Genomic DNA, 72,089 nt, shown 5'->3' with positions numbered 1-72,089 from the left:
TCAACTACCTATAAATCCTCAGGAGAGATTAGGCCTTATGAGTTCCTTTCTCTTCCGTGATCTGGTGTTGACAAGCCCAGCCTTGTGCAGTAATTATAGCTACTGTGAGTTCAGGAATGCAACAGCCATGCCATGCCTGGAGGTCAGCATTCCATATCACTACCTACTTCCTCTTCTTCCAGGGGGTGACATAGATGTCCCATTTAAGAAAGAACACCCAGCAGTCACTTATTCTCAACACTTTGTCCAGTTATGAGTTTCTGTAGTCACCATTGACAACTTCAAAAAGAAGCTTCTCTAGACAAAGGTAAGGTAGTACTAACCAACGGCCACAATCACAACTACTTTAGAAGACAGTTTGATGGGAATATTATGTCCACTTAGTAAAACAGCAGCAATAGCTTCCCCTCATGGACATGGGGTTTGCCCGACCGTGGACTTTTGACCAGGTTTGCAGGACCAGATGTGAATGATGACAGCACATCTAATCAAGAAGAGACTTATTAACTTCATAATAGATATGATTTCTCTCTCCTTGGCTTGTCCATGATTGTACCAGTGGACTTATCTTGCCTGGCTAGATGACCAAATCTCTCTCTCTCTCTCTCTCTCTCTCTCTCTCTTGTTTTTGCTCTCTCTCTCTCTGTGTGTGTATCTGTAGTGCATGCAAGAAATATGTGTGCAGCATATGTAATCTGTGTTTGTGGGGGTATATTCATGTGTTTGTGCAGGCATAGGTGCCCTGTATTCATGCATGCTGAGGCCAGAAATAGACTGAGTTTCCTCCTCTGTCACTCTCCCACATTTTTTTTTCTGAGATGGAGACTTACATGGAACCAGGAGCTCCTTGTTTGTCACTTACATTAGCTGCCCAAGGAGCACCAGTGATCCTCCCATCTCTGCGTCCTGCTATAGTGGTGTTATGGGCGTGGATGGCAATGAACAGGCTTTTCACATGAGTGCTGAATCTTCTCCCTAGTGATCCATCTCCCCAATTCCAGATGACATAACGCAAACAGCCTTATGTTTTTAGTGTACGCAGCTCCCTGGAAGGTTCCACGCCTCTGTTCTTTCTTCCCCCATCCATTTTACACACTGTAGCTTCTGAAGAGTGCTCCCATCTTTTCCTCAAAGCCTGAGAGCAATTCTCCCAATGTCTGAAAGGGTAAACCTTGAGTTCATCCCATATGCCTCACACTCACCCTTGAGCGCATCCCATATCTCTCACTCCACGTCTGGATGATGACTCTTGCATCTTGGTCAATGCAAGCCATAGCACATCCTCTTAAAGGATTGACTAGCACACTACTCTGTACTTCCTGTCACTTATTTATTGAAATTCAAATATCCCAGTACACTTTGGTTTTCTTCCTTGTGCAATTGTCTATGATTGAATTAGTTATTTTCTTGGGGCTATAACAAAATACCTGCCAAGAAGTAACTTAGGAAAGGCAGAATTTATTTGGACTTACAGTTTGGTTTACAGTCCATCATGGTGGGGAAGACATGGGTCTGGACCATGAAGCAGCTGGTTTCATGTAGTCTTCACTGAGGAAGGAGACAGAGATAAATAAGGGTGTTTCCCCCTTTCTTACACACTTTCATTTTTATGAATTCTGGGATCCCAGCCCATGGGATGGTCCCAGACAATGAGGGTGGTTCTTCCCACCTCAATTAACCTTATTTAGGAAATCCCTCATAGACATCCAAAGATTTGTTTCCATGGAGATTCTAAATCCTGCTAAACTGACAGCACAGATGAACCATCACAATGCTCTTTAATCCCATTGTTGTGTTAATTCAAGTCTCATTACTAGGAACTTGATTAATTGAACTGTAGCTCTCAATGGCAGTGAGCCTTTAGTGGAGCCTCTGTGAGCATGTGTTACATTAACCAGTAAATGACCACAGCCCTGGGCTCAGCACAGAATGAAACATTTGTTTTACTTTCCAGCCACAGCAGGGTCCCACAGTTCACCACTCAGGAAGAGCATTCAGGTGGACTCTGGGTATAATTGATACAAAAGCCTTTTCAGGATTACAGTCAAAGCTATCATTTCCAGAAATGAAGTCCTCCCCCTGCCCCTGCATGGTCACTGTGCCTTGCTAACTTGAGGACTATTTATTGAGTTGGAGCATTCTAACCACTCAGACTTAGGCAGCACCAGACACTTATTTATGCCCTAAGCAAAATCATCGCTCTCCTCCCAACCTGAGGAGATAAAGAGGCACAGAACATTCTCCTCAGAGCAGTAATACACTAAAACACTATTTTTAATGGAGAATAAGTGCTTTCCACATTTCCTCTGTGAGAATGTCAAATCTATCTCTTTATTCTTCTTCTTGTTGACGGTGATTCATTCTCAACCTTCCTTCTGAACAGTCGAGTATAATTTGCCAGCCCTAACAACAATAGATCAACATCTCCATCATGTGAAGTTTACTGACATGTGATATATTGCATCCCTCTAAGTTGCATGGGAGACATATTTATTTGATTATTTATTTATTTATTAAGACTCAAAAAGCTAGCTATCTATACTTCAGTTTTCTTCATGCATAATTGTCTGTAATGATCTTTAATTTCACTGTGGTGCAAATTCAAGCCTCATTACTACAAACTTGATTAATTTCACGTTAGCTCTCAATGACAAACTACATTGGGAAAATCCTTTGATAGTGACTTGTGTTCTATTCCCTCAAAGATAATAAATAGCTCAATGTTCTTCTATTTTTGAAGAATAGGTACACATCTGTGAATAAAACTTGACATTGTATAATCATTGTTCTTGTGGAAATAGGCAGGAAGACAGTTCTAAAGATATTTTATTAAGTCAATTTTCTCCCTTCTTTCCCTTCTCATTCCTTCTTTGTCTTTCCCTTGATCTTCTTCCTTCCTTCCTTCCTTCCTTCCTTTCTTTCTTTCTTTCTTTCTCTCTTCTTATAAATATATATTAAATCTCACACCTGGAATAAGCAGTCTTCTGTCTAGGATGAGGATTCAAGAAAAAAGCACATTCCAATCTGTCATTGAATTTAAATTCTAAGAAAGACAGAATGAAAGATATTATGAGATAAATTAAAGAAGTAGAATATAATAAAGGTGAAACAGGATTAAAAAAATTATGAGACTAAGCACAACCTTTGAGACTAGGAAAGGTGTGGTGTTCATAGAGATAGGAAGTGGTTATTAGAGTATTACATGCTTGTGGGCTATAGATGGTGGAGACATGGACAGATTTCCATAGATGAGACAAAGAGATGGGTGAACGTGGCATGTTAATGCTCCACCTCATGTCAGAATGGATGGGACAAATGTCGGCCACAGCTCGGAGTCTGAGGCTGGCACCTCCTTGACTGAGACCTAATTGTGGGTGAGGAGACCCAGTCCTAATTAAACTGAGCAGACATCCTACACGGATTGAAAACGTGTTCAACTAGCCAGTTCCCTGGAATGTATATCTGTACCTAGTAAAATTCAACCTATAACACTTTAATTGTTGGGCCATATTTAACTTTTGTGATTGTAAAATGGCCATATGAAGTGTTTGTGGCTTTGTTTACCTTTGAAGAATCAGTAAACTTGATTCAAAGTGATCAATATCCTTATCTAATCAGACAAAAAAATATCTAGTGAAATCCAGATGAAGGCAGACATTGGCTCCTGCTGTCACACAGACAGTGCCCACTGGTGGGAACTGGCACAGTGGTCCACATTCTATTTGCCAATTGGCCTGTTGAAATCCACCTATGGGTGCCATAACTAGTCCTTCCAAATATGGACATTTTAGGCCCCACCTTTGTGTATGGGGAGAGACATTTGATGAGGGAGGCCTTTTATGGTATTCACTTTATTCTATTTAGGCCTTGTGACAGTTACCTTCTCATGACTGGGACAAGAAAAGAAAAAAAAAAAAAAAACCCTACAGAAGAAGTTTGTGAAAGGGAAAGGGTTACTTTGCCTCACAGGTTTGAGGAAATTTCTTCATGGCAGGCGAATCTAGCAGAACTTGCCGGAGTCACACCTCCATATCATCAGGAATGCCGCGTCTGTACGAGCTGGCTAGCGCTGACAAAGAGGACTAGATTTTAGCGTCCCAAGGTCCACCCCAGTGTCACACCTCCTCCAGCAAGGCTTCACTTCCTAGCGATTAAGTATCACGTGGTTATGGAGCCACATTACATCCAAACCCCCTCAAGCCTCCTTTTAAATCTTATACAATAGCAACCAGACTGGCTTTGAACTCATCTGTAGCCCAAGCGGACCTTGATATTAAGATCCTCCTTTATTAGCTAGAATTACAAGTCTGGACCACCAGGGCCAGGTTTAGATAGATTTATAATTGGATAACCATGTTACTTGAAATATACTCTCCAGAGTTAAACACTTGACATGCATTATATAGGTATGGTTTCATCATCTAGAAGTAAAATGGGTGAAACATCAATCATGTTTCAGTGTTAGAGATGTTAGTTAAGCTCTACCGTCAGTATCTCCAACGACTGAATTTAACATCCTTACTTGCTGTCACCAAGGAAAAAAGGCAAGGGAGCTTTGAAAGTAGCCAGACATATGTGCTCACAATTGTGTGTGTGTGTGTGTGTGTGTGTGTGTGTGTGTATGCGCGTACCTAGCAGTTATTTGTATCACAATTCACAACTGTATTATCTTGAAATGTTATCCACTGCAGAGTAAGTGATCATTGATGTTGCAAGTTTTGAATTAGCACTCAAAATCTGGGTTGGAGTTGACAATAGTTAAACCTCAAAGCTGTGGACAGCTGAAGTAATAAAAGTAAGACAAGTATGCATTAAAATGTGTTCCTACCTTTTGGGACAATGGAAAGCACAGGAGCCATACATTGTTACTAGAAAATCTTCAGTGCCAATGAGTTGTTGACCAGGGAGGTCCCTGATGCCCTCAAAACATTACAGGTAATTGCCAAGGCCCTTGGTTTCCCAGCAGGAATAGTTGGTAAGACCCTATTTCTGAAGACTCTATATACTTGGACTGCAAGGTCACTGAGAGACCCTGCTGGAGCTGAGCTGATAACTTCCTCATTGTAGACCAGCTGACAGAAAGCTGGAAGAAGCCATTCTTCATGCAGTTCAATGAGAGAGAGAGAAATTACCAGTGAAGATACCCAATAGTGGACACTACAAGCCTTATGTTTGGCCAGCCAGGCAAAATGAGCCAGCTGGTGAAATAGTGGTACATCTGTTATAGGGAAAACCAACTGCCCTCAAATTTGGCTGGAGGCATGCTACATGGGATGGAATATATCCCTGATAGTGAAAACCTACAAAAGGGGCACTCATGAACCTCAGGTTTGTAATATCTGCTGCTATCTGGCTAAAAGTATATATACTATGCTCACCAAACTGCCCAGTAAGCAATTCTCTTAATGTTCATACCCATATATTAATGCCGCTCTCACAATTTTTGTTAGAGAACTTTCTCTTTTCAGATGGCAGTGGCATTGGGATGACTCAGAAGGCACCATGGTGTGGAGAAGAAGTGACAGAGGAGTGCTCAGCACTGCAATCTCTCTATCACACCTTCAAAGGCTCAGGGTCCATTGTGGAAGAGGTGGCAAAAAGAATGCAAGAGCCAAAGGAAGGGTAGGACTCCTTACAATGTGCTCCCTCCAGACACAAAATGGCCTGGGTATCCATGACCTCACAGTGCCTGACACTACCTACACAAGACCATCATAATAGGAGGAAAAGATCATGACATCAAAATAAAAGAGAGATGGATGGAAAGGTGGAAGGGATGTGATGGAGAGTGGAGTTTCAAAGGGGAAAGTGGGGGGAGGTGGGAGGGAATTACCATGGGATATTGTTTATAATTATAGAAGTTTTCACACACACACACACACACACACACACACACACACACACACACACATATATATATATATATATATATATATATATAATGAAAAAAAAAGTGTTCATGAAAATGACAGGGCCTCAAGCATTGTAAAAGAGGGAAGATTCTCCTCCAGGCTGTTTTCTTTAAATAGCAGACAGCTTATCAGTGCACAGGCTGAAGCAGTCTTAGTCTCCACTACAGGCATGGTCTTCATGGCCCCAGAGTGTGAGGAAGGTGATTGGCACACAGTGATCACCTGACGTTCACCAGCTGCTCCACTTACCTTTCTTATTGCTGTGATAAAAATACCCCACTAATGCAACTTAAGGCCAGAGGAGCGTGTTTTGGCTCACAGTTGGAGGGTACAGTGAGTCGTGGTGGGGGGTCTTGGTGGCAGGAGCATGACAGCACTGCTCATGGAGCACTGGCCACGCGGCGTCCACCGTCACGAAGCACACAAGGTGGCCCTCGTGTCTGGAGTCTGTTTGCCATGACAAGAGGCTCCGGCATGCTCATTCTTCTCTCTCTCTTTCTTTCTCTATGCTTGCAAGTAAATCATAAATAAGAATAAATTTTAAGAAAAATAAGTGAAAAACAGGAAAGAAATGAAACCTGATACTCAATTTGCTTTCTTCTTTTTTTTTTTTACTAGATCCTCAGTCCATAAGATGGGACTGCTCACATTTAGGGTGGGTCTTCCCACCTTTCTTAACCTAGTTAGATTCTCTTCCACAGCCATGCCCAGATATGTCCCTCCTGTGTGATGTTGGGGTCTGTCAATTTGGCCATCTGTAGTGCCCATCACACTGGCTTTCATTTATCTTAGAATATTCCCTATGATATCCATCATGTGATGTGCATGGGCTCAGAGAGTGTTCTTTGACTTGCTATCCTCAGAAGTTGCTACTTGACTGGAATTGTGCCTCCTGGGCAAGCCTCATGTCCTCTCTGACATAACAAACCTGGGTGGACCTTGATCACCTTGTTCGCAAACGAATGACAATAGAAGGAAATTCCTCCAGCTTGCAACTTGTCCCTTGCTCCCTGCTGACCACTGACATATGTCCAGTACAGAAGCGCAGGGTTGATACGCATGAGGTGTCTCTGATGGAGGGAGAGGAAGTGCTCATAAAGAAGCAACAAATGGACTTCTTAGGCAGACGCTAATGAGAGCAATTCGCAAAGTCCAATCCACGATACAGTGGCTTTCCCTGGCAGCACCCTTGGTTATGCTTCCTCTTATCAGTTTTCCTTTTCCCCATTCCCTTTCCCTCACCCAGTGAATGAATAGTTTGCAGGTCTTCATTTCAGGTTCTGATTTCAGAAGGCATTTGGAGAAATGTCATCAGTTCTTCTTGGTACCCATGAAGTTCCTGACAAGTGTCCTAGAAATGAAATAGAAGACTTTATAAAAATGTCTGCTGGGCTGCCTCAAGCTAGCACTCTCAGCCTTCTTCATGCTGTTATGCATTCATGACTTTACTGATCTCTGTGACCACATGCCTAACAAGAACAACCTAAGAGAGGAAGGCTTTATCTTGGCTTACAGCTGGACAGGATAGTGTTCATCATGGGTTGGGAAAGCATGGTGATAGGCAGCCCCATAGCTGTTGGAGCCTGAGGCAGCTCACTCACATCTTGGAAGATCATCAGTATGCAGAGGAAGGAGAATGATGCTGTTCAGCTGGGTCTCTCCTCTTTTCCTTTTATTTTTTTGTTTTTTATTTTTAATATTTATTTATTTATTTGAGAGCAACAGACACAGAGAGAAAAACAGATAGAGAGGGAGAGATAATGGGCACACCAGGGCTTCCAGCCACTGCAAACGAACTCCAGACGCATGTGCCCCCTTGTGCATCTGGCTAACGTGGGACCTGGGGAACCGAGCCTCGAACCGGGGTCCTTAGGCTTCACAGGCAAGCACTTAACCGCTAAGCCATCTCTCCAGCCCTCTCTTTTCCTTTTTTTTAAAAAATATATTTAATTCATTTATTTATTTGAGAAAGAAAAAGATGTAGAAAGCGAGAGAGAGGGAACGCCAGGTTCTCTAGCCACTGCAAAGGAACTCCAAATGCATATTCCCCCTTGGGCATCTGTCTTATGCAGGTCCTGGAGAATTGAACCAGGATCCTTTGGCTTTGCAGGCAAATGCCTTAACCACTAAGCAATCTCTCCAGCCCTTCTTTGCCTTTTTTTAATTTATTTATCTGAGACCTTAGCCCAGGAGATAGTGCTGCTCACATTCACAGTGGGTCTGTCTTCCTCTCTCAAGTAATTCTCTCTGAAACTGCCCTTATAGATCCACTTAAAGCTGTGACTCATTAATGTCCTACTGTTCCTTCACTTGATCAAGTAGACAAGTAAAATGAATCACCACATGTTCCATAGACTAAGAACACAACATACAGATACACACCACACACACACACACACACACACACACACACACACATCAAGTGAATCTATTTGGACCCTCATCATAAGACAACATGTCATGCTTCACTAAGACCAGTTGGGTTGGAAGCACTGACTTTACAAGCAATGATGAACCCCAGAATGGCCTGCAAGTGAGTCGTCATGATGTGACTGGTCCAAGTTCACTGATTACAATGTGTGAATGCTTGGTCTTAACTCATCTGACATTAGCTTGAATGATGATCACTGTGTCAAAACATTGGATGGGATTTGTTACTTGAACTGGAATGGAGAGATACCATGTCCACTCAAGAGATAAATAAGAACTTTAGATGAAGAGAATAAGATGAAGAGTTAAGATATAGTCTCAGTAGTGAGCCTGAGATATTTTTTTCCTAGTACCTTGCCTTTAGGATTCTGGTAAGTGTTTGTTTGAAACCAAAATAACAGCCAGCACTGTTATGATGGATTCTTAGTAACAATAGTAGACAGTTACTATGACAAGATTTTTGTTCACTGACTACATTATCATAAATGATGTGTTGTTTGCAGAAGTGAGTTGCTGAGCCAAACACTTAAGGGTCAGGACATTTATGACACAAGTTGTTGGGAAATATGCATATAGGTCAATAAGCAGATTTTACATTGTGGTGAGGACAGAAAGTTAATGAAACCATCTAAGAACAATTTCATGATTTTTTTCCTGTACAAATTCCACTTTTGGGTGTTGGTGAGAGTGTGGGAGAAATGGATGGTTGCCAAGACCATTCCCTTTCATCCTTTGCCTGATAAGTTCTGGGGTGCACATGGGAGAGTGGACGGCACATTGCTAGGATTCAATAGGGTCAGAGAAGTCCCCAAGCAGGGTGTAAGAAACATGGTACCCCTTGAAGAATGCTTAGGGTTTTCATCACAAAGGATCACAGATGCATGGCTCAAACAACTGAAATTGGTTTCCTCACAATTCTGGAGCCTGGAAATCCAAGGTCAAGGAGTCTTCAGGGCTGGTTTCCTCTGAACTCTCTCTCCCTGTCTCATTCATGACTTTCTTCTTCCTGTCCTCAGCCCATCTTCCCTCTGTGTGTGTTGCATTTTAGTTTTCCCTTCTTATAAGGACATCGTTCATATTGGATTAGGGCCCACCTTAAATATCTCATTTTATGTTAATTATTCATTTGAAGAGCCTATCTTCATATGTAGTCATTTTGTAATGTGACTAGCACTTGCACCTTAACATAAATTTTAACAGGGTAAAAATTCATCTTACAATAGACAATACCCTAAATGGCAAAGCAAATCTGTTGTGGCATTGTGTATAAATAAGAGAAAGCAATTTCATATTCCATCAATAGGTGATTGGTAAAATAAGCATGGGTCATTTACACCATAGAACAGTGAGCATCCGTTTAACAAAACAAAGTCATAGCACCGAATCCTAACATGCCGATATCTCTAATAACGCAGCTAATAGGAAACGTGATTGAATAATGTGTACAGCGCATCACTCTTTTGTTAGTGAAGCATGTGTTTATGCAGGCTTGTATGTGGAGAACGCACAGGGTATGTGTGCACACGGGAGCAGGCTGAGATTTCCCCATGGAAAGAGGGGTACAAAGATGGTTGCTTTCTTATCTTGAGATGATGGGATATGATGGTATTTACATAACATTTACTGTGGACTATGCAGTCTTATAAATGTCCCAGATGTATCAATTCATGAGTCTATGTACTATTTATTATACTCCAATTGCACAGGAACAAATTGAGGCACAGCGGATAGTCCACCTGCCAGGGTCAGGCCACTGCTCAGTGGTGGAGCTATGGCAAGAACCCAGGCTACCTGGATGCTGCGCCTGCATCCTTAACGGTCGCACACTCAGCATGTTAGTACCTTTGGTGGTTAGTCCCTGTTGTCAACTTGGTCAGATGAGGAAATAAGTGAGCGTCTTGGGCAGATCAGTATGGAAATTTCCAGGAAGCACTAACAGCCAAAGAAAGACTTCCCCCAGAACAGGCAGCCTTTCCCTTCAGATGCTGACCCACATACACAGAGATTCTGTAAAAAGCAGCATTTTGCCTTGCCAGCCTTTGTCCTGTACTGGTGAGTCCATCCTCCTTGTTACTGCCAGCCTTCACTGGAATCAGAACCCAACCTTTCTATGAGACTCTCTGGGAATACAGTCCTCCTTTAGCATCAGGCTTGGGCAGCTGAGGCATCTGGCCTTGTGGTCTGAGCAGCTACCAGATTCTCCTGTTGTCCAGCCATTGGTCAACAGCACAGCCATTAAGTTTCTGTAAGCTAATCAGATAACCCCCATTATGAGGCATTTTTACTTCATTGGCTTTTTCATCCTGAGAACCCTGACTAACAAGGCCCATGGACTACTTCCCTAGAAAGAGGGTGAAGATAAGTGAAATCATTTCTCCTTAGGTGGACTCTAACTTGGACTTTTGACTCAAAGAATCTGCACCAACTGGAGAGAAAAAAGGGGCCCACACTTCTATTTTCCCTCTAGATGTCAGTGTGACTTGGTAGAAAGAGCCCGTTCCACCCGCAGAACATTGTGAGGGAGAAGGTCTTTCATGTGTGAGTTGGTGAAATAGTGAGGTAAAACTGACCCACACTCTTCCTTTTGGTTGTTAGCCCTTTCTTTTAAATCAGTTACATTTTTAACCATGGAACAGTGTTGAATGAGACCAAAGAAGAAGAGGATTGAAAATCCATGACCTCACAGTGCCTGACACTACCTACACAAGACCATCATAATAGGAGGAAAAAATCATGACATCAAAATAAAGGAGAGACTGATTGAGAGGGAGAGGGGATATTGACAGTGGAGTTTCAAAGGGGAAAGTGGGGGGAGGGAAGTAATTACCATGACTTATTGTCTACAATTATGGAAGTTGTCAATAAAAAAAATAAATTAAAAAAAGAGGCAAAACCACCTTCTCCCTACACAACATGTTTCCATCTATTTCTTTCCTCCTGAAGAGGAAAATTTGAAATTGCAGTAGAGACTAAAACAGTTATACCTTCTTTTGTTTACTTTCAATTTAGACATATTTTCCCCTGTCCTGACATCTATAAAAGAAATTCGTGAGGTTTTTCCTGTATGAAAACCTTTTCCTAAAGTCTTGTAAAACTACCCCCCCCATTGCTCCTCTTTTGGGACTAAAACTCTTTGCATATTTTTGGAAACCTAGCAAAGATTATAATGTTTATCTCCTCTGCCTCACAGTATTTTCCAAGTATTAGGTAAAATGCTGGGCTAGGTAAAAAAAAATATGTAAACAGAATGCTTTTGGAAAGGATTTTGCAATTTTACAGCATCACTTGCCAAGGAAAATGGCTGAATAAATACCACATCCTATTGTAAATATAAATAAAGAGTTAGTTTATTTATGCTCAGGTCTTGGTCCACATAGCTTTAATGGTTCCCAGAGGACTTTCAGCCTAGGGGAGAGAAATTGCCATAAAACTCTTGCATTGCCCTTATGGCACAAAGTACCAAAGCATTCAAGGTTATGAGAGGTCTATGATGTCTAACATGGGTTGATGCTTCCTTGGGTATCTGTGATCTCAGTTTCTCAACATTCATGGGTAAAACCAGAGTAATTTAGGACTATATTCAGCTACAAGAATACCAGAAATCCTACTTCAGTGGCTTGACAAAATAGACATTTCATTACCCCACGCTCTAAGAAGTCAGCAGGCAGATAACGCAGGCTTTAACCATGTAGTGATGCTTTTTGCTCATGTGTGGATAGAACATAAACTTCAGCTCGATTCCCTACCTCCAGGTCTCATCTTAACCTTCCAGACAAGAAAGGAAGTCAAATGACCCTTCCTCTTCCTTCCTTCCTTCTTTCCTTCCTTCCTTCCTTATTTTCTTCCTTTCCTCTTGCCTCTCTCTCTTTCTCTCCAAAGAGAGAGAAAGAGAGAGAGAGAGAGAGAGAGAGAGAGAGAGAGAGAGAGAGAGAGAGACAGGACCTTCTGTGAAGCTCAGGCAATTCTCAAAACTCCGAACCTCCCCTTTCAGCCTCCTAATACTGGGATTACAGATGTGCACGAGCAGGCCGGGCTTAAAATTGCTATTTCTGATGAGATTTCTGTACATGTAAAACTGTCATTTCATGTCTAATTTATTTTTTTTTCCCCCTATGGAAAATGAGCACATCTGTTTAAATGGGAGGAAGAAACCAAGAATACGGGCTTTCCATGCTTTGTAAAGTTAAAAAAAAAAAAAGTGAAAAGTAGGTAGCAGATACATGTGAGATAGAAAATTCACAATGTATTGCTTAGGAAGCTCAACATGGGAGCCAAAATAGAATCAAGTTCTACTGAACTGAGAGATCAACTGAGGCATATAAATATAAATACACTCCATGATGTAAGAGCACTCCTGCAGATCTAAGTGCCAGATTGGTTTTGCCAACTTCCCTGTGCCAGTGACCTTCTCATTGCTGAGACAAATACCCCAGCAGAACATCTTATGGAGGAAAGAGCTTATTTCAGTGTTGAAGGGAAGTTTCATCATGGAGGGAAAAGCATGGTAGAGCAGCAGCTGGGGGAACACATCGCCATGGAGAGAGAGAGAGTCTAGTCAACCCCAATACCTGCCCCAGAAACATACCTCCTCCAGTAAGGCTAAGGGCTTAACCAAGAAACTTCATCATAAACACTTGAGGCCGTGGAAGACATTGCATTCAAATCCCCATATCTTCCTTCAAAAATTAGCTATCTCCAGATCTCAAATAATTAACGATTCATTTCTGTGAGCTTATTTTTAAAAATATTTTATTTTTATGAGAGAGATACAGAAATAGAGAGAGGGGGGAGAGAGAGAGAGAGAGAGAGAGAGAGAGAGAGAGAATGAGAGAGAGAGGGAGAGAGAGAGGGAGAGAGAATAGGCATACCAGGGCCTCTAGCCATTGCAAATGAATGCCAGATGCGTGTGTCCCCTTGTGCATCTGGCTTATGTGGGTCCTGGCAAGTCGAACCTGGGTCCTTTGCCTTTGCAGACAAGTACCTTAACCACTAATCCTTTTCTCCAGCCACCATTTGTAAGATTATTTTTATATGAAGTAGATAATTATTAATATAGACTTTTTTGTTTGACCCCTACTATTTCTAATAGGTCTTATTCCTCTTTTCTCCAGCAACAGAAAGTTCAGCTGTCATTTGGGGAGCCAAACTACCCCTGTCTTAGTTCACATCCCTGGACAAGGGCTCTGCCTACATGGGAAGCCCTCTGAGTCATGACAAAGGCATTCAGCACATGGTTGTCTGCAGGATTCATCTATTTCTCAGGGGTGGGCATATGAGCTGGCAAGATATGATAGCACTCTCACCTATTGTTAAAGGGGGATTCCTGTCAGGGTCTAAACTTGGAAACAATGGGATCCAATAAGTAGATAAGACTTCCGGAGGATGATGCTACTGAGGTGGGCTGAAGCATGGGGTGACATGAGCCAAAGACAGACTAGAACATCACGATACAGTTCTTCGTGTCTGTATCTTTCACATCTGTCTCCTATCTGTCCCTTAACTTCACAATCATGTGAGCCCATCATTTTTCATGCTTTATTATAGTTAATTTAGAGCCAATGTTCTGCCTCCTCCTACTAAGAACAGAGAATAATAAACTATCAGAATGAAACTTACTCTTTCAAAATAGACTGTTCCCTCAGGGGAAAAATATATCTGTTGGTAAGAGTCATACCAGCGTGGAAAGAATATTCAATTTCTTTACATCACATTTCATATGTGTTCACATATTGTGCATAAAGTGATAGGAGCATAGCTGTACGTGATGGTCTTCTGGCTGGTGAGACAGGTGTGCAGGAACCAAGGCTCTCATTCCAAACATATTCGCAATTGGCTTTCTGATCCTCCCCAGGCAGCTTGAGTTTCCTGTAACTCAGCACTTTCATTTCTAAAACTGGGTATTTACGTCTAATATATCAAACTGGCTCTGGAAGCTCAAATTAGGCCATGTACACTCCGGCCACATGCGAAGATGTAGCCTTCTGCTGCCAAAACACCATTTAGAATAGGGGTCAACCAACTGCTAGGCTACGAGACAGGTCAGGTCAGTTTTATTCCTGCCATTCTATCGGAATAGATTTATGCCCGTGTTTAATTAATTGCCCATAACAGTTTTGTATTAAGAGTAAGAATTTCAACAGAAGCTATATGTCTAACTGCCTACTATATGAACTTTTAAAGTCAAAGTTTGCAGACTTCATCCTAGAATTTGAATACTGTTCTCAATAACTCTAACGGGAAAAGCTCTCATTGTTTATCACCTGTCCAGGAGATCAGTGCGCATTCTCTTGGCTCATTTCTACTCCTTTCACTGTGGTTCTCACAGTATCAACCCAGAAAACCCAGGTATGAGGAAAGACAGAAATGGAGAGTAATTTTTTTAAATGTCCATCTAAAATATGCATAGCACACGGCTGTTGAACTAAAATCTGGTTATTATTATTATTATTTTTGGAACAAAGACATTGTGGACATCCAGATTGGCGTTTTAAAATACATGCAAAATGTGGGCTCAAGATAGAGCACAGAGAATGACTTCTGCTCTGTCAGCTTGTGCGCGTCTCATCAGCTGTTTGTGTGGGATTGGACAAGCTGGAGCCGTGCTGAGTCTCCCTGTCCTCTGGATTTCGTGAGGGAGTGGGGAGAATCATAGTATTTGTCCTTTAGAATGGAACACATATTGCAAACACACCAACATTCATTCAGTAGTATAAAATATGTTTTCTGTGGGTAAAATAATGGGCCTACCACTGTACTAAGCATGGGAGCGAAAACGATCGGTCATTACCCATGATCCCATGTGACTCATGTCCTGCTGGGGGATGTAGCTCCCATCTTGTCTCCCTTTCTGCCCCATGGACCACTGCTCAGCTCTTGCTTACATGCAGCTAATCATGAAGAACACATTTCTTGGTGGAATACATATCACTTTATCCCTAATTGCTAATCTGAAATAAAGTCAGTTGTTCTAGCCTCTACTTCCAATGGTGTCATGGTCCCCACATTTCTCCCCATGTCTGTCTGCTCCTCACCTAGTAGCCTTTCAGATGGTGAGAAAGAATGCTGCAGACTCAAAACAAAATCTCTGCAAAACAGACTACAGGTTTCAGAACTCCAGTTGTTATTCTGAATAATACCAACTCTTGTAATTTCCATTCTAAATTATGCTAAGTTGACATTTGTAGCAAAAGACCTGTGGGGTTAAGAGTAATTTATTTTTCCCTCAGTATAATAGGAGTAATGCATGGCAATGTTTTATTAGGGCAATTCCTGATTCTAAGAAACTCATCTTATTCTTCATATTAACCCTGAAAATTGGGGCCAGTAACTAGCTTAGAAAAGTTGAATTGGGGGACAAAAGAAATTTTGGTTTTCAGAAATTTCTAATTAATGGAATGTCAGCTAACATATCTTTTGACTGCTTTTAGGTTTTGCCTGAAAGTATTTTGAGTTGCTTTGTAAATGATCCCTGTGACAGCAGATGAATTCATTCTAAGTGACATTATCCTACAAGAATAAAACACAAGAGCTCTCAGAGCTACAAGCATATTATGAATTTCTTCTAATCTTCTCAGCCTTTGCTTTATTTAAAAGGATGTACAGAATTTTTTTTTTCAAGCAGCACACATCTTTAGAAATGGTACCATGGCATCCAGGAGGGATAAAGTGAGTCCTTTGTTCACACCTTGAGGGTCGAGATTTCTTCCTCCTCTGTTTGATTTTTGCCTGAGATTAGAGTAGAAACACTGCTCTGAGCCAACTGGTTTGAGCTAAGCTTCAAAGACACGCATGTTGAGTGTTCTGAGTGTCTAAGACGGCCCACTTCACCACCTTGATGGTGACTGTAGGGCCTCTTCCCCAGACCCTATTCTCCCACCCAGAAGAACCTGGTGGGTGACCTCAGCTGCTTTCCCAACAAGAGACCTGTGGGATAGTGTGGAGGCGCCTCACCAGCCAAACAGCAGCCCGTGGCATGAAACAACACATCATGGCTCACACATGAGCACGGTGGATAAGAGCTACTGGAGATGACACTTGGATTCAGCTGGGACTCTTCAAACTGGTGCTTTGTCTGGAGAGACACAAGGCTCCTGGGTCTGAAAAACTTGTGGATGCCTAAGACCACGTGGCACTATGTCATCCTAGCTCCTCATCATCTCCAGCACGGCAGCCCAGAGTGAATGTCTCCTTGCACCTGCTGCTCATCTCCTTTTAAGGAACATTCATTCTTGAATTAAACCCCATGCCAATGATCACACACACACACACGAACATATGTGGATATACATATACATACATACATATAGCCACTGCAGATGAACTCCAGATGCATGTGCCCTCTTGTGCATCTGGTCCTTGAGAATGGAACCGGGACCCTTTGGCTTTGCAGGCAAACATCTTAACCGCTAAGCCATCTCTCCAGGCCCCCAATGAACACTTTTGTATAGGGCTTTGTGCACACATGGCTATCTTAGATTGTGCCCCCAGCAAAGCAGGCTGGGAGATTGTCATTCAAAGGGTTGATTGGAGGTTGTCTTGGAAACAGATTCTACTAAGGGAGTAAGGAACATGATGAAATTAAAGTAACATCCAAAAAAACCACACAGGAGCCTATGGGATAGGTGGTTTGCATGCCATATTCCTCTCTGGGCACTGGGCATGCGATACCCTGGGAAACACAAGGGTCGGGGAATCATCTCCCTTTAGCTGATGGACCTCCTAGGGGAATGTCACAGCACCATTCAGCACCAGGAAGTCTTTGTAACGTCTGCTGAAATGATCGCCCTGCAAGCGGGATACCTGCCAAGTAGTGTCATGTCCATTATTAGTGTCTGCTTGTATCTTAGACACATGCATAGACATAGGTTTCCTGGGCAACTTCATAAATTCAAGCCAAAGCACAATTTGAAGTCAAAATATAATCTGACAGATTTGAGTTCTTTTAATTTGTTGCATGGTTTGTGTCTGAAAGCGTCATCTGCCCTGGTACATGCATGGGTGCTCTGGGGAAGCATCCTGTTCAGCTCATGTTGACTGGCATTGCTGTGACGGTCCATGGAGCCCAGATGCTTGAGTGCTCTTCCAGAAGTTTATATCTTGATTGATTTTTCTGACGCCTTGATTTACCAGCAATTCAGAGAGCAGTATGAAAATTTTCAGCTAGAGGTACAAATTGCCAATTTACCTTGCAGTTCTCAGGTGTCTTGCTTGATAAATGCCAAAGCCTTGTGACTAGTATGAAAACTCTCAAGATTGTCATACATCTTGGATGAATTTACCCGCTTGTCATCACAAAATTATTTTCTTCACCCTTACACATAGTTTGTGCTTGGAAATTCCCTTTCATATTCATGAAGACTCTCTAAATCTTTGATAGATGCTGAAGTGGCATACATATCACATCTTCTTTCATTTATTTTTATTTTTATGTTTTTCGAGGTAGGGTCTCACTCTAGCCCAGGCTGACCTGGAATTCACTCTGTAGTCTCACGGTGACCTTGAACGCACAGCAATCCTCCTACCTCTGCCTCCCAAGTGCTGGGATTAAAGGTGTGTGCCACCACGCCCGGCTTTTTTAAATTTTTTTTTTTAATTTTTAACAATGTGTCTTCCCATAGAAGTGTGTTTCTTGTGAGCAGTGGATATTTGGACCCTAAAATTTATCAAATTTCATAATATTTGATAATATTTTAATATGTTCATTGACATAGGTTAGATTTTAAAGCATCGCTTCTCTTTTTCATTTCTGACTATCACATATGTGTTTTCTTTCTTTCACCACTTTTTGTATTATTTTGAAATGATTAAGTATGATTCATTTCAAATTTTCCATATTGAAAATTAGTCCTAACTCGTTACCTATTTAGTTACTCTCTCTGTGTAATTTAACAGCTTAGAAGGTGATGACGGGAAGGTCAGGTAGTAGGAAATATACACCTTTAGACCTTCATAAAAGTCACCAGTCAGTTTCCTACTAACAGAATTAGATTAGGGAGGTCTGCGGGCCCATTTCAGAACCAATATCAACATGGGGAAGTTAAAAATGGAGACAAGGCCCTTAGAGATGACTTAGCAGTTAAAGCGCTTGCCTAAAAAGCCTAAGGATCCAGATTTGACACCCTAGAACCCACATAAACCAGATGGACAAGGTGGTGAATGTATCTGTAGTTCCTTTGCAGCAGCTAGAGGACCTGGCACACCTATATTCTTCCTCTCTCCCTCCCTCTCCCTTCATACTCCCTCTCTCTCTTTTTCTCAAATAAACAAGTAAAAAATAAAATACAAAAATAATTCAAAAAATGGTGACAAACTACACAGGAAAGATAGCTGAGAAGACTGTTGGCAGTTAGAAACTCAAAGGTGGTAAGAACATACAGCAGGCACTACTGTGGCTCATGGGTTTTTTCTGAAAAGAACTTTGGCAACTGTTGCCATTAAGAGTGCATGCACAACGCATGCAGTGTGCTGATGGTGGCATGTTCAGTAACCTACTCTCAACCATCGGCACATTGTCCAGAAGCCCAGTGGAGCTACCAGACAGGCAGGGTGTTCCAGCCCAAGAGACTGATGCCACGTCCCTCTTAGACACATATGTCACATTTTCCAGGATAAACCATTTGTTGTGCCAGGAAGAAAATGTCTAACAATTAAGAAGATTGAAAACACATCAAAAATCTTTTCTGGCCTTAATGGTATGAAATTCAAAAATGAATTAACAAGAGAAGTAGGAAAATTCACAAATGTGTGGAAATGTCATCACATTCCTTAGTCACTAATTGGTCAAGGAAGAAATTAAAAAAGAAGTTTCTTTAAGTTCCATATTAAATTTACTTTTAAACAAGTTCTTAAACACATAAGATTAAATACAATTGGGATAATGAGATTCAATATACATTTACATCTCATAATGTCTGATTAAGTGAAACATATGTACTTCTTCAGCCATTTGAAAAGTTTGAAAAAATTTTCTATCCTTTCAAAATGTGCAGTAGAATCCAGTCATCTGTTATGGATTGGATATGAAATGTCTCTCAGAGATTTGTGTGTTGAATGGTACATGTCCTCAGCTGTTGACAATAATTTGAAAGAAAACTTTTTTGAGTGGAAACTTCGAAATTTGTGGCTTGGCTAGATGAAGTAAGTAAGTCACTGAAAGTTACGCGTGGCCTGTAAGGCTTCTGCAGCTGTCTCTGCACCCTGGCCGCTCTGAAGGGGGGAGCCCTCCACCATGAGCCTCCACTGCCATGATATTCCGTCTCACCACAGACTCGGGGTCCATGCTCTATTGAAATATTCATGCCAGCACCACAGTGTTTTTATTACTATAGCTTTGCAGTGTGGTTTGAAGTAAGATAATGTAACGCACCCTGCCTTCAGCTCCAGATAGCTTTGGGTATTATTACTTTTTGTTTGTGCCCACCCACAGTGATTTTAGAATTCAGGTCTTCAGTATGTTTAAAGAAAATCGTTCTATTAGGAAAATGATTGCATTGTCTCTATAGACCTCCCAATCTATGATACAAAATACTTTTCCTTTTTCTGTGCATGAACCCTTCAATTTATTTGCTCAGGTTTTTATAGCCGTACTTGTTAGAGATTTTTCACCATTTCAGTTTGGTTCATTCCTGTTTATTTTTTTTTATTTTTTAATTTTTTTCTGTAACAAATTGCAAACTTGGTTGCTTTTTTAGATTCTGCTATATGTAATTTTCTACTGGCATATTAGCAAAGCTACTGATTTTTATATTCTGATTTTGAGCTGCAATTTTACTGAGTTCATCTCTTACTTTTGAGAGATGTTTTAATACTTTTTTCTGATTTATTTATTTATAAGAGAGAGAGGATGGGTGGGGGGGGAGAATGGGCCTGGCAGGGCCTCCAACCACTGCAGACAAACCCCAGCTGCATGTGTCACCATGCGCATCTAGCTTACGTGGGACCTGGGGAATCGAACCTGGGTCCTTAGGCTTCGCAGACAAGCACCTTCACCACTAAGGCACCTCTACAGCCCCTGAGAGCTGTTTGGATGGAGTCTGTGGGATATATAAAAATGTGTGTGCGCATTCATACGGTCTTCAGAAGATGACGCTCTGCCTTCTCTATCACTTGGATGCTCACTAGGTCCCTCTTGCCTGATTGATCTGGATAGAATTTTCAATACTGGGCTGAAGAAAAATAACGAAATTAGGACTCTTTATTTTCTTCTACATCTTAGAGGAAAAACTTTCAGCATGGTGTTAGCTGTTAGCTTATCAGATGTACAGCCACATTCCTCTTCTGTTTAATTTGCTTAGCATTTTAATCATGAAGGATGTTTAAATTTATTCAGCCCCATTTCTACCTATACTGAGATGGCCACATGGGTTTTCCCACCACACGGTGGTTATTGGTTCTTATATGTTAAGCTATCTTTGTGTACCTGGGCTAAGTAACACCTTATCTTAAGCAATAATTTTTTTTAATGGGCATTTGGTTTTAGTTTGCTAGTATTTGAATAATTTTGCATCTGTGATCATTAAGGACATTGTCATGTGTCATCTTTTGGGTGTATCCTTACCTGGTTTTGGTTTCAGAATGATCCTGTACTAATATATTGTATTTGGAAGAATCCCCGACCTCCTTTATGGAAAACTGGGCCCAGTTCTTCCAGTGGTTGGTCAGCTCAGCCATGAAGCTATCAGCTCCTCCACTTGCCTGTGAGGGAAGATTTTATTGCTGAGTCATTCTAGTTTTCCTATCTCATCTTGGTAAGGCCATTTCTTTAAGGTTCTTCATAATTATTCATAGCCATCTCTAATGAGCCTTTGTATCTGTGTAGTGTCAATTATAATACCTCCTTTTTGTTTCCATCTTTACATAATTACTTTGTATTTCTGAAAAAACAGCTCTTTGTTTCATTATATATCGTTTTGAACACTAAACAGGGCCTTTCCCCTTGAGAGGCAAGTCCTATACCACTGAGCTGTATCCCCAGGTTTTTTTGTTTTAAGTGTTTCCTTTTATTTTGAACATGGAATCTCATTAAGTTGCTTAGGCTGGCCTTGAACTAATTCTATACCTGAGTTTGGCATACAACCTGTGATACCCTTGCGTTAGCCTCCTGAGTGGCTATGGCTACAAGTAAGGATTGTGGTTTGCTATTTGTATTTTAGTTTTTACTTTAGTTATTTCTGCTTTTTTTTTTAAATTATTTTTCTTTGCCTTTAATTTGATTCTTGTTTTGACATAAAGAGAGAAAATATTGTTTGATAATTTTTGGATGACTTGACGCAAACATTCTTCAGTTGTTGGACAGACTGTCCTGTAGATATCTAGTAAGTGCATTTGGTCTAGAGAATCATCTAATAGTACTACTTTTTTGGTATTTCTGTCCAGATTTTTTTTTTTTTTTCTGAAAACAAGTTAGTGTTTTCCATCAGTGACTATTTACTATTTTCTCTTGCAGGTTTAATTTGTTTATCATTGTACAATGACCTCCTTATCACTTTTAAACTGGTTTTTGTTAAAAGTATATTTGTCTAAATATAAATAAATTATTCCCTTTTGTATGTTCTATTGCCTGAAATAACTTATTCATCCTCTTTACTATCTATGCATGTTCTTTTTTTGTGAAGTGTGTTTCTTGTGATCATTACCCAGTTGGGCCTTTTAAAAACTACATTCAGGGCTGGAGCGATGACTTAGTTTGCCTGTGAAGCCTAAGGTCCAAGGTTCGATTTCCCAGAACCCATGTAACAGAAACGCACAAAGTGGCATATGCAGCTGCAGTTCATTAATTTGCACTGGCTGTAGGCCCTGGCATGTTCATTCACCCTATCTGCCCCTTCTCTCTCTCAAATAAATAAATATTTTTTTAAAATGGCATTCTGTCATTCCATATATTTTAATAGGAGAATTTATTCTGTTTACAATCTAAGTGATTATTGTTAGGTAAAGTCATTTAGTGTCCCTTTCTACCATGTTTGATAGTTTGTTTTTGCACTTACTAGGCTAAGTTTGTGGCTAAATGATTCACTCTAGTAAACTGCTAATTACTTTTGCCCTGTCCGTTATAGTGTGTGTGTGGTGACAATAAGACTTAGCAAAATATCATTTGAATATAATAAGCTATTTTAGCACACAGATGAGTACAGAAAAAAGAAAAAAATGATGAATAAGAAAAATATTATACCTTATTCCTTCCCACAGCTTTGATTATTGATATTTAATTTTAGATTTCTTTATATTGCCTATTTCTTTAGATGTCAATGTAGTCATTTTAAATCATGTTCTTTTACTTTTTAAAGTGCATATGGCAATGGTTTGTATACCACATTTGCAATTTATACTTTGTCCTCATGTTTTTTTTAATAATTGCTGAATCACATACAATCTTATTAACATGAATATTTTATAGCATATAGTATTGATTACTTTTGAACTAAATCTTGCCCACTAGTCTGATTTGGGATGCAGATAATCTCAACTTTCTCCAGCTTACATAAGATTGGGCTCTGTCTTCATAGAGAGAGTGGTTAAAATTTTGTGCTTGAAAATTCCTTAAATCTCCATTATACTCAAAGTTCAAACAAGTTCTCAAAATGTAGTGCTACATAGTTATATTATCACATGAGTTTTGTACCTTCTTGCATTTTCTGCTTAGCCATTGATGTCTTCCTTTGAGTTTAAAAAATAAAAATAAAAAAAACTCGCATTAGCATTTCAGCTACTGCAGATGTTCCAGGTATATATTTGCTCAGTTTCTGTGTGTCTGGGAACATCTTTGGCTCTCCTTCTTTACTGAAGGATACCTTTACTGGCTATGGTGTTTCCTGTTGGCTCCGTTAACTCCTATTTTCATACTGTTAAAAACTTGTGCCATTTTCTCTTGGCCTATGTAAAGTTTGCTAAGAATGCTACTGTCAGATGAATTGAGAACTCCCTTAGTAACATTTGGTATCTTCTCTTTACCTCCCATTGTGAGAGCTTCTTTACCAGATGTCTTCGAGATTTGATTGGTGAAGTCTAACTGGGGATCACTGACTTGAATATTGGTGTTCTTAGCTAGCTTTGGTAATTATCTTCTATTATTTCTTTGGATAAGATTTCTACACATTTTTTTAAAAAATAGGCTTAATATCACTTGAACCCAGATGTCTCAAATATTTACTGCATTAATATAGTCCAAAGTTCTCAGGAATTTTCTTCATTCCTTTTGCTTTATTCTCCCTCATTTATTTTCAGATAATTTGTCTTCAGGTTCTCAATTTATTTCTTTTATGTGATGTATTCTGCTATCTATGTCTTCTTTTCATTGCATTTTAAATTTCACTGAGTATGTTTTCCCCTCAAAATGTGTATTTCATTTTATTTTATTGGTTTTTCTCATGTAGGTTCTCACTCAAGCCCAGGTTGACCCTGGAACTCACACTGTGGTCCCAGGCTGGCTTTGAACTCACAGCAATCCTGGTACCTCTGCTTCCTGAGTGCTGGGATTAAAGACATGCACCACCAAAACAACCAGCAACGTTTTGATTTCTAAATTGATTTCATTTTTTTGTTAAATATTTTAGTTAGGGAATAGAACACTTACGTACCTGTGCCTTCTTCAAGCTCTTTGTGTTTGCTTGAAATAATTGTGACTTCTCTGCCTGAGTTCTTCCATACTGATATGCCTTCTGAATTTCTGGCTTCTCATTTGCCTGTTAGTGAGGTCACAGTTTTTGGTAAGACTTTGATGCCGATTGGCATGCAATGTCATCTGGGAATCAAAAAATAATGCGTGCATGTATTCCCCCCTTCCTAATATGTCGTTATGTATGTCTTTATAGAATTCAAAGTGAGCTAACTACTTCCTCAAAGCCTGTGGTCACTTCTACAATTTCAGCATTAAGTGTCACTCAGGTACAGTCTTCATGGCGGGGCGGGGGGCTGTAGACTTCATGCTTTGCTGTGCAAGTTTGAGGCAGAACTTGTGAAGGTACCCCACGGTCACCCAGCGTGACACTAAGCCTCTCTGTATATGAGCCCCATAGCCTCTGGGACCTGCAGTATCTTGAGGCGGGAAGGGTTTGTGTATCATGGTCCCACTTCATCGTTGGCAGTGATGTAGGCTAAAATTTGCATTTGGCTCAATTGCCCAATGCCAGGGAAGTCTAGCGGCTCTGTGTGAGCTCTGGGCCATATGCAATGCCTCTTGCTACCTTTAACACCCTTTCGTTCAGTGGGTGTAATCTTCATCCATGCCCACCCTCCCATGGAGGGAAGGCGTAGTAGAGTCTTTTGGTCACCTTGACAGGACATTTTCAGGGGCCTAGTTTTGGTACTGGACTGGTGGTTAAGAGACTGGACTCTGTCCATCAGCATGCTGTCATGGATAATAGAGGACAGCAAAAGGAAAGAACTCAGGTGGGCGTGGTGGAGCACAACTTTAAGCCCAGCTTGGGAAGCAGAGGCAGGAGGATCACTGTAAGCTCAAGGCTATCCTGAGACTATGTAGTGAATTATAGGATAGTCTGGGCTAGAGCAAGTGCCTGCCTCAAAAAATAAATAAATAAATAAATAAATAGAAAGGAAGAAAAGACGTCAAATTAGAAGAAGTACCAGTTGTAAAATAAGGGGTGTGGCAGAAGAGGCAAAGGAAAATAATGGGAGGGCATTAGGATCAAAATACATTACATACATGCATGAAAATTGTCAATACAACGAAGAAAAAAGAAGACTGGGGGCTTTTAAACTCAGACTGAATGCATTTTACATTATGAGATTGCCCGGAAAAGGGTTGAAAGTCATGGCTTCCAGGCGATATGCATAGCTGTCACATGCAAAAGGGGTGGTCTTGTGATGGTTAACCTCAATTGTCAACTTGATTTGATCTAGTATCTCTAGGCATGACTGTCAGAAAGTTTCTAAATTGTGTTAATTGAGGTGAAAAGATGTACCTTAACTGTGGGCCTGAGTCTGATCTCTAGTACCCACATAAATGCCAAGCATAGCAATGTGCCCCTGTTATTCCCAGCTGGGAGACAGAGTTCAGGAGTCCTGGGGGCCAAGCTGGCTAACTAGTCTGGCCAACTTAGTGAGCTCAGGGCTGAAGTGAGAGGCTTTGTTTCAGTAAATAAGGTGGACTCCGAATGTTGACCTCTGACCTCCACACACACAAGCACACACACTGCAACACATGTGCCTGTATGCACACACACATTAAACACACACATGTAATTAGTTAACTGATGTATCAATTAATTAAAATAATTTAATAAACAGAATTCATATGAAGAGGACAAGGGTAGTTATTATAGGTTTTGGATTGGAGAATGGGGAGATCTTGGCCAAGGAGTACAAATTTGTTATATGTTTTAGAGACCAATTATACATCATTTCTTACAGGTGACTGTACTTCAACACAATGTATACTGGAATTGTCTTGCACGTGGAGTGTGTGTATGCATGTGTGTATGCATGTGTGTGGTGGGTGTGTGTGGATTTGCAAGCATGTGGAGGTAAGAGGAGAGTGTGAAGCAGTTGTCCCTCCTGCATTGTTCATCCACATATTTCTTGAGATGGCCACTCTCTCTCCCTCTCTCTGTCTCTCTCTCTGTCTTTCTCTCTCTCCCTCTCTCTCTCTCTCTCTCTCTCTCTCTCTCTCTCACTCTGAACATGCAGCAATGGTTTTCACAAGCTCCAGCCATTCTGTGTCTTCACTCCCCATAGTACTGTGGCCACAGACATGTGTGAGCATGTGTATTTATGTGGGTCCTGTGGTTTGAACTTGGCCACTCTCAGGACCTCCTGCTTGTGGCAAGCACTCTGGCTCACTAACCCATTCCCCGGCCCACATAACTGAATTTTTTGACATCTTAAATGTGCTCACAACACTTTCAAAGAAGGTAATGCTGTGGACTCATGCACATATTTTATTTATTTGTCTGTCTATCTATCTATCTATCTATCTATCTATCTATCTATCTATCTATCTATCCATCCATCCATCCATCCATCCATCCATCCATCCATCCATCCATCCATCCATCCATCTATCTATCTATCTATCTATCTATCTATCTATCTATCTATCTATCTATCTATCTATTCATTTATTTGAAAGTGACAGACAGAGAGAGAAAGAGACAGAGAGGGAGAGAGAGAGGAGAGAATGGGTGGGCCAGGGCCTCCAGCCACTGCAAATGAACTCCAGATGCGTGTGCCTCCTTGTGCATCTGGCTAACATAGGTCCTGGGGAATTGAGCTTGGAAAGAGGATCCTTAGCCTTCACCGGAAGTGCTTAACCACTAAGCCATCTCTCTAGCCCCTCTCATGCACATCTTAATTAGCTTGATTTTAGTAATCATTTCACAATGCAACCATGAATAAAACATGCTTTGTACCTCAATACTTACAATTGTAACTTTTTAAATATTCTTAACAAAAAAGTGAAAACTATTTAAAGTCTACTTTCACATGACATATTTCTTCCTTATAAAATATCTTTTAGTTTATCCCCTGTGGTTTTATGATCATCAACTTTACTTTTTGCAAGTAGTATACATCCTTGTTCAACACCTTTATACTTTCCATACACAGCAAGAAGAATCGCATATTAAACGTATAGTCACCGTTCCAGGTTCTCTTCTTCCATTCTCGTAGACACATTCTCAGTCTGCCTGGGGCCAGGAGTTTCCTCTCATGATTCCTGCAGCTTGGACTTCTTGTTGGTGAGTTTCTATATTGCATGTTTTAAAGATACATTCGCCAGAAATATGAAATATGGCATAGTTGACAGGACCTTCTTTCTGATCAATGTGACTTCATTGTTTTTTTTTTTTGTTTTGCTTCTCCTTTGTTTTCAGCAAGAAAGCTGCTGCTTTCCTCATGCTTGTTTCTGTGAGAATGATGCATTTATTTTACTAGGGCTGCCTAAAAAATTTCTTTTTATCCCTGGTTTTAGGCAATTGGATCATGACTTTTTTGTGTGGCATTCCTCAACTTCTCAAGTTCCTTTCATCTATGGATTATAGTAGTTATAAATTTTGAAACATTTTTAGCTTTCACCTTCTTCAAACAATTTCGTTTCTCCTTTCCAAATGTAGTTATCTGTCTCTTTTTGCGGGTTCTTTGCATCGATCTTCGGTGATCAGGTAATCTGACGTTGTCCATAGCTCTCTAGTGTTTCTCTCTCTCTCTCTTTCTTTTTTTTTCTTTTCTGTTACTTTTCCTTCTGTTTTGATGGGATATTTTTGGTATGTATTTCATTTTGGGGAAATGCATATTTCATTCAACTTTGTTATTATTATTTTGGTTTTTCGAGGTAGGGTCTCACTCTGGCTCAGGCTGACCTGGAATTCACTATGGTGTCTCAGGGTGGCCTCGAACTCTCGGCGATCCTCCTACCTCTGCCTCCCGAGTGCTGGGATTAAAGGCGTGCGCCACCGCGCCCGGTAACTTTGTTATTTTTGCAATGTTCAAATAATCGTTAATGCTATCCAATATAAATCTTCCTTAAGGGGTGTATTTTTGCCTAGAAGTTGGACTTGAGTCTGTTTTTCACGTTGAGTGTTCTCCTTACTTGATTTTTGATGCTACATCTCTAGGAACTTTCCCTTGGTTTTTATAGATTGCTTGTTCTCTTCACTGTGAGTCATTTTCATGTGTGTACATATCTGCTAACCCTTGGTGCCTGGCATTGTTGTGTTCACTGTGTCGGGCAATGGATATTTCTGTGTTAATGTAAGTTTCCATAAGCTTTGTTCTGGTATCCAGTTTATTTATCTGAAAGGAGTTTGATTCCGGGGATCTTGCTCCTTTGCTTTGTTCAGTGGTCCGCAACGGCACTTGGCTTACGACCGTGTATTCCCCACCGGTGAAGCAACATCCTTCATGACACTTAACCCCTGTGCCACGAGCCCCCATGACCTGTCCTTCCCAGCCTGGGGGAGTCCTGATCCAGTTCCAGTTCAGAACAAACACAGGCAGTGCCCCCTAATCCTTCAGAGATTTCTTCTCTGACTGCCTGAGTTTGGTTATGAACAGCCCTTGAAGTCCATGATGCCAGCTTATGTTGCCATTTGGAGATAATGGAACCTCTAGGGGGCAAGGCCTCATGGAAAAGGTTAGGATATTTAGGACATGCCTTTGAAGGCAATAGTGGGGCAATGATCCTTCCTCACTCTCTCTGTCTCTCTCTCTCTCTCTCTCTCTCTATGTACCTTCCAACCACTATGAAGTGTGCACTTTTGCTGTGCCATGCTGTCTTATGTTTTCCTTCACTGGCCCAGAGCAGTGGTACCACCCAACCATGAATGGGAATGCCGACCACCATGAGCTAAAGTAAGTCTCTTCTCCTTGTGAAGCCCATACCAAGCATTCTGACCCAGTGATGGAAAGCTTACCCGCAGCGACCTTTCCTTACAAGCACACATATGCTCAATCATTTTCTGCTAAGCATCCCATGGGTACCCTCAACAAATTCCCTTATGCCCTCCTCTGCTTTTCATCCCTGTGAACGCTAGTTCTTTAGTCTCTCAAGTTCTAAGTCATGGCTCCTCAACTCAGGGGCTCCAGATGTTCACTTCTGTCCCCTGAGCCTGCACCAGTGCTGGGCATTTTTCTCATTTACATGAGACACTCACGTGGCTTTCTGTGTGCATGGAGCTGGGGCCTGCAATGCAGCCTTGATGCCATTGCTTTAGGCTGCATGCATGTCCGCTTGTCTGTATTAGGCAGTTTTATGCTGGAGGGTAAACTTGATCCCTGCTGTTTGGACTTGGACAGTCAGAAAAGTGCTGTATTCATGTTTTTCAAAAGTCACATCCAGGGGCAAGGTGAGACCTCAGACAGTAAAGCTTTTGTCAGGCAAATGTAAGGGCCTCACTTTGACCTCCACTACTCAAGGAAAAGCTGGACATGAAAAGGCATGCTTACAGTCTCAGCACATGGAGGGAGAGACAGGGCATCCTTGGGATCACACTGGCCACCTATTATAGCTAAATTAATGAACTGAATTAATGAAATCCTGGCTCAGTGAGAAACTCTGTGTCAAAAAAGAAAGGCAGACAGTTCCTGGGGAAGACATAAAACCTTGAACTCTGGCTTCAAAAAGCACATGTATGTACAAATATATGCATGCACACACTCATACATGTGTACACATGTACATACACACACACACACACACTACGTACAGATACAAATAAAGAGTCATGCATAGGTTATAAGCCACCCTGCCCTTGAGCAATTGAATGGAAAAACAGATCTGCTTAAATACGTCTTTGTCTACCAGCCTGGAGTCCTGTTTTCTACAAGCAGAGAGTTGTTTATTCTGAGAGAGCAATTATTCCATATATTTGAGTTTCCTCTTGGGATTTTCAATTTCTGAATCTTATCAGCCCATTGCCATAGCTCTCTCTTGAGAAAGAATTTTTAAAAATTGTCACTTTTCTACCAGACAGCAGGCCTGTACAAGCAGCATCTGTCATCATTACCAGTATCTAACTCAGTGTCACTGAAACTCAAGTTGTAGACAAATCATCAATACAGTGCTTTAAAAGACTAACATCTGATAAAGAATTCTCCACCCTCCATCACCCATCCACATTTTTTAGAAAAAAAATGTTTCTGTCATTTTTTGACAAATGAGGTTACTATCAGGTTATTACAGTTATAAAAGTGGTATCTTTCCCTTGTGTTTCATCTTTAATTTGTATTTTCTAGTATAGAATGCTCAGTGCAAACCAAGGGTCTAGGCCTCCTCTTGGAGAATTATAGCTTGATGGAAATTTTGAATGGGCTTCTTTGGTGGGAATGCCACCTGATTCTCAATGAAAAAGTGTTATCCATCAGAGCCCATGGTGTTTCTTAAAAATGGTGGCTATTTGTCATTCTCTCTCTCTCCCTCTCTCTCTCTCTCTCTCTGTCTCTCATCTTTTAGCTACCTAATCTATGCTCACCTCTGTGAGAATCCATCAGAGCATATTGACTCCCTAACTCTGCTACAGGGGTGCCTATTAATCACTCATCTTTCAATCATAAATCACAGGATTCAAGCTGCAAAATTGTTATCCAACCTTCTTGTGAGAGATGGGGAAGTAGGGGAATAACAGGTGGATGGAACATGTCCAGGTCTAACTATAAAGTTGTGGCAAAACTAGAGATGGTACAAAACCCGCCATATTTTTAGAAAAGTTAATGCTGTGGTCCCCCAGGTATACTCCAGAAAACACCATATAAGATGAGATTGCCTGTACTCCTCCATATGACTGTTATAGGATTGCAGTTCATGAAAAAACATTTCTTTGGATAACTCCACTGTAGGGAGGTTAATCAGGCCCTGAATCAGTACCTCCGTTGATCCCCTTGTTAGACTTCTCTGCCAAATCTCTTGGATACAATAGTGAGAACAATGGTGACCGACTTTACTGGTGTGAGATTTTATGCTTTTCAAAACACTCACACTTTCATTTCCTTATACGATCACGTAATAAAAACTGGCCATTTGCCATTGAGCACCCATCACCCACTTTTTTCCTCCCAACTACAGGAGATACAGGTGTGCGCATGGTACAGGTGTGAGACTTCTTCCCATCCAGTGATGTCTCCATCATATGCTAATAAAATGACCCTGATTTGTTCTGCAGACATCAAAGCATTGCCAGATTTCTTCCTTCAAAGCCTTCCTTTCATTGCATCTGTGTAGCCCAAGGAAAGTCGCATGACTCCACACTTCCAGTCAGATTTCCTCCCAGCACTGTGAGTCTTGATCCTAGTGCTCTAGGGTGAGGAAAAAATTAGAGATGGCTCATTAGGATTGTAATGGGTGAAAATTGGTGTGGAGGCAATAATCAGATGCTCCAAAAATATGCTTAAAAACTATTATCTTACTTTTCTTCAAAACTCTGAGGTCCAGAGTTGCATAGTAAACAACATTTAAATTTCCCCTAGTTACCTGCAGTTTCCTCTAGCAAGTGGACATACAGCTCAGCAGTTGCTAGAAATGGAGGTGTGTCGTGTTTATGGATATTCACAATACTGGTAACGGCACTTCCCAAGTAAGGCAGACTTTAACTCAGCAGCCTGTACGGTTAGCACATCACACCCAGACCTCACTCAACTTATTGATGGACTTGGATAAGTTCCCTGCAGAATTTCTGGTACTTGCATTGCTCTCCCAGCCTTCTGCTGTCCTAGCTTCATTGTCAAGTGGGAGAGTCAAAGAATACTTTACATGGGAAATCGTTCTCTTTCTCAGTCTCCAGTTCAACAAGTCAACCAATAGCTTTGTGAGGATGCCTGCTTTCTTCCTTCGGTTAGCCAACAGAGCTTCCAGCCTTTTGCTTCCAAAGGAGTCTGAGTACGGCACATCCTCATGTAGAATTCAGTCAAGGCTGAGATTGATTTTACTTTAATACATGATAACCTGAGGTTTAGATGATCCTGTCTCTCAGGAGCCACAGATCACATAGTGAATTTGCAGCAAGGTTAGAATTGCTATTTGTCCCTGAACTGAGCTCCTAGTTCTGTACGTCATACAGGTAAACCTAAACTTTGTGCATTTTTTGCCAAGTGAGGAGGCCATAGAGGAACACTGGTTATTCAGTCTGGCGTGCCAACAGAAATTTTCCCTGAGACAGAGCTAAGTACACATAGTTTGAGTAGAATGTGGTTCTAGCTATTGACTGGGAAAGTATTAACTGAGGCCTAGAGGGTGGTGAAAGGTGCATTCTTAGCCAAGCAACCCCTGCACATGCCTGCAGTTTAACTGCCTGGACAATGATGAACTCAAGTGTCATGGACTGACTTGTCTCCCTCCCAAGTGGAATCCGTGAAATGCCTATTGTGTCTGTATTTGAACACAAGGTACTTAAAAAGGGAAATAACCTTAAATGGGGTTGGAAAGTAGTCTAAGATATACATATGACTTGATGTCTTTATGAGTGGAGGAAATCCAGACACAGGAGAGATGCCATGAACACTCCTGCATAAGAAAAATGTCAAGAGAGAAGGTGGACATCTAAGACCAAGAGGGGCCTCCTGAAAAACCAAACCAGCAACACCTTGAACTGCCGACACTAAGAAAACAGCTGTCTGCTTCCAAAGCCTCCGGGTGGCCTGTAGTATTGTAGGACAGTGCCACCACTCTCACGCTGCCTGGTCGCTGCAGGCACCTCCTGGGGAATGCGGACCATGGAGTGTTGCGTATTAGCCCAGAAGTTCTCAAAACACCACACTACCAGCAGTAGCATTGCTTAGGAACCTACTAGAAGTGAAACTGTTCAGGCAGAACTACTGAATAAGAAATTCCAGCTGAGTTGATCTCACTAAGATTTGAACACCACAGGTGTCCCTCACTTCTCATCAATGATTGGCCAAAGGCTGTTCCTAGAGGCAAGACTCTCCCTGCATGTCTATCTTAGTAGACAGGGGAGGAGAGTCGGCTCCAAAGAGCAGGGAGATGCTCAGCCAGAGAGATCTTGGTCTTCCTTTGGAAAGCAAACTGATGAGCACTGGAATGGAAGGCCTCAGGGGACACAGGGTAGACATTGTCATTGGGAGCTGTTTGTAACACCTTCATGAACTTCACGTTTTGTTGAAATTTCCAAGTGATTGGTGCTGGTGAGTAGGTTGGCTGGGAAAAGTACTTGCTGTGAAAACATGAGTTTGGATCCCCAGTTCCCATGAAAAATATTCATGAATGGTGGTATGTGCTTTTAATCCCAGTGTTATTCAAAAACAAGGAGGATCCTAGAGGCTGACTGGGGAGCTATTCTAGCTAAATTGAAGAGCTCATGGTTCAGTGAGAGACCCTGCCTCAAAAAATAAGGTGTAAAGAGACTGACAAGTCTACCTGATATTGACCTCTGAACACACACACACACACACATACACGCACGCACACACACAAAGTTAAGAGTTAACAAACACTCTTTAAAAGAGCAGCATTTGCCTCTCTGTGTGGTAGGCAGTACTGTTATTGAGTATAGCACAGCAAGACAGATAATTGTGTCTATCTATTATGTGTCAGAGGTGGCAGCCAGAGCCACAAATGTGTTTAATCTTTGCAACCATCCAGAAAAGTAAATAACCTTTCTTGTAGCTTCACATCTGGGAAGGGTGAGGAGGAAAGAAATTTGCTGGAGAAGAGTAAGTGGAAAAGCTGGGATCAGAAACTGCCTGGTCTGACTACGGAACTCTGTACGCTGTCACCATCTGTGCCCCACTGAACTCATGGTGATTCCTCAAGTGCAATATATCTAGACACTTTGTTTTCAGAATGTCTAGAAGAATTGAAATCTTAGCTTTCAGTTGGAAACTCAACCAACATCGGTATTAGGGAAGGAAGCAAAGATTATATAGTAACTATGAGAACCATTGGGATTTTTTGTTAAGGTAAAAAAACTAAAAAAAATTAAAAGCATTGCTATAACAAATGGCTGTTCCTGGGAGACACCTAGTCATCCCTAATTAACTCTTCTCAATACAGCTTTCTTACAAAGACTGGCCACCAGGCCAAAACTTATAGCTGTGGTTTTGTATTTCTCATCTGCTAAATTTAATTGCATATGCAATATTCCTCTCATAAAAAAGCTGGGGCATCTCTGTCCCGATTGTCTTACTTATGTGTGGCATATGTATAGAATTTTCTTCTTTTCTTGGTGTGTGTGTTCCTGTGGATGAGTATGGGCACATTTATGAAGGAGTTAAAGCTAAACCTTGGTGCCAGTCCTTACCCTGTTTAAAGGAGGATTTATCATTGTGCATTGCTGAGGTGCCAGGAGAGCTGGCCGATACGCTTCTGGGGAATGGTCCCATCTGCTGCCCATCCCACTGTAGATGTGGACGTGCTGAGTGATTGGCACTTGCATCACAGCAGACACTGCACATAAGCTCTGGAATTCTTAACTCTGGTCTACATGCTTCGCCCAATCTCCAGCTGGCTCCCTGGGATCATTAACCATTCCTTCAGGCACCTCCTGCCACACTTCTTTGTGGCAGTAGCCCTTGTCAAAAGCAGATCGATGGCAAATAAGCCCTTGAAATCTTGTCATTTGTTCTTGTAAACAGTCTTGGGATTGACAGTCTGCTCTGGCTGATTCCCCTAGCTTGTTTCCATTGTAGTTGGTTTCCATCATGGTGGTGTGTTGGTGTCCATTGTGGTGGTGTGTTGGTTTCCATCATGGTGGTGTGTTGGTGTCCATTGTGGTGGTGTGTTGGTTTCCATTGTGGTGGTGTGTTGGTTTCCATCGTGGTGGTGTGTTGTTTTCCATTGTGGTGGTGTGTTTGTTTCCATCATGGTAGTGTGTTGGTTTCCATTGTGGTGGTGTGTTTGTTTCCATCATGGTGGTGTGTTGGTTTCCATTGTGGTGGTGTGTTGTTTTCCATCATGGTGGTGTGTTGGTTTCCATCACGGTGGTGTGTTGGTTTCCATCATGGTGGTGTGTTGGTTTCCATTGTGGTGTTGTGCTGGTTTCCATTGTGGTGGTGTGTTGGTTTCCATTGTGGTGTTGTGTTGGTTTCCATTGTGGTGATGTGTTGGTTTCCATCACGGTGTTGTGTTGGTTTCCATCATGGTGGTGTGTTGGTTTCCATTGTGGTGGTGTGTTGGTTTCCATTGTGGTGGTGTGTTGGTTTCCATCATGGTGGTGTGCTGGTTTCCATTGTGGTGATGTGTTGGTTTCCATTGTGGTGGTGTGTTGGTTTCCATCATGGTGTTTAGTTGTTTTCCATCATGGTGGTGTGTTGGTTTCCATTGTGGTGGTGTGTTGGTTTCCATCATGGTGGTGTGTTGGTTTCCATTGTGGTGGTGTGTTGGTGTCCATCATGGTGGTGTGTTGGTTTCCATTGTGGTGGTGTGTTGGTTTCCATTGTGGTGTTGTGCTGGTTTCCATTGTGGTGATGTGTTGGTTTCCATCACGGTGGTGTGTTGGTTTCCATCATGGTGGTGTGTTGGTTTCCATTGTGGTGTTGTGCTGGTTTCCATTGTGGTGGTGTGTTGGTTTCCATTGTGGTGTTGTGTTGGTTTCCATTGTGGTGATGTGTTGGTTTCCATCACGGTGTTGTGTTGGTTTCCATCATGGTGGTGTGTTGGTTTCCATTGTGGTGGTGTGTTGGTTTCCATTGTGGTGGTGTGTTGGTTTCCATCATGGTGGTGTGCTGGTTTCCATTGTGGTGATGTGTTGGTTTCCATTGTGGTGGTGTGTTGGTTTCCATCATGGTGTTTAGTTGGTTTCCATCATGGTGGTGTGTTGGTTTCCATTGTGGTGGTGTGTTGGTTTCCATCATGGTGTTTAGTTGGTTTCCATCATGGTGGTGTGTTGGTTTCCATTGTGGTGGTGTGTTGGTTTCCATCATGGTGGTGTGTTGGTGTTCATTGTGGTGGTGTGTTGGTTTCCATTGTGGTGGTGTGTTGGTTTCCATCACGGTGGTTAGTTGGTTTCCATCATGGTGGTGTGTTGGTTTCCATTGTGGTGTTGTGTTGGTTTCCATTGTGGTGATGTGTTGGTTTCCATCACGGTGGTGTGTTGGTTTCCATTGTGGTGTTGTGTTAGTTCTGTCTTGGTGGTGTGTGGCTTATCATTGTGGTGGTGTGCAGTGGTTCTGTCTTCTTACTCAGTATCCTGCTTGGTTAATCTTGTAGTCCACATTTTGCTCTGGCATCCTCCCTTGAATCCTAGAGAGTCAATATTTTGACAAAACCTTCCAGGCAAACATGGTGACACACACCGTAGTACAACCTACAGAAAGGCTGAAGCAGGACAGTCACCTAGACCCCAAGAACTGAAGACAAGCCTGTGAAACACTGGAAGCCCTATCCACACACTCATGTCCCCCTATAAAACGCTAAATCACCCCAAACAAAACATGAAATTATACCATCCTAAACATCCTTTAAATATGGCAAATGTCAGTCAAGTTTTAGCACATGATGCAATATCAAATAAATACATTAAAATATTTATATGTAGACATGACACTCTCAGGGGACAGAGGAAAGAGAATTGCTACAAGCCATATAGAACCCATTTTAAAAAATGTTTATGTGGCTGGAAATATACATTACACATATCTACATGCATAATTATACTTTTTGGCATGTGATTATAAATCAAAAATTTTGTCAGCTGCAGCTTCTTCTATATTTCTTCATAGATTTGGGTAGAATTATTTTACTGTACATAATTTGAAACCCTTGTTATATTAATCATGAATAAAACCTCTATGATTTTTGTGAATTTCTCATGACCTATGTTGGTTTGAATTAGATGTCCCCAATAAACTCATGAGTCATGATTGCTTGGTCCCAAGTTCATGGCAACTTGAGAGATAAAGCCTCTTATGTATTCATTATATATATACACACACATATATATCTGTCTATCATCTATCTAACTATCTATCATATATCTGTTTATCTAACATTTTTCTATCATCTCTTATCTATCTATCCATCCACCCAGTATAAGAAACATAAATCTTTACAATCTTTTACACTTCTGTTAAACATCTGTCCATGTTAGTCATTCTCTAATATCATAATGTTTAAAATTTCAGCATTATATTATAATATGCACATTACCATAATTTATGCAGCTCATCTGAATACTTAGTTTATTTACAAGTTAATGAATTTCTGGCACAATGTTCTACAATTCTCTTTGTCATGATTTCCTTAGAATCAATTCTTAGTGGCAGAATTTCGGATCAAGAATTATGTCCACTTGAAGACTTCTGCAACACCCCACTGATGGTGGAGGACACTAAAATATATGCTCAGTTGCAGAGTAGGGAAGATTTTTATTTCCTATATTCTTGGTGTTATCATTCTTTCTCATCTTTCACTTCCTAGACAAAATTATATCCTGTGCTGAGAGAGACTTTGGCACAAAATGAGGATTCTGGAAAAGAAAAATAACTAAACCAGAAAGAAGAAATAAATAGACACACATACACACTCCACAATATTGCATTTCCTTCATTAACCTTGTAAATTAAATTCCTCAGCAATGATGAATATATATTCTCTTCTGTCTGACTCAATTTAAAGTGTGAACCCTTATCTCACTCTTTAGACGAATGGTGCCACTCGCCTCATCTCGAATAGAAACCATAGCTTACATGACACATATGCTCCAAGTGCTCAGTAAGAAATTGCAGTTGTTCACCAAGTGGTGTTCACGTGCGGCTGTGGCTGGCACTGGGCAGGCTGAAGAAGGAAGTGAGTGTCATATGGCCCAGCGTGCTGTGGACTTACAGGTTAGTGACAGGCTCTAGCTATCACCAAATGCCCAGTAGCTCTGACTAGGCTGGAACAGAAGCATAAAATTTAGTGACAGAACAGAGCAGAACTGTAGCAGTAGTAATAAGATAACAATAAAAGTGACAAGGATGCCATGACCCCCACAGTTAGAAATAACCCTATACAAGCTCATGGCATGCCAGACAGCTTATCAAGAGGTTTATAAGCCTTATTTCATTCCTTTATCACCATTTCAGTATGAAGTAGGTAACTGCTATTGTCCATTTTCATATGTATGAAAAATGGGAACAGGCAGGTTAAATAAACTGCCTAAAATGTTGAGGTTTTTTTTTTTTTTGTTAGAAAACAGTGGAATATCAGGCTTTTCGAGAAGGTGGGGCATGAGATTTGGATGAAGCAAACCTTCCCCATACAGAGGCTGGGGCGAGGGTAGTCCGCACAGGAGCTCGGCCTGCTGTGGGAAGAACAGGCTGGGTACCAACAACCAGGACGGATGAGCTGGAGGACGTGCTGGGAGATGAAGGAGGCTGGGGTTTGGTTTTGAAAGCCCAGGCTGCTGGCCAGATGCAGGATTTTGGACTTCATACAGCTGGCAGTCAAATGGATGCATTGTAACGTCTTTGCCGAATTAGAGAGAAGGGAGCAGAGAAGAGATGAGCTTGGTCCCATGTTTTTGTTTTTATTAAGACTGTCCTAATAGGGTAGGAGGTGCTCTTATACAGAAAGATGAGCCTGAGGTAGACTAAGGTGTCAGTGTTTCATATGTGACACCTTGTGGCTGGAGACAGGGCCATCGGAATAATAACTCAATGTCACTGGCATTTGTATGTGACTTTGGATCGTCTCCAGGAGCCACAAGCTTGTCTCCTATTTTGCCAAGCAGTTTTCTCTCGCTCTAGTTCATGCCCACGCCCATGCCCATACCCATGCCTATGCCCATGCCCAGTGCAGAAGACTAGTTGGCAAAGTCACAAGTAGCACTCTACCACCCTTCCCTTGTCATCTGTACGTGTTGCAATTTATCCCTACGTAGACTCAGTGCTTTTGGAAGGTAGAATTGATGTTTGCATTATTTATTCATTTTTTAAACTAAACCTTCAAAACATCAGCCCGGGGTTTTTGTTTGTTTGTTTGTTTGACTTGTAGTCCACATTACCAATGGAAGAAGTAAAGCACTATTGAGCCTTGGGTGGGGTGCCTTCCCTCTGATGCCCACTTCTGGATGTGTGTTTAGTGTTCTGTCCGGGTCTCTAGCAAACCTGAGCCAGCTTCCATTAACAGGAATAGCATTTAGCACACTTAGAATTGAGGAAGCAATTTTCATTTATATTGGTGACTATAATCATCTGTTGGGATGAAGCACATCGTGATTTATGGTGGTCTTTACTGTCTGCCAGGAAGCCATGATAGACTTGAATTTCACTTGCATTTCTTAACAGGAACCCAGTCTCAATCAATATCTGGAGGAATGACAGATCTTCAGAAACCTCAGGGACAGAGTCTAGCTACTCCGCTGTGACCATTCATAATAGAGCCACTGTCAGGAAGAATCTGCTAACAGCTGTTGTGCATAGCAATGGTCAGACTCCTCAGAGGACAGATTGTGGCCTCTGAAAGTCACTCACAAAAGGAGCACTAGAGTGGGAGTCTAGGCTCTGGCCTTCCTTGAAGGCTCAGCTGCCTGTCCATGACTGGTAGTCATTCCCCCTGCAGGGGGAAGGGAGGGGCTGGTGAACTCAGACCTCACAGTCACCTTGAGCCCAACTCACAGTTACCTGAGATACAAGAAGACAGAGCCTGCAGTGGAGTAGTTGAGTTCAGGCAGATCAAGGGCTTGGGTTGAAAGGCTCTTCCAAGCCATCAGACTGACCTTTACCCATTTACGTTAAGCCATCCTCAGGCATCAGAGCATTTTTCTTCCTCTAAATTCATTCTGTCCCAAAGTAACGTAACCCCCCATTTCCTCTTGGTTTTCACAAACCTTCACACTCAGGAGGGAACTACTCAAAGGTAAGGAAGTGGGGACCTCAGCAAATCACAAAACAAGGTTGTACCATCCAGCTTTCCATCACCAAACTAGGATGCTTAAGACATAGACTCATAAAGACATAAAGATTCATTTGGACTTCTGGTTCTGGAAGTTCCAGTTCCAGTCCCAGATCAAGTGGACAAATTTGTGTCGCTCTCAGATGAATGCAGCACCACAGTCAGAGAGAATAGAGGAAGAGACTGAGGCCCACAGCCTCTTGCAAGGACACGTTCTCAATAATTTAAGAAATCCCTACGAGTCCCCACTTTCTAAAGAGAGTGTCAGCCTCCTGCAGGTCTCTCTTCGGACGGGGACGTTCATCTGCATCACAGTCATCTTTCTGCTTTTCCCTCTGTCTTCTTCTGTGTCTTTACACATTCCCTCCGACTTCAAATATGCAGGAGAGATCAGGAAGAAGGTGGGTCCAAAGCATGTATTGGAATCAGACTCTTAGGACAGACAGACAGCTCTGGGCTTGTGTGTCAGCTCTGTCCTAAGATGGTGAACTTCTATCTTTCTGCTTCCTTACCTCCCCCAGCCATTGTATCCTCTCATGAAGACTAAAGGTGTCAGTAGCTACTGGGATAGTATATGAAGGTGGCACCTGAGATGCCCTGTGCAGGCCTAATCATATAAAGAAAATTTAGTTTTAGAGAGTGATGTCATATGATTTAATATGTCCCACTATTGAATTAGAAAAGGCTATTTTCTACACAAGAAAGTGTATAGCCTCTTGGAAAATGCATGCTATCCATTTTGAGCATCTTAGAACTCAGAGAAAGCATGCATTCCATCTGAGGAGCTACAAGTCTTAGGGCTGAGAGATCTTGGGTCTAAAGCTTTTCAGTTGGCAATAGTGTGAAGAGAAATAGGGGACAGGACGCCAGTAAATAGAATGAAGTGCATTGTGTATACATACTTTAGAGACCATTGTCCTCCATCTACTAAGGCCCTGTCTCTCTTGCACACCCCCAGACTTACACCTTGTGTATCTTTATAGTTGCCCCCCACCCCAGGAAAGTGAAAAGTCTACCCCAGCAAATGTACATCAAGGCTTTTCTTTTTACACCCTGAAATCTTCATCCTTGCAGCCCTCACTTGCTCCCTGTCCTGGGTTTCCCTTTGCATTACTTCTTATTCCTGCCTCAACAGTTTCTATAATGCATCCCCTTTTTGGGGAGAATTTACTTTTAGGGTAAAGCAATCCTGAGCTCCTTCCACCTTCTACAAAGCAGGCTTTTTGCTGAACATTTCATGCACTTTATCATGTAATCCTCATGGTGTACCTTCTAGGTGGGATTGTTGTAAGCCAACCCACAGGGGTAAACAGAGTTAGGAGATGGAAGTGGAGAGAACCGCTTCATCTCTACAAAGCATGGTGAGCTATAAAATGCATGACACCACACTTAAAATAACCAAAGGGTACTTCCTTACTTTTAAAATGCGTGTCTGCATATGTGTGTGCTTCTGTATGCTTGTGTGTGTGCATGCTCATGTGATTGCACAGATGTGTGAGCCCACCTGTATGTGTGCACATGGAGGGTACAGAGCAAAATCCCTAGGTGTTTCTCTTCAGGCAACCTTTTTTGAGATAGGGTCTTTCATTGGCTGGAAATCACCAATTAGGCTCCACTAACCAGCTAGTGACCTCCAGGAATCCTCCTACCTCTTCCTTCTCAGCATTGAGGTCACAGGCATGCACCACCATGCCAGGCATGCACAGCAGAGGTTGAAGTTGTAACCTCAGGCCTGCAAGGCAAGTGCGTCACTGACTAAGCCATCTCCTCAACCTGCATAAGATCTCTATTGCTCGTTTTTGTTTTTTGTTTTTTTTTTTTTTTTGTGTGTATGTGTCCATTTTGCATTATCTAGAAGTCCCATTTTACACACCTCTACCCTAGAACTCCAATCAACACAGAGAACACCCTGATGAGGCAGGGGAAAGAGAAAGCAAGGCCATTGTCTCTTAAATGTTCACTCAGAAATAACACGTTACTGCTAGTCTTTCCATAGACACTGAAAAGCACAAAGACACATTTCCTTCTGTGGGTCAGGCATTCTCCAGATTATCACATGTCCCCATGAGAAACTTAAAATATACCCTGAATAGACAGCAATGGCTGAAGTTCTTCAGCAGTGCCTGGGTCAAATTCCTGAGCCTTTCTTCTTAGACAGAGCTCCTATTTCCTCTTGGTTAGGAACAAGATAATTTCTTTTCATTCATGTATGTTTGAGAACCAGATATTTGATGTATTTTATTTTATTTTACTTTTTGGTTGTTTATTTGAGGCAGAGTCTTGCTATACAGCCCCAGTCAGCCTCATAATCAAGATCCTCCAGACAGCCTCTGCTGTGGTCAGCTCCATGTTCCTGGAAGGAACTTCCAAACCTGTCATAGTTTGGGGGTGGAAGGGGTTGATTTGAAACTGATGGATTGAAGGGATGTTCCATAGATGGCGGCAGAAATGGGCTCCATTTCATAGATCTAAGCAGAGGGAGAAACCACCAAGCTCCCAGCACCACAAGGAAGTTCAGCTGAACTCTGCTTCTTTCTGTGAACCTTCAGGCTGGAATCAAATCTGCTCCTAGATATCCCTTAGGGATGTACCCCAGGATTGGCCTCCCAGTGACACCTTTTCTAGCCATGGGGCTGGAAATCCAAGGTTTAATAAAACACCTCAGTCTACTGGGGGACATACATTCAAACTACTATAGCCTCCCAAGGGTTGGGATTACAGGCCATGCATCACCATGGACAACTCAAATATTTGCTTTCTTTTTCTTTTATCAAGTTGAAACTTTGTATGGACAAATCATGCATTTTTACCATTTCACTGGAGGCCATCTTCAGTGACGGGATTGCTGGTATTCACCATAGGGTTGTAGGTGATGAGATGTGAGAGCAGCAGTCACAGCAAATGCTGAGGACAACCCATATCTACCAACAAGACAGGAAAAGATAGCTAACTTCCTAACACGTCAGCTGTAGCCCAAGTGAAACCATAGTAAAGTTGGCTAAAAATTGGCTAAAGTAGCAAGGCAGCTGATTCCATGGATAGCCTGACAACTTACACCAGGAAGACAGCCATAGACACTGAGGATACTCAAGAGGCAAATATTTGTTTCCTAATGATAAAATAAAAGAGACTAAATGATATGGAGATGAAGGATTTAAAGGAAGGGTTTTATGTATGTGTGTATGTGTGTGTGTGTGTGTGTGTGTGTGTGTCTTTGGATTGAACAATATAGGACTTTGTTTATGGAAGATACTATAATCATCTTGACAATAACAAAGAATAATCCCACGGCCTTTGATTTCTCCTTCTTAGATCTGCACCAACACTTGCTGAGGGTGACTCAAGCCCTGAGTTCTGCCAAGTTGAGACTGAGGAATTAGAAGAGAGCTAGGCATGGACTCATGCACCAGGTTCTCCTGACAGCAGGGCTGCCCTGGTCTGGGTGAACATAGGCCTCATCCCTTCTGCCACATGGGGCTGTGTGAGAAGAAGCTCTTCCCACACTGTAATGGGTAATTAGGTGTTACTGGGTGTTGTTAATGCAGATTCTGAGTGACTGGGTTTGCATTTTTTTAAAAGCATTTATTTATTTTAAGAGAGAGAGAATGATACAGAGAAAGATTGAGAGTGAACGTACCAGGGCCTTCAGCGACCTCCAGATGCATGCAACCCCTTGCATATCTGGCTTATGTGGGACCTGGGACTCAAACCTGAGTCCTTTGGCTTTTCAGGCTGGTGCCTTGACCACTGAACCATCTCTCCAGCCCCTAGGTTTGCATTTCTAGGTTTCTGGATGTGGCTGAAACTGTGGTACCCCAGGCCAAACGTTGGGTATCAAAATATGGAGGAGTCCTTGTGTCAATTCACTGGGCCCGATTATATGTAGGACAAATTACTGGGACTATAGATGCTGAAATAAAGATGCCATTTCTACCTATATTCACTATTTTCCATTCTATCAGGGAACATGTACACACACACACACACACACACACACACACACACCCTATATGTGTTGATTCAAATTAGTGTAGAAATACAACTAAGGTTTGCACAAGAAAGAAGAAAGAAAAGCCACAGACCTTGAAAGGAGTGACCTATTTGCAGGCAAGGTGACAGCTCAGTTGTCAGAGAATCTTGGCTTGCGTGAGAAGCTTGGGAATGATAAGATGTTATATGCATAAAAGGGGTCTCTTAATCTCAGAGGACATAGGAGAATGCCTTTCCCAGGGAGGTCAGCTGTGGGTAGAAGAAATGAGTCATTTTTTAAAAGATTTTTTTGTGCATTTTTTATTTATGTGACAGTGACAGACACAGAGAGAAGGACAGACAGAGAGAGAGAGAGGGAGAGGAAAGAGAGAGAGAATGGTGTGCCAGGGCCTCCAGCCACTGCTAACAAACACCAGATACGTGCACCCCCTTGTGCATCTGGCTAACGTGGGTCCTGCGGAATCAAGCCTTGAACTGGGGTCCTTAGGCTTCAAAGGCAAGCACTTAACCACTAAGCCATCTCTCCAGCCCGAAATGAGTCATTTTTATCTGTAACTCTGAATATTTCATCTCACTCTGGGATGGTCTTTTCCTGGACTTCCTGTCTCTGGATGCCTGTTAGTACCACAGTGATGAAGGTTTTGCTTCCATAGCTAGAGGCAGGCCTTTGGGGCAGCTCCAGTGGGCAGGACTCTGAGGAAAGCCAGACAATAGCATCACCTTCATCCCTGCTCAGCTCTCAACAAGCCAAACCAGTGAGTCAGAGAAAGAGAAGCAGGTGGGTGGAGAAAGGATCCTTCTGCCTCTGCAATGGCAGTGTTACACTTTGTGGAGGTGTACCTGATCACAGCAGCTGGCAGCCGCCTGGCTGGAAGAGCAGCCCGACGTACGGATTAGAAGAAGGGGAAAGGAAGACGAGCCTTAGAACTTTTAGGAAGCTTTCTCTGTCTGGTTTTTTCATGGATTGTTAAATTGAAACAGTTTTTCCTGATGCCTAAAGGGAGCAGAGCAGAGTCCTCAGGAGGCAGAGGAGAGACCTGGCTCCTGCACACAGTTCTCTTTGAGACTTACAGAGTTGACTCCTCTCTGAGACTCAGTTTTTCCCGCTATGCGGTGGCAAGGATGCCCGCAGCTTCTAGCATACATGAAGAACAAGGCATGATGATGTAAGTGGGGGAAATGTTGCACGGAAGCCGCTAACTTAAAAAATATGTCTACTGGGGTTGGAGAAATAGCTCAGGTTGCAGTGCTTGCCTGTAAGGTGTAACAACCTGGGTTCCATTCCTCATTATCCACATAAGCCAGATGCACAAGGTGGTGCATGCCTCTGGAGGATGCATGCACCTCAAGTAGTTTACAATGGCTAGGTGCTCTGTCATCCCCATATACTCTCTTTATCTCCCTTTCTTTCTTTCTTTCTTCCTTCCTTTCTTTCTTTCTTCCTTCCTTTCTTTCTTTCTTTCTTTCTTTCTTTTTTCTTTCTTTCTTTCTTTCTTTCTCTCTTTCTCTCTCTCTCTCTCTTTCTCTGTCTATGTATATGCTTGCAAATAAATAAATTAAGAAAAGAAAAAAATATATATATCTATGAAGAAGATTGGCTGTGGTGGTACATCTCTGTAATCCCCAAAATTGGGAAGGTGGAGGCAGGAAGATCAGAGTTTCAAGGCCAGCTTTAGCTGCACAGGGAATTTGAAGTAAACATGGGCTACATGACCATCTATTTCAACCAATCAACCAACCAACCAAACAAACAAACAAACAATAAAACAAGCAAAAAATCTGTATATTAACTGTGGATCAGGAGATGGGTTAATGGTAAGATTTGGTTAATGGGTACAAACTCAGTTCTAGGATGAACAACTTCTGGAGATATAATGTCTGTCATGGTAACTCTAGTTAACACCAAAGTAATGACTACTTGAAATTTGCTCTGTATCAAACTTAGTATTTTCACCATATAAAAAAGGGCAACAATATGTGATATGCTAATTAGCCTAATGCGATTATTTCACAGTATACATGTGTATTAAGTTGGACAACTTAAATATATACTTGAATCATTAATAAACCTTTATATAGCTTAAGACCAAAGAGTCCACTGTTAGATTTTTCACATCCAAGCTCAGCAGGACATTTCTTCATGTGAATTTGCCACTGCCTGTATACCAATAGATTTTGGGTCCCATTCTAAATGCAGAGAGAATTGTGGAATGTTAAGCCTTATGAACTGTCAGAGGGGAAAGAGAGAAGTTTGTTGGACCCTGGCTACTGGCAAAAAGGCTGACTGCATTCTTATACTAGTTTCAAGAGAGTTTGATCAAGACTGAATATAAAGTTAATGGACTGATGCGCTGGGTGGAAGGTGTGTAAATTATAGATATTAAAGATGTATGTGTTATCACAGGAAAAAATCAAGCAAGTTTCAAGTTACTGGCACAGAAACTAGATTACTGAAGCTGCTATTGAAACTATGGAAATGATGCTTTGAGGGTGAGGCATATAAGGCTCACATTAGTAAGAGAACACATTATTTTTTAAATTTTTATTTATTTAGTTAGTTGATAGACAGAGAGAGAATGATTCTTTTGAAAGGAGGTGGCTTGACAGAAGCCTGGTACAGGAGTAAGCTGCTTTTTAAGGTCAAGATTCATTCCCCCAACTAGATTTGTAAACTTGGCTGTGCATCACACCTGGTTTTGGAAGCATAAAAAGTACAGGGAAGTGGGGCATGAAGTGCAACATGGGTTTGCTTAGTGGAAATGGTCCCTGGTTGAAATCCCAGTGTGGAGATTCTATAAGGCCAGTATATAAAGATATCTCCCACTGAACATCTCACCTTCATGTCAGGATTGTCTGTCAATGAAAAGTGATGTCTTGGGCTGGAGAGATGGTTTAGCAGTTAAGCACTTGCCTGTGAAGCCTAAGGACCCTGGTTAGAGGCTCGATTCCCCAGGACCCACATTAGCCAGATGTACAAGGGGGCACATGCGTCTGGAGTTCATTTGCAGTGGCTGGAGGCCCTGGCATGCCCATTTTCTCTCACTCTCTCTCTCTCTCTGCCTCTTCCTCTGTCTTCACTTTCAAATAAATAAACATAAAAAAGGATGAGTCAGTTTCATGGGCTTCTGCTGGTTTGTGGCATGTGAAACAGTTGAAATTCTTGTGCGGAGACCAAGTAAGAAGATGCAGAGATGAACTGTAGTTTGTAGCATAGAACCAAAAATGTTTTGGATGAACCAGAACTGAGGAATGGTTACCATAGATATCTGCTCAGTCAGTCCAGACAGAGGGGCAGAATTGAAACCAAGAAACTTTCATAACTGGTTGTGGATATTGGACTTGAACAGTAGATGTTGATGTTTATCTTCTGTTTTTTTATGCATTGGTCCAGCCTTTCCTTGGTATGCCTCTTTGCAATCAAAATGTTTACTCTGTGCCATTATGTGTTAGAACATATGTAACTTGTGTTTTAATTTTATACAGCTTACAATAAAGAAAGTCTTAAATTTCAGATGAGATTTTGGATTTTTGAACAAGTTAAAGTTGGTAAAGAGTATGGGGATGTTTAAATTGGTCTGCAAGCAATTTGTATTGTGAGATTGTCATAAGTGCATGGGGCCAAGGGCAGAATGTGGTGGTTTCAAAATGTGTCTCCATTGACACAGGCATTTTAATTAAGATTAAGCTTGCAATTTGAATCTTTAGTAGGAACAACAATGCTGAGGAGGAGTTGTTACTGGGGGGTGGCATCTTGTAATACAGCCCTAAGGTATGTTAAAAGCAGTTGAAATTTTGACTATTTACACGTGTTGGCTGTTGGTGATGTTTCTCTGCTTGGATTTATGAAAGGGAGCCACCATCATTTTGCACTATTCATGATGGTTTCCCCTGCATTCTACAAGCCTGAAATAAACCCTTTCCTCCCATAAGCTGCTTCTGGTTGGATGTTTGTCCAACAGTAAGAAAGTAACTGCAAGAATGATGGTGGAGTTTCTCATTTTACTCCTGTGATGTTGTTTAGTCCTGCGATGTTGTTTAGTTACAACAATGAAGAAAAAGGAAATGGAAAAGTCATCTTCCTATGATCTAAACACTGATACATTTTTAGGCAAGTTTGGGCACTAACAAGTAGAGCGCAATGCCACCTCATGTGTTAAGGTTGGCCACAGGAGGAAGGAAGGCCCCAAATATTCAGAATTGTAGAAACAGCTTCCAGACTCACAGCATGTCTTTCACCCATTAGATAGGGTTTTAATGTTCTTCAACAGCCTTAGACTATGGGCTTCAGAACAGCCCTTATGTTCAAAGAAAGCCTGATTATGAGGTATGAGACTTTTCATTCTTCATAGGGAATAATGTCAATGCTATTTGCAGACACAGACAAGTTCAAATGTGAGACTTAGAAATGAGGGTCAGGAGTAATAGGTAGGTCCTGAAAGAGTCTGAGCCAGAGTTTTCAATGGGTATTTGCATATTTGAGCCACTGGGAAGACTTTGAAAACATGCATACTGAACATCACTCCAGGTTTCTGACTCTGTTGGTCTGGAGGAGGCCTGAGGATAGAACAGCTGAGACAACCAAGGTAATGGATTCCAGAAGGTGAAGCTTGTTTCAGGTTTCTCCCACATCACTGGTGTTCTGCAGTAGGATTTTCACAAAGCCTGGGGACAGGAGCTCAGAGAAAGAAAGGCAGTTCTACTGCTCAGATTTCTAACCCTACGCATTTTACAACACATATGTAACCAGAATGCAGGCTTTCATGGAGCACACAGTAAATGACACCATTCACAGGAGGTATTATTTACTTCAGCATGATACATTTTAGGGCAGACACTGCCCTATGCATTGTGGGATGCTGTCTTGGTTTGAATGTAATGACCCCCCCCCCCCAACCAATAATAGTTTCAGGTGTTTTTGGTAAATCTTTCTATTTGGTCTCCTGCTGCTAGAGCATTTGAGAAGCTGAGTCTTCCTAGAGAAGGTGTGTTTCTGGGGTCATGTCTTAGGGATGAGGAGACCATCCCTAGTGTGTGTGTGTGTGTGTGTGTGTGTGTGTGTGTGTGTGTGTGTGTGTGTTTAAAGCCAGCTCATGCTTGCTTTCTGCCCTCTGCTATGGATGCGTGATGAAGTTACCCAGCCTCCCTTACCATGATGCTGTTTCCCCTGAAAAATGTAAGCTTGCAATACACTCTCTTTTCTTAAAGCTGCTTCTCTGCTTCTGGTCAGGTGTTTTGGTCCAGCAATGAGAATATGACGGTAACAGATACTCTGAAGCATCTATACATTAGATGTCAGAACTGCCTTTCCCAAATGCGAATGACAAAATGCTTGTAGACATTATCAGATGTCCCTGTGTGGTGCAGCCTCTCACTCTCCAGACTTGAAAACACTGCAGCTATAAGGATTATACAAAGTTTCTGTGAACATGATAATGAGACCTGTGGCTGATCATAACCTCTGGGATTATGAATCAGACGATGTTAATTTTTCAAGACTGAAGCTACATAGCTGAGGTAATCAGTGCAGGTTTGTTTCAGCACAGCGACAGAGGGTTCCGGCATGGTCTGTTGGATCCGTGGCATTTGGATCAGTGACAAGGAAGAATGCTTTGGTGTGGCAGAGCAAAGCTGTGCACTTCACGGGCAGTTAGGAAGCAGAAAGGAGTGGAGCCTTGGTCCCAATACAGTCTTTCAGAGCACACTCCAAAGACCTAACATTTTCCCAAGAGGTTGTACTCTTTAAAGGTTCCATCACTTCTCCAAGAGTTCCACATACTAGGAATCATGCTCTTAACAGTTGGATTTATGGGGGATCTTGGGTAAGAAACCCACACCTGTTAATGTTCTACCCTTGAGTTGGGGACATCTTTCAGAGGAGGGCACACAGCTTGGCAGCTAGGCTGGTTTTCAAGACTGACAATTAAATCTCAGTTCAATTCGATCTTTTTGTCATTTTATTGAGGAGCTTCCAGCACATATGATTGTAAAGAGGCCACTAGGTTATGATACAACTTAGTATAAGGAGATTCAGGGTGAAGGCAGGTTGCATGGAGTGAGGGGTGATCAAAGGTGGGGAGTAAGTAGTGATGATCTCCCCATCCTTGTCCTATACACTACAAGAGACATGGATACATTTTCAAGGAGCACCAGCCACATTCTGAGGTAATATTTATCTGAACCTTATTTCTTGGTCAAATGGCTGGAATTGAGCCCCAAAAATATCCCAGTGTGGTTATATTCGAAGACACCATTGCAATATTAAGTTGATTCCACCACATACTGCAAGTGTGCATGCCAGGAGCAGGGGTGGAAACTGTGCCAAAGCACTGGAGGTCACTGTAACTGCCACTTTCTCATGGCTAGCATGAAACTACTGGCAGAAGACAAGGCTTTATCTTGGGTTATGGGTTAGAGGGGGATTTTCATCATGACAGAGAAAGCATGGCAGAGCCGAGGCTGGAAACCACGTTTGTCACATTAGTTTAGGAGGTAACAACAAGAATGAATGAGCTCTGAATCCCCAGTGAGCTGGACTTACAAAACTAATTGTCCATCCCCAGTGACAGGCCTCTTCTTATCAAAGCTCTGATTACCAAAGGCTCCGTAAGCTGGAGACTGATAATGGGTTTTAATCACTAACACATGAGGCCATGGGCATATTTCAGGCCACCACAACTGAAGAATTCTTTCCCTACCTTTTATGGACTTCCTGAACTGATAGAATCTATTTTTCAGAACTGTGATGAAGAAACATGTAGAATGATAAATTTGAAGCCAGTGGGTGGATTTAATTTAACCCAAGAAAAACAAAGACACTTGTTATTCCTTGTACATGTGAAATATGGAATAATTCATGCTTGTAATAATTGTACCAATTTTAGAAATTTTTTCCTACCACAATAAACAGTTATATGAAAAGGTTAGCTGCAAGGATATCTTGTACACCACCTCATCACAGTGAAAACTTGAAAGAGATTGATGATTATTGGTAGGGTACTGCTTAAACTCCTTTAAATTATTTATACAAAGAAGTATATAAACTTTAAAGATTGTATTGAGAAAATTAGGAAATAGGTTGAATATGATTCAATAAAAACAAATGTTAGCTAGATAGTCTAGAACATGTTTGTTGCAGGGCAACAGGAATTTACAGGTGGAAAGAAAATATGTTACTTAATTTCCATCTTTTCATCTGCATGCAGTTGTTTTGTTTGGTTTTGTTTCAGCACTACTGAGGACTGAAGCTACAGCCTTGTCCACGATAAGTAAGCATTCCAAATCCTCGACTTCTGCGTGTTTTTCTTTTATATTCTCGACAGTAAATTTTCTCTACAGTAAATGCTGCTGCTAATATGCACTGTTAATCCAGGTGTGGCGGTTCACACCTGTCATCCAAGCACTAAGGAGGCTGAGATAGAAGGATAGTAAGTTTCCAGACAGCTTTACCTCTGTTGTAGTCAGCTTCACATTGCTGAGATAAACCTCCAGACCAGAAACAGATATGGGAGGAATGGAATTTACTTCAAGCTTACAGACCCAGGGGAAGTTCCATAACTGTGGAAGAAGATGGCCAACTTTCACAGGTCTATGTAGAGAGAAATACCACCAGAACCATAAACAAACACACTCAAGAAATCCCAGGCAGAGATCAGACACTCTGCACACTTTTGAATGGAAATTCCAAGTCTACCTCTAAACCCCATCTTAGGGCTGGACCCTAGGATCCACCCACAGGGATACCTTCTCCAGTCAGGCAGTTGGAGATCTAAAGCTTTAATGAACTCCTGAATATAACTGGGAGGAATCTAAGCAAACTACGACATCCACTCCTGGCCCCCGATAGATTCATAACCACCTCACATTGTGAGTTGTGTTCAGTCCAACTTCAAAAGCCCTGTAGTTTTTAATAACTTAAGATAATTCCAAAGTCCCAAGTCACATCTGAGTTTAAGACTGTCTGTTAGGTATGAGTCCTGTGAAATCAAATGAGTTACATAGTTACGACACATAAAGGCACAGAGTAAACATTCCCAACTGCTATAAGGCATGACAAAGAGGGACTGGAATAATCCGTACTCAATAACTTTCAAGCAAATATCAAACATCTGCAGTTCAAGTCTGATATCCATTACCAGTGAATGACAGTCTCCAGATTTAAAAGTTCCGCATCTCCAGCTCGACTGAGTAGCCAGGGACAACCTCCATCTCAAACCAACAGTGCTTATAGTAATCCTTGCATACTCCTGGTATATCTAAAACATCTTCAGGTCACCATGCAAACCATGGCCCATCTTCCATTGGCTCCACTGGCCTGTCAGGGTCATCACACACTGTCTATATGCTGCATCTCTGCAACAGGTCCTGGGATCATGTGTACTGCTTACCTTAGGCTGGAAATTTCAGATCCACCCACAAACATACCTTAGGGATGGACCCTGTGATCTGCCCACAGATCCATCTCATCCAGCCAAGCAGCTGGAGGTCTGAAGCTTTAATGAGCTCCAGAATCTACTGGGAGACATCCATTCAATCAAACTATTACAACCTACATAGTGAAAGCCAGTCTCAAATTAACAAATAAATAAATTGCAGTGTTACAAAGTAAAGCTAAAGATTCTAGGTACTGTTGGAAGAGTAATGAACCTCATCTCACTTTGCTTGACAATACTGAGGAAATGTAGCTGGAAAAAGATTTCACTGGTCCTTGACTAGTGCCCATCACTTGCCATTATTATTTATGGTGAAATAATGATTCTAACAGATTAAGAAAGGATTCTTCAACATCCTTGAATAGCACATAGTCTTTAACTTTCTCAAACTTTCCAATAATGCCAATCTGAGTGACTAAGATGTGACACATTTTTATTAAGAAGTTTGAGGTGATTCCATAATGGATGAAAAGCAGATGCAGTCCCACAAAAAATGTTCAAATCTATATTACTGTTGTGAGTTCTGAATCATTTATTTTTGTACTACACACATTAGCTTTGGCATGTAGAGCATTTCATTTGCTCTCTCATGCTCTTGATCAGTGTTGAAAATAAAATCAAGATCATGGGCTGGAGAGACAGCTTTTTGTGGAAAGTACTAACCTTGCAAGCATAAGGAACTGAATTCAATGTCCAGGACCCATTTAAAAAATGCCAGAGGTGATGACATGTCCCTCTATTCCCAGCACTGGCCAGGCAGAGACAAGAAGACCCCTACTGCTCTACAGGAAGTCAGTCTAACTGAGTCCATGAGCTCCAGGCCAAGGGCAAACCTGACCTCAAAGGAGATGAATGATATTGCTGAGGAGGACGCCCAAACTTGTACTCTGGTCTCTGCACTTGCATGTATACACACACACACAGACACACACATAGACACACACACACACACAAGAAAGTAAAACCCAGGAACACTTCCATCACATATTGGGGTTGAATTATTTTTTTTTGTGATGCTCTTGTGACTTCTGACTACAATTAATTTGGCTGTGGGCTGGCTGAGGAAGAACCCTCTGGAGTGATGGGTCTTGAATTTCCCCGACATTTTGTTTTAATGAGTCCATGATCAAACTATGTATAATATACCAAGGAGCTTACCATCTTCGTGACCCCTATTCAAAGAGCCCTGAGCCTTGGAGGGGGTGTTACAGGTCTCATTTTGTGTTGAGCTCTCTGCTGCCTCTGATTTTTTTTTTTTTTTTTTTGCTTTGATGAGTGTTGAGGCTCCTCAGTCTCTACCGCCATCTCCCTGGAAGAGGCTCTTTACCTCCCAAAGAGACTGCCTGGTGCATTCATGACCCCACAGTGGACACTGGTAACCCCACTGAGGAGGGCCCAGTGTCATCGGGGTAAGGGGGAAGAGCCTAAGAGTCTAACCCAATGGGAACCAATATGATAAAACAGTAAGGTTTAATATATCTCTATCTATATAGCCATGGGCAAGCAGAGTACATTACACTCAACAACTGCAATACTGAGTAATAATGAACCTGTGAGTGCAGGATGATTGCTGCATTCTTCCAAATAACATTTCAACTCTACCACACTGGTTCTCTCTTAAGGAAGTGCAGTGCATAAAAGGAAGAATCAGGGCTTTTCACAGATGAGAGAACTAGGTGCAGAGAAATAAAGTGGTCATCACAGAGTCATCTAAACAATTAGGCACAGCATAGAGGCTGGAGTGCAGGCTTCTCGACCTCATAGCTGTATCAGTTACCTTCCTTGTGGCTGTGACAAAACACCTGGCAGGAAACAACTTAAGGAAGCGAGAACTTGGTTCAGCTTCGTTTGAGGTCATCTAGGCGGCAGAAAGCAGCTGGTCACATTGCGTTCACAGTCAGGATGCAGAGATGCAGACATGCTGGGGCAGGGCTAAGCTCTCTTTGTTCATTTTACAGTTCATGACCCCGCCCATGGAATGGTGCCACCCCCCAGTTTGGGCAGGTCTTCCTCCTCAATTAACATACTCCAGAAATGCCCTCACAGACATTCCCAAAGGTTAGTCCTCTGTGATTCTAGATCCTATCAAGTTGACAATCTTAACCAATCATAAATCCTGAAATTGTCGTAAAACCAACACAAGCCAAAAATCCCAGCTAAACTTTCATATGGACTTGTTCAAGTCTTATAGTTTTGTTTTTCTGCTGTGACATTTTTCCATTTAGGAAACTGCATCACTTTTTAAATGTTAACCAGGAAATTTAAAAGGTGGAATAGATATTAGAATTCATCTGTGGCCATGAGACTGAAAAATGTGCCCAGGAGTGTCTAGTTTAGTGCAGCCACCACCACAAAAAAAAAAAAAATCATCACTGTTTTTTGTTTTTGTTTTATTTTTTTTTAATATTCACCTAGGTAACACAATAGTACACCAAAGAAAGACAGACTGGGAAAATCAGGCTAGGAGAGTGAGCTCCTCCAAGGTATCTACAAATTCATCATGTGGTAATGGGCTGTTCACCAGCACACAGGAACCAGAGAAGCAAGGCTCTGTTGGAGAATGAATCCTGTCTGCCAGAAAACTTCTGCAACGACCTTCAAAAAGTCCTTCCACTGCTATGGTCCTCTGTCTTCCTAAATTGCATAGGATAGTTTATTTACTCACTCACTCACGCACGCACCAGACTACGTTGAATGCGCTTCTCTTCCAGCTACAGAGCTGTGCGAAGATGGCAATGACCTAAACAGTGATGTCACGTGACAGATGTGTATGAGTGAGGGACCGACTACTGACCAAAACTATAAAACCATGGAATAAGGTGAGCAAGGTTGTGCTCAGTGGGTGCAGGTTTGATGGTGTCATTTCAGGAATAAGGCCCACCTTTTCTTAGGACAGGTCTCTCATTGGCCTAGAACTCATGAAGGATACAGAGAAGTTCTCACTGAGGTTATCACACTGACGAGGAGGTCTGGGACAAGTGAGAGGTTGAACTCTAGACCTAATGACCACCAGGGCCTACGTCTCTGTCCCTATCCCCTTTTTTCACCCAAGAATTTGGGCCTTGTGGTCTTGTTTGTAGGTTCTAGTGAGGTAGTGGAATTACTCCTATGCCCTGGACCAAAGACTGGCCCTCCTATTTAGGGAAGGTCAAAGGACATACAGGGAGCGGTGAGGGAGGAAGAGTACACCCACCTAGCCAACCAGATGAGATGAACTAACCCTGACAATCAATGAGATGACAGATACCACAGCTAGATCACCCTCACATCCATCTCTCAACACTTTGGAAGAATTGGGTTTGTAGTACAGGCCCTGAGGCCAGCAATAAGGCCAGAATGCACCAGGGGTAATGGCCAGTAACTCCACAGGGCAAGACCACAGCCAGGCTTGATTGACATAATGATAGCAGGAGCAAGCCCATTTCTTGCGTAAAGTGCAGGATCCATTCCCACTGGCAGCATCTTGCGCAGAGATGTGAAGCCTCGGTGAAATCAGTACTAATTCTTCTTTTACAGAACCAGAGAGGGTGAGTGCTCATTGCACAGAAGTAATACAGAAGGCAGCAGATGTTATCGAGGTACTATTAATACCTCCCAGTGGCCTCTGTGGCTGCACTGTCCTTGCTTCTTTTCAGTCTGTGACCTCCTTTCCTGCTGTGTCAGTCCTTTTCTCTCTTCTGTAGCTTTTCACACTGGTCTTCAGCATGTTTCTCCAGCCTGCCTAATGTACTCCGTACTCCTGTCTCAAGGCCTTTGCACTCACTTAGAACAATCTTCCCCAGACATGGTTCAACCTCTCACTTGTCCCAGACCTTCTCATCAGTGTGATCACCTCAGTGAGAATGTCTCTGTATCCTTCATGAGTTCTAGACCAATGAGAGACCTGTCCTAAAAAAAAAAAAATGTGAGCCTTATTCCTGAAATGACACCATCAAACCTACACCCTCTGCACACAACCTTGCTCACCTAACTCCATGTTATATATATATATATATATATATATATATATATATATATATATATATATATATTTGTCAGCCATTGCTACCCTCACTAATAAACATCCTTTGCATGCCACTACTTTTTAGGTCATTGCTGCCCTAACACACCTCTGTAGCTGGAAGAGAAGTGCATTCAATGTAGTCTGGTGCGTGAGTGAGTGAGTGAGTAAATAAACTATCCTATGGAATTTAGGAAGACAGAGGCCCATAGAAGTGGAAGGACTTTTTGAAGGTCGTCGCAAGAAGTTTTCTGGCAGACAGGATTCATTCTCCAGCAGAGCCTTGGTCCTCTGGTTCCTGCGTGTTGGTGGACACCCCATTATCACCACGTGATGCATCTGTAGATGTCCTGGAGGATTGCAAGAGGATTTTACTTAAGCATTTTAGTCTAGTTGGCTACCAGGAGGGAAGAGTTAGCCAGAAGAGGTGGCGTCTGCTGGGCAGATTTTAGAGTTTGCACTTTCTCAAACTCTAAAGTCCTTAGGATGATGAAAGATAGCCTGAACTCTTTCTCTCCTGGAAGAGGATCTTAAAAGCCATTGTATGAAGAGAGCACAAACTCATCAACTAGGACAGAGGTTCTCTACTCTTGGGGATCTCTGCCAATTACATGGTATTTCTTTCTTCCTAAAGATCTTGGCAGCATTAAGGAGTCATCATACATATATATATATATATATATATGTGTGTGTGTGTGTGTGTGTGTGTGTGTGTGTGTGTGTGTGTGTCATATATATATATGTGTGTCATATATATGTGTGTGTGTATATAATGTAGTGTATATATAATCATATACATATATATACATACATACGTATATACATATGTATATATATGTATATATGTACGTATGTATCTAGAAGTAAAATGACATAGAGCATTATCCCAGCAACAAGTACCAACACCTACATGAGATGAGTTAGAGCAGAAGGTACAAAAGCCACATGTAGAGACGGGACCTTTCTCCAGCTGCAGCTTGACTGGATGATTTGAATCAGAGGCTGTGGGGTTTCTTAGCCGCTCCTCCATTGGGGAAACAGTTCTCCCTCATCAGCTCCCTCACAGCGCCAAGCAATTTTGGCCATTCCCACCCCCTGGATAAAATCTGTCAGAGCTTCCCATGGACACATCTCTTCTACTTTGTCCCCCTCTCGCTTTCCTCCTTCACACCTCTTCATCTCAGCAGCCCGTCCTTCCTTGTCTTTGCACACACCATGGTCTTTCCTGCTTAAAGGACCTTGCCTATTAGCTCATTCCTCTGGTGGACATTCTGATGCTGAATCTAGGTGGGCATTGCCTCCTCTGTGGACAATATTCTCCTCTGGTCCTCTAATCACACGTGTTTAATGGCTATTGAGGGCTGTCGAGATGGCTCAGTAGGTAAAGCTCCTGGCTCACCAGCATGAGGATCTGAGTTCCAGCCTCAGGACTTACTCTCCCTAGGGTGAGCAAATTCTTGGCCACCTCCTGGGCAGTGAGATACTATCTCAAAACCAAGTGGACAGAGGTTTTGAATAACACCCAGGGATGTTCTCTCCTTATATACTTGTGCATACAAACTTGCATAAACATGCACCTGCATACACGCATATGCACATACATGCATAACAGCCATTGAGTTGGGCGTGGTGGCGCACACACCCAACTCCAGCAATCTCTAGATTGAGGCGGAAGCATTACTGTGAGTTCACAGCAAGCTGGCAATACAGTGAGTTCTAGGCCAGTTTGTCCTACTGGGTGAGACCTCATCTCAAATCAAAACGAAACTAAATGCAAAACAAGAGACAATGAGCTCGGAGCGGTGACATACAGGCACCAACCTGGAATCCCAGCACTCAGGAGGTGAAAGTGGGTGTATGGTATGTTGGTGGTTTGATTCAGGTGTCCTCCATAAACTTAGGGGTTCTGAATGCTAGGTCCCCAGCTGATGGCAATTTGGGAATTAAAGCCTCCCAGAGGCAGTGCATTGTTGGGGGTGGGCTTATGGGTGTTAGAGCCAGTGTTTGGCACACTCCTGCTGCTATTGTCCACATGATGTTGGCCAGGTTGTGACGTCCATCCTTTGCTCATGCCATCGTTTTCCCCTGCCATCATGGAGCGTGCCCTCGAGTGTGTAAGCCAAAATAAACACCTCCCTCACCCCACAACACGGCTCTTAGTCAGGTGTGTTCTGCCAGCAATGCGAACCTGACTGCGAAAGTATGTTAGATGCCAGCCTGAGGTATGTAACAAGACTTTGCTTTCAAATAAGCAAACAAACAATAAGAATAAAAGCCCACTGTCAAGACCTTCCTGTACACCTGCCCCACTGTGCTGAGTCTGCTCACTAGTTCCCTTCAGGTCCACCCACAGGTTTCTCTACCCAACTGTGCATGACCAAAGGCTGCCCTTTGGGCTCTGCTTTGCAGGCTTCTTGCACTCAGGTTCCTCTTGACCTCTTTTGGCAGGGATAAGTGGGGCAGGAAGGGGAGGGTAGGATGCGGCAGGTGCTGTGTCTGTGTCCCTTCTGAGACTGTGTGGTCGGGTAGCTCTCTACGTCCTCACAGTTACCCCATGTTACCCCAAAATCTATACCAGTGTCCCTTTAGACCCAGAATGCCATATTCAATAAGGAACTGAGACTTTACCCCTTTGATTAAACTATACCTCTTTATGATCTTTTACAAAATAAATCATCGACATTATTTTCTATAAAATATGTCTTTGGGAGACTTGAATGAATATGCTCTTTAAGTTTGCTACTTGGTTTGCTAATGAAGTGTTTCATTTAGGAATCTGAAGATATAAGGACTGTTTTATATGTTTTCTCCATCAGATCATTTTGTAAATCAACTTTTTCACCCATTCCAATCCAACATAATGTACTAGAGCAGACATGCCTAAGCACTTGTTCCTTTAAAGAGTGCTATAGGCAGCTACTAATTTAGTGCAATTAGTGGAACAAAGTTTTCAGTGAAAGAATAGAATTACAGGCTTGTCAAATGATAAGGGCAGTAGGGTTTTACTATAAAACACAAGGCACTCTTATCACTTTATAAATAAATGATCATTCATTCTTTCATTCACTCACTCACTCTTTTACCCTGAGTTTAATGACAGTGCACAGTCGTTGCACACTCACCACCGAGTCCTGCCGTAGTAGACAGAAAACGAACTTGGGGTCTGCTGTGGGGCCCATTAATCATCATGGCCTCTCTGGAAAATGCTGTTTAAAATGCTTATAGAATTTTCCAGATTTAATAACCACTGATTGACCTTTGTTCCACATGATTTGGTAGACGGATGTTGAGGTGGGAATTTTTACTAGAAAACACCAACATACCTGGATAAAATACGAGTGGAGTTCTTTCAATAAACAGTTCACCTTGTCCTACCTTTGAGAGAACACACATGAGCTAGAAACCAAGACTAAAGCTCACAGCCACAGCAGTCAAGCTAACAACTCCAGTGGAAACTACAGCTGTCCACAGTGATCCTAGCAACGTCCTGTATGGCTTCTGGTCTTTGAGCAAGTGGGAAGAACCTGCCTATGCACCCATGCTTGATTGGAAAGAGGACCCCACCCCAGGCCTTACCTGGTACACCAAATACTCTCAATGTGGCAGGGGTGGAACTGGGCACACGTCCTCCACCCAGAGCAGCACTGGTTAATGACTGTTGTCTTTGTACACTTATAAAGAGTAGCTGCTGATTGCTCAGAAATGCAGCAGCTTGGACCATGAACTATAGTGGCATTCTAACCAAGGAATATTCAGGGGAAATAGAGAACAAAAACAGCAGTAAGTCAGGTATGGTGGTGCATGCATTTATTCCCAGCACTCAGAGGCAGAGCTGGGAGGATCTCTGTGTGTTTGAGGCCACCCTGAGACTACATAGTGAATTTTGCATTTCAGCCTAGGTTACAGCAAGAACCTACCTTGAAAAACAAACCAAAACAAAAAGATGCATGGCACATCCATCCTGGCTTTGGTTATGAAGTCAAGACATGTAAAAATCAATACAAACATGCTCCTTAAACTTAATAACAAAAGCTGTTCACTGAGCACAGGGACCCAAACATCATATTTGCATGTATGAATACTATTTAAAGTGTGGAAAGCTTAGGTAAGTCAGCCACAGCTTCTGTAGCCATATGTAGTAATATTAATTTATTTTTCTACTTGTTCAATTAGTTTCTCTTCAGTTTTATAATCAGACCATATTTTGCAAACTATTTTACTGTTAAAGTCTCACTAAACATGATAAGTTTTGTCATCACATTGTAAACTTTACAATGTCTATTTCTATTCTATCTATCTACTGACTGCAATTTAAGAAAAAACCTACACAGGGTCTTTGAGCTGTTGCTGATGCTTGCCATCATAACAAATATTGTGATGGGTGTGGCTGAGTGTGGATCTTTGTGGGCATTTGTGAAAGGCCCTTAAAGGGGAAATCAGTGGGTCAAAGGAGGAAGCCATATGTTAAACATCTTGACACCTGCTGTAGCCAACAAGTTTGTCAACAAGGACATCAATTTTGATTTTGCTTTTCTCTGGTGAAACTGAGCAGTCATTCATTAGAACATATTCTTGCCCAGGCTATGAACATCCAAAACTCCTTTGAATCCAGCACTGTTCCCTCACCATGGAGAGCTTTGCCTAGGAGTTATCCATCAATGAGTGGCAGGTTTAGGACCATGAATCTGAAAAGGGAAAAGGAGGAAGGCAGGCAACCGAATGAGACACAGCCTGTCTCTGTGAATCTTGGCACTAGGAATCTCGTAAGTCAGACAGCCAGAATATAGGAAGGATATTAAAGCTGTAAATAATTTCCAATTAGCATAGTTATCTATGTCCTGGGCTGTTGGGTTCTCAGCATTGTGCTGGGAACAGAAATAAGACTCTTCTTCCTCATTTTGAAAAAAAATAAATGCCTTCAGGCTATCTCTGGTGGTAGAGAGCTCATTCCAGAGGAAATCCTTGGATTTTAAATTATTCCATATGTAAAGAGCATTGATTTCAGCCAAGCACTGCTGTGCACTCCTATAATCTCAGCACTTGAGAAGCTGAGGCAGGAGGGTCTTATCATGATTTGGAGGCTACCTGAGCTTCATAGTGAGATTTCATATCAAAACAGCAATGGCAGTGACAACAAACGCAGGCGTGGCTGAGCAGACAGCTTGGTAGGTGGCGAACTTGCCTTGTAAGCACAAGGACCTGAGTTCAACCCCCAGGACGCATGTTTTTTTTTTTTTTTTTTTTTTTTTTAATTTGGACATAGCTTGGAAGGTGACCCCATGGATAAAGTACTAGCTGCTTCAGCTGGAATACCCACCTGCAGCCCTCAGACTCCAAATAAAAGCAGCCAGAAGCTGTGGTGGGCCTCTGCGCTCCCACACGCTGGTGCTGACGGCGGACAGGAAGTGGCGACCGGGGGTCTGCGGGAAGCTCATCATGCACACAGCAAAGAACAGCAGAGGGAGAAGTCGAGAGTGAGGAACGCTGCCCGAAAGGAGACTGACAGGTGAGGAGACAATGCAGAAGTTGTCCTCTGATCTCCATGCCCATGTTGTGGAACGCACACATGTGTGTTCTCGCTCTGCACACCACACACACACACACACACACACACACACACACACACTGCACATTCGCACTGGGCATGGACTGCGTTTGTCGTACCAGACCCCGGAGAAGAAGCAGCAGGAGGATCCTGGGGCTCCCTGACGAGCCAGCTTAGCCTACGTGGGAAGTCCCAGGCCAGTGAGGGAGCTATGTCAAAGAGAGGGTGATGAAGCTGCTGAGGACAGCAGCTCCACATTCCCACGGACATCTACAACAGGAACGATGACAATAATGAACCAAAAGGCACCCATGTTGCAGGGCAGAGTCCTGCAGCTGAATTACATCACACATTTCTAAAGATGGACTTCCACTGTAGAAGCAGAAAGAGTGCTAAACACTTATTGTTTGGGGTTTGAATCCTGTATTTTTTTTCCTAACATTACCCATCTGACCTTGAGTGAACTTGAGGAGGATGGCAGAGACCACGGAAATTTATTTAGCAATTATTTACTGGGCACCTCCCATGAATCAGACATTGTCCCTGACTTTGGAACAACATCAATAAACAAACGAGACAAGCCATGGCCCAGTTCCACTGGTGCATAACAGAGGGAATAAACACAGTAAATAAGTAGATTATAAAATCGGCTAGAGGCTTCACAGTACTTAATTTTAGGTGTCAACCTAAAATTTATTGGGCCATAGTACCTGTGGTAGTTTGAATAGACAGCTACCATTATACTCAGGATTTTATTAAAGTTTATAATTTAGATCGACAGTCACCTGGCTGGAGGAGGTGTCACTAGGTAGATCTTGGCTCCAGCCCTAAAGTGTGCAGATAGATTGGAATTCTAGTCTAAAGTGCTGCAGTTCCTGAGGTGTGCTGGTTTGTGCTATGGCTTTTGGGTTTTGGCTGGTGGCTTTTCTTGCTCTCTCAGCTTAGATCTGTGCAATTGGGCCAGCTTCTTCCACCATTGCAGAACTGCCCCTGGATCTGTAAGCTTCAATAAATGTCCCCTCCACTATAACTACGCCTACTTTAGAAGTTAATCTCACCAACCTGAGGCTGTCTGCCACAGTTCCCAAATCTACTAACCTATATATTTCCATCTGGGTAGTTTTGGATGAGGTTAACATAAAATGCATATGTTTAAGTGAAGCTGGGTTGTTTCCTTATGTGGGCTATCTTCATGTAATAATGGGAAGGTCTTAAGGAAACCAAGGATGTCCTCTGTCATGCAGGGAGGAATTCTGCCAGCAGGCATCCCTGAACCTTAAAGGATAACATTGGCTTTTGGTGGGTCTTTAACTTGCCAATTCTCCTTACAGATGTTGGACTTGGCTTGCGAGCTTTTATAACTGTGTGAGTTAAATCCTTAGAATGACCTCCCCCATCTCCATCTCTTCCTGTACACAAACTCTGCTGGCCGTGTTTCTCTGGAGAACCCAGAATACCACGGACAGAAAAGCAGAGCCAGGAGCGAAGTCCAGTGGCCTTTGCTTTGTAACCTCTTTCCTCTCAATTCTGTCCTTCAAAGTTTGGGATTTTTTTTTTAAATAAACCATGCAAATAAATTTCACATGCAGCCATTTTCAGCTCATTATATCAAAAACAGCCTGGAGCTTAATTTACAAAGACAATGATGACTGTCTATTTGAGAGCAGAAAATGACTTTTTTCTTTTATCATCAGAGTTTATGATCTCTTTGAGTTATAGGAACACTACGTATTCCGTAGATCACAGTTAGCAAATCCAAATGACTCTGAGCATAGTGGTAGGGATGGTTAAGGTAAAGATTCCCAGGCACTACATGTAGGTCTCTAACACCTTCCAGCCCAGCATCCAGAATAACTCACCTGCTGATGATTGAAACAGCCCATGTGAGTGGCGCGCCTAAGGTCAGAGGTCTCAGCTAAGGCTCGGAAAGGAGGGTCTTGAGCTAACAAAGCACACCACGACCCAGTTCAAGTCTTTTCTCTATCTTTGTAGCTCTGACCTCTTACCCCATTGTAGGATCTTCCTGGAGTAACTGCTGTCTGCATTACCCTGGAATCTTATCAGAACAGCATTCTGACATCCACCTCCATCTCACTGGTTCAGAAACACATCATTCCATCATCAAGGTGCTGGGCTCTCTGGTGAAAAGTGGCGGTGTACTCCCCTCTACCCTGGAGCAGCCCACGGCAGCAGAGTCCTGCTTCCTGAAGCCACAGTGGTCTCTGCTCTTTCAGCCCATCCTCTCCGTGGGCCCTGCTGGGACTTCTTCTCAGGTCTACAGTGAAAACACGCTCGCAGCCTCGTGGTCAGCCCCAGGCAACTACCTTCTCATCACCATATGTGACAGCGATAGTCTTGGCCACAGGGGATGAGGACTTGGGTCAGGACCTGGCCTTTCTGAGCATTTTACAGCTTTCAGAGAGAACATGGCACTTTGTCTATTTGTGAGCCTGGGCTAGGAAAAATCAAGCATCCAGGATCCCTCCTAGCTGCATTTTGGTCTCTTCAAGGAACAGGGACCAATCCTGCCACTTTCTTCAGAAGGAAGCATGGGTGCAGAGGTGGAGGTTTGCTCATTCTTAACACTTGCTTAATGATAACGATGCCTTTCATCCAAAGTACTCTGCAGGCTGCATTGAGGTTCACCTTTGCTCAAAGCACTTCATGAAGTCCAAGGGGCATCTCCCCTGGAGCCCATAATTCCTGACTTTGTTGAGGGTTCTGTGGTCTCAGCAGAGAAAAGTGGATAATGAGCTATGGCGGTGCAGTAATTAAGGCTGTGGTCAGACAGGAAGGAGATCTACTGCTGCCTCTCTGCCTTGCCACTGGTCCAGTTCATTGATGGGGTCTTCCGATTTTACATCTTTGTTAGGTTCTCCAGGGAGGGGTTGTGAGTGTGAGAGACGTGTAGCAGGACTCCCAGAGAGCCAATCTGAGTAATTTGGGACATTTGTAAAATGATAGACTTGCTCAGCTCTGATGAACTCATAGCTAGGAACTGCATATGGGGGTTGGCAGAGAAGACTGGGGAGAAATGTATGCACTGGGGTGATTAGTGACTAGGAAAAGAGCCTGGGATCAAAAGGCACTTTGCTCTCCCAAGAGTTGAATAATTGAAAGTGGAGAGGCTCTCTCTCTCTCTCTCTCTCTCTCTCTCTCTCTCTCTCTCTCTCTCTGTGTGTGTGTGTGTGTGTGTTTGCTTTCCCCTCAGACCTTTATGTACCTGGGCTACCTCTAGAAGTCCTGCTAACTCTGGGGAAGAGGCTCATCATCCCTTAGTTTAGCGCATCCTTCCTGGAAATACCTTCCCAGAGGTACATCTTAACTGATTCCTGACTCAGTAAACGAAGATTAACCATCATAGCGAGGATAGACACCTTGAAGTAGGAAGGAAGCTGACACACTGACCGGGAATTCTGCAATCATTGGTGGTCCAGTTGATGGCAGTGATTAACCTTTACAGAGAAGTCGCACGCCATGAAACAGTGAGGAGTCCAACATGCTGGCCCAGAATTCCTGAGTCACTGGTAGCTGATTTTCTGGAAACTTTCCTCTTTTATATTTTTATTTATTTATTTATTTAGTTAGTTAGTTAGTTAGTTAGTTGACAGAGAGAGAGAGAAAGCGAGAGAGAGCTACTGCAAACAAATTCCAGAAACATGCACCACCTTGTGTATCTGGTTTGTGTGTTTCCTGGGGAATTAAACCCGGGTCCTTTGGTTTTGCAGACAAGTGCCTTAACTGCTAAGCCATCTCTCCAGCCCAAAACTTTCCTTCTTTTTTAACTGTTTTTCCAAAAGGCAGAATAACACTATCTATATGATAGCAGATATGCCTCAGATGACTCTTCTTTTGCTGGATTGGTGGACCCTTTCCATCAGGCAAAACATTTTCATCCCTATGGATATTCGACTAATCTTGCCATTTGAATGTGAAGACCTTGGGTCATGGCATACAGCACATAGCAGGGGCTTGAGGAACATATAAATGAACTAATGTAGGCAGGGTTTCCCAAAGGTGAGCTAAATAACCCTGATATAGATGAGATGAGATAATTATGGATATTTTTCAAACTTTTAAAACTTGTGTTAATGAGTACTACTCAAACAAAATAGAATATTAAATTGCATATATAACTAGAAGCAAGTTATTTAGTAGAAAATAAGAACGGAGTTGAAGACATGTTGAAAATGATTCATTCATATTACACATTGAAGCACAGCCTGGGAAAGAGCAGGTGAGTTTATAGCAAGTACAAGTTAAATTTGGTTAAGGTCATGGTCATGGCTTAGATGTGAAGTGCCCCCTGTCAAAGGCTCATGTTTTGGGGGCTGGATCCTAATTCAGGGGTGGTATTTTAGCAGGTTCTTGGAATGTTAGAGATGGAAACTAACCGGAGGAAGTAGGTCACTGGAGAAGGAGCCTTTGGAGATTTTGTCATGGCTTCTTCCTCCCTTGTTCTTCCTGCATTCAGTGTGCTGAAGAAACTCCCCCACAAACCCACACCTTCCTCTGTGATGTTCTGTCAAACATGGGGCCAAGTAACTGACCGTGGATGAAACCACGTGAAACCTGAAACCACAAGTCCAAACAAATCCTGCTTCTCATGTGTGTGTGAGAAGCAATTGGTTGTAGAGGTGATAGAACACACCGATACAACGATTGAAGGTGGAAAGGCTCGAAAAGAGCAGAGGAGCCCTGGCGTATGGAACCGCGTGAGCCTGAACTCGTGGGACCCTCGATGTTGCCTGTTCTGCCTACAGACTCACCCTCTGTCCCCTCTCTCTTGAGTTCCTATCAGCTAGTTGGGACAGTGCTCTTAAACATACTTAGGAGAGTTTTGTTCAGAGACTGACAAGAGCAATCTAGTTGCTCATGGAGAGAAAAGGATCCAGAAGACAGGCTTAGGAAATAATTCAATATCTTTTCTCTGAGCATCTTCTGACATAGTATTATTTTTAGCATGGCTCTAATTCACATTTCTCTGATGGCTAGTGATGTTCAATAACCCATGTTCAATAATACGACCTTCTATGTCTTTTGACTTGCTTAACATTTTAAAATTTATGCTCCTTTAACTTCAGTTGTGGACAATGAGCAAGAAGGAAGCTGAATGACCGTTGGAATGTAGCTCAGTAACAGAGCACTGGCCTATAATTGTGCACTCCGATAATCCCAGCACTCAGGAGACTGAGGCAGGCAGATTGGGGTCTTGAGAACAGTCTGGGCTACCTAGTAAGACCCGGAAGGACAACTCTGGTGAATATACTCTAGTTTAACGATGGCTTACAACTATTTTAGAAGTGCTTCATACTATCTAGGGACATTGTGTCATAAGATATAGTATCCTGTCTTGTCATTCATCTTGGCATTCCTAGTTCAGGGGTGAGGCAGCAGACTCCATCTTGCTTCCGTCTCTATGAGTACACTGACTATATGCCACCCTCTTTCTGACCCGGTGATCAGAGGAGGCACAGAGCGGGGAAGTCAGCTCCGCTCTGGGTGGGTTGGGAACAGGGTCTCCGTGAGTCGTCCCGGCACAAGACGAGGTAGCGTGCTTGGAATGTCCATTGAAGCACAGCTTGACCCCTGCAGTCACTGGTCTCCAGACTTCAGTGTGTTGAAAACTCACTGAGGAGGTTGGTTGAACTTGCAGCAGGCTCCAGCCCATTTCACTCCCAACCACCCATTGAATTGACCTGAAAGACCTAGAGACCTGGCAAGAGCATTTGTCTTTATTTTATACAATTCCTAGGAGGATATTTCCTTTCTTGATTTGATTCACAGTTTGCCGATGTAGAAGATTTTTGGACTTTTCTCCTCAGCCCTTTTGTAGAATTGTCTTGATGGGAGCCAGAGAAGTGGGGCAAAGGTCCATGTGGGAGAAGTCCATTATCCTGTACTATGTCCAGCCAGTCCAGCCAGGGACAGTGGTCACAGGATAAGGACAGTATCGTGCATGGAGACCACCCTAATGGACAGAAGAGCAATGTGAGTGGTTGTGTCTTTCTTTCTGTCCAGACGATCAAGCCTCCTGTCTCTCTTTTATAAACTTGGTATCTAGTTGCCCCCTTTAGCCAGCCCAAGGGGACATGGCAGATAGAGTTGAGAAGACACTCCTTTGTCGTGGGTCTTTTCACCCCATGAGATACATCCAGAAACACTCACCACGGGGACTCTTTCACTGCATCGTATCTCTGGTGTCTTGGCAAATGCAGCATGCCTCCTTCACTCCTGAGAAGGTAAAGGAGGAAGTCTTTGTCATCAATAAGAGGATGCTCAGGAGAGCCAGGATGCCATGGTGCCAGGAACAGTGCCCAAAATTATGCCTCAAACTCATCCCTACTGTGAAGATCTTCTGCAGCTGGCCTCTGGGCACACTGTCACTATTTCCCTCCACACTTGGCTTAACTGGTGAACAGTTAGGGGAGAAACACTTGCTTTGGCAATCTCACGTCGTGTGCCCACGCTCCTCTCAAGGGGATGATAAGAAAACAACAACAAAATAAGTGGCATTTTCAACCTCTATGTTGTTACTCCTGCTCTGCCATGAGTGGCAGGGTATTTTTCAGGCATGGTGAATAATTCCAGAAGAGAGAAATCCCAACATCTATCTTATCTCCTCCTCTATCAGCCAACAAGTACCAACACAAATTTAGCCTCTTCTAAAGCCTTTAGAGTGACTCAAGCCACATTGATTTATCCCTTTTCTGATCCATCACACTAAGACACTGAGTCACATGAAACAAAATCTAATTATAAACCATTTTGGCTTGTTTGCCAATTGCCTCTTATGCATACGTCTGCTCTTACCCGATCAATCGTAAGCAACACGGGAATAGACTCTGTATTGACGACTTCCGTGGCTGGACACCAGGGAGCATGCAGAGCACCGTTGGAGGCCATCGCCTGGCACTTACTCCTGGGTTTCAGTAATTTATATGTTCTTGTGCATAATAAACTGCCTGGGGACTGCGAGGCGAATGTCATTGTAACGAATGGAATGGCTAAAGACAGAATGATCAGAAATAACACAGCCACAAAGGAAATAAGCTTTGCTGAAAGACTTAGGAAAAGGTCACCTGTTTTAACTAGAAAACTTTCAAAGTGACTTAAAGATAATATTTACACTAGAGAGACTTGTTTCTATCCTAGAAAGAGACTGTTCCCCAAGCCCTTACACCCCAGTAATTTGCCTGTGTTCTGGGACACACTCGATTTGGGGAGGAACATCTGTAGGCACTCACGTGGAAGTTATTGGTGAATATGTTCATTCTGTGTGTGTCCCGCCTCATGACAGAGTCTATCTGATTCAGTCTTTGGGAAAGTGTTTAAGTAAATGTGTCCTCCCTTCTCTGTAGGACCCTCATTGTTTCCCACTGAAGTCTGTCACTGTAAGACGCTGTAACTGAGCAGGCTCCGTTGCCTTGGCCAACACCTTGTGGGAAGACAGTAATTGGAAAAGTTAATTCAAGTCCCCTCCATTCCCCTCCCCTCTGGAAACACCCATTACTAGCCCTCAACTAATCAGCTGCTGTCATCTTGTCCTTGCTTGTTCATGAACGTGGAATTGAAATCTTGGGGAAGGGGCAGGGGAGATGGCTCAGTGAGTAAAGCGCTTGCCATAGAAGCACGTGGTCCTGAGTTAAGTCCCCAGAACCGACAGAAAATGCCAGGCATGGAAGCATATTCTTGTAACCCTGGTGCTGGTGTGGCGGAGCTTGGAGGGTCCCTGGCTGTCCTTGGCCAGACAGGTAAGTGGTGAGCTCTAGGCCAGCGAGAAATCTTCTCTCAAAAACTGTGCTCAGCTCCTGGGGGATGACGCCTAAGGCTGTCCTCTGAGCCTCCACATATACATTCACATATGCGCCTCTGCACACACGCAAGCAGGTGACCCACGCCCCATGCCCACAGTCCCCAGGAAGGTGAGCCTGATGGCTTTCCTCAGGCCCCATCCTGCCAAGCACCAAAATTCACCCATGCTCTTCCGCCTTCCTGAGATGAGGGCTGCGTCGTGGCATTGGCACTTTGCCATCTGCTGGTACTGCAGGAAATGCTGTGAGGCCCTCCCGGTGCCTCCAGTCCACTCATAACACCAGCCCTCGGTCCCTGAGACTTAAACTAGGAACTTCCTGCTGCCTCTCCTCCCCTTGCTTCCCTGCCCTCCCCCAAGTGCCCAGGGTCGGGTGAGGCCTGGAACCCAGGGCAGCTATTAGAGCGACTGAACACTGAAGACGTTCCCTCTGTCATTGACTTTGTCACTGCCACGGGATGGTTCGGCTCTCATCTTCACTGTATTGGCTCTGCTCTCTGGCTAGACCTTCTCTTCCTCCTCAAGGAGGGAGGAGGGAGATGGACCCCTCTGAGGTATCATCTTCTTAAGCGACACGGGGCTCCCTGCCTCTGTGGAGCCTGCCGCCACTCCCAGTCGATTTTCACCCTGAGTAGCCCATTTGCTTCTAACCCTGATCAAAGATACCGTACAGGCTGAATAACTGCTTCAGAAATGGCTGTTTTGGTATTTTTATAACTCTTTCTTTTGCATGAGTGCTTGTGTGTATGGATGTGTGTAGATGTGCGTATGTGTGTAGATGCACTGTGTTCAAGTGCTTGTGTGTGTGTGTGTGTCTGTATGTGTGTGTGTGCTGACCTCAACACTTATTTAATATTTACTTGTTTGGTTTTTTCTTTTTCTTTTTCTTCTTTTTTTTTTTTTTTTTGCCTTTGGTTTTTCAAAGTAGGATCTCACTCTAGCCCAGGCTGACCTGGAATTCACTATGGAGTCTCAGGGTGGCCTTGAACTTACAGCGATCCTTCTACCTCTGCCTCCCAAGTGCTGGGATTAAAGGCATGCGCCACCATGCCCGGCTGTTATTTCTTAGTTCTTTATTTATTTTTAAAAGAGTAGCACTTGGGCTGGAGAGATGGCTTAGCGGTTAAGCACTCGCCTATGAAGCCTATGGACCCCGGTTCGAGGCTCGGTTCCCCAGGTTCCACGTTAGCCAGATGCACAAGGGGGCGCACGCGTCTGGAGTTCATTTGCAGTGGCTGGAAGCCCTGGCACGCCCATTCTATCCCTCTCCCTCTGTCTTTCTCTCTGTGTCTGTTGCTCTCAAATAAATAAATTAAAAAAAATATTTAAAAAAAAAAAGAGTAGCACTCTACACAGCCCATGCTGGACTTGAACTCATGGCCAATCCTCCTGCCCCTGCTGGGTAACAAATATGTGTCGATACAACCTGCTGAACCAATTTTTTGAAAATATAAACTCATTACAGCTGTGACTTTACTTCTATTTTAGCTGCTTCTTGCAAGTTGAAATACATGAGATGCTGACTGTAATTCAGCCTTAAGAATATAATTTCCAATGTGAATTTTTGTATTATGTGAATTATTTTAAGCTTGTGACCTATTGTAAGCCCATCTTATTGATCTCCAATCTAAAGACATTATTGTCAGCATTTTTTTCATGGCCTAACATAGACCTAAGCAGGTTTTGTAAATATTTCATTAATTTTGAAAACATGTATACTTATTAGGTCTTGGCCAAGTGAATAGTCTATTTTTCTCATAGAATTACTTAAAGTATTTTTAACTTATTTCAATAGTGTATATTGAAGATATCACTATTTTAAATATTTTTCTAGACTATCCATGTTCACAAGAACATAATCTCTTTATTTCTAACTCATTTGAAAATAAATCTTTATGTAAAATTCTAAGTTAAAGGAGTAAAAAACAAGAATATCTTTCTGATGCGTATGTAGATTCAGCATTTGCTCATGTTCTCCATTTTTATCACATATGTGCTTGCTGTACATATACACACATGAACATTTTTTCTGTTTTAGTTTTTCAAGGTTGAGTCTCGCTCTAGCCCAGGATGACCTGGAATTCACTCAGTATTCTCAGGGTGGCCTCAAACTCACGGCAATCTTTCTATTTTTGTATATTTTAAATTTTTAATTATTTTTATTTGAGAAAGAGAGAAAGAGGAGATAGAAAATTGGTACACCAGGGCCTCAGCCACTGAAATTGAACTCCAGACACTCGTACCACCTAGTGGGCAAGTGCAACCTTGTGCTTGCCTCACCTTTATGCTTCCAGCTTACATTGAATTTAGAGAGAGATCAATAATGGGTCCTCTGGCTTCATAGGCAAGTGCCTTAACCACCAAGCCATTTCTCTAGCTCTGGCCAGAATATTTTTCATCAGGGTACTTACATAACAACCTTTTATAAGTAAATATTTAAATACTTATTTCTTTAAAGTATGAGCATGCTCTTAAATTATAATCAAATGGCTATCAACATTAGTAAGTACAGCATGGATGCGATTTTTTAATACATGGCCAATATTCCATTTGTATCTTTTATTTTTTTAATTTAATTTAATTTTATTTTTTATTCTTTTGGTTTTTCAAGGTAGGGTTTCACTCTAGCCCAGGCTGACCTGGAATTCACTGTGTTGTCTCAGAGTGGCCTCCAACTCACGGCGATCCTCCTACCTC

This window comes from Jaculus jaculus, chromosome 6, assembly GCF_020740685.1.
Source record: "Jaculus jaculus isolate mJacJac1 chromosome 6, mJacJac1.mat.Y.cur, whole genome shotgun sequence".
NCBI classification, from domain to species: Eukaryota; Metazoa; Chordata; class Mammalia; order Rodentia; family Dipodidae; genus Jaculus; species Jaculus jaculus.
This window is presented reverse-complemented; position numbering follows the sequence as displayed.